Source organism: Lactuca sativa, chromosome 4 (assembly GCF_002870075.4).
Source record: "Lactuca sativa cultivar Salinas chromosome 4, Lsat_Salinas_v11, whole genome shotgun sequence".
NCBI classification, from domain to species: domain Eukaryota; kingdom Viridiplantae; phylum Streptophyta; class Magnoliopsida; order Asterales; family Asteraceae; genus Lactuca; species Lactuca sativa.
The window spans coordinates 397181982-397254070 of record NC_056626.2 but is presented as its reverse complement, the minus strand read 5'-3'; the positions used below and the strand labels follow the sequence as shown (position 1 = coordinate 397254070).

At 39.0% G+C, this 72089-nt stretch overlaps 3 protein-coding genes and 1 non-coding gene across 4 annotated transcripts; 3 read left to right on the top strand and 1 right to left on the bottom strand.

The window, feature by feature from the left end:
* Positions 1-1258: 1258 nt before the first annotated feature.
* On the bottom strand, positions 1259-1993 carry LOC111906786 (non-specific lipid-transfer protein 1). Its single transcript, XM_023902557.2, has 2 exons — positions 1605-1993; positions 1259-1478 (listed from the first exon to the last, which is right to left on the bottom strand). Exons 1-2 carry the CDS (start codon positions 1937-1939, stop codon positions 1451-1453), a joined length of 363 nt encoding a protein of 120 aa, XP_023758325.1. The 5' UTR covers positions 1940-1993; the 3' UTR covers positions 1259-1450.
* Positions 1994-6139: 4146 nt separating this feature from the next.
* LOC111906814 (protease Do-like 8, chloroplastic) lies at positions 6140-10554 on the top strand. The gene is made up of 13 exons (XM_023902597.3): positions 6140-6512; positions 6838-6959; positions 7049-7131; positions 7251-7349; positions 7572-7638; positions 7743-7818; positions 7930-7996; positions 9122-9339; positions 9454-9521; positions 9623-9702; positions 9815-9901; positions 9979-10086; positions 10345-10554. The coding sequence occupies exons 1-13, from the start codon at positions 6322-6324 to the stop codon at positions 10468-10470; spliced, it is 1392 nt and encodes a 463-aa protein (XP_023758365.1). The 5' UTR covers positions 6140-6321; the 3' UTR covers positions 10471-10554.
* A 28712-nt stretch (positions 10555-39266) lies between these two features.
* Positions 39267-39373, top strand: LOC111906822 (small nucleolar RNA R71). The gene has a single exon (XR_002855348.2). It is a non-coding gene; the product is annotated as a small nucleolar RNA R71 (small nucleolar RNA).
* A 3823-nt stretch (positions 39374-43196) lies between these two features.
* On the top strand, positions 43197-43676 carry LOC111906780 (uncharacterized mitochondrial protein AtMg00810-like). The gene has a single exon (XM_023902552.1). It carries the CDS (start codon positions 43197-43199, stop codon positions 43674-43676), a length of 480 nt encoding a protein of 159 aa, XP_023758320.1.
* The last annotated feature ends 28413 nt before the right edge of the window (positions 43677-72089 follow it).

Genomic DNA, 72089 nt, shown 5'->3' with positions numbered 1-72089 from the left:
GAATTAGGGTTTCTCAAACCGCAACCAACTTGTCGAGTTGGTCCCCTCCAACTCGTCGAGTTGATCTTCTAAAATGCGCGTGACTCATAATTCCTACACGTCGATTTTATGCCTTAAAATCGACGAGTTGACCTTTAAAAACGAGGTTTTATTTTCCATAATTAGCCTTCCAGATTCCGGGTGTTACAATGATGGATGAGTTTGATCGACAGGGATGTGAATTGATAATCATACTCATTTCCTTGGATATTTTAAATTCTTGAGTACAATTGATAGGTTGTACAAAGGGGAGGGGAAACGAGCCATTGATTATTTCTCTGGATAATTAATCGTTCTCCTAAATTATGTCATCGAGTGATATGTTTTGCTATATGATGTATTGAAACTATATGATAAAACTATTCGTTTTTTTAAGTGATAGACATGTATGTGCAACACGAACTCACTAGGCCCTATGCCAGTGGCGTAGCCAAGATTTTATTTTAGGGTAGGCCAAATAATATACAATATATGAACGAGTAGCAAAATTCTTCAAACGATAATAAAATGTAACTATATATGCATTCTTAACTAAGTTGTTTATTTTAAGTTGCACACGATGTTGTCTTACATCATTAAAATAATCTAAAAGGGAGTCTAATCGACATAAACGACAATGTATTCTCTTATACTAATTTCAAGTTTTGAATGAAATATGTCATATTAATTTTGCACACGATGTTGTCTTACATCATTAAAATAATCTAAAAGGGAGTCTAATCGACATAAACGACAATGTATTCTCTTATACTAATTTCAAGTTTTGAATGAAATATGTCATATTAATTTTGTGTGGGTGGGCTAATGCCCACTCTTGCTTTATATTGGCTATGCCCTTGCCATAGGCTTATCCATATAAAAACTTTGAATGTGTGCAATCCAGGAAACAATTTAGCTTAGTAGCAGTGGAAAAGACAAGGAATATGATTAATCAAGAAGATATCAAAGCAGTTCACAAAGACGTAACACACGAAGCTGTTTATTCAAAGACGTTATTTTATTTTTATTGCTTTCATTGTAGTTTAAGATAATAATTAAGTTTTAGAATTGATCTTGGATGTTTAGATAGTTATATTTTGATATTTATTAACTCATATTATACAATGATTATCGCTTACACATACCATTATGTTTTCTCAAAATATAATTATTATTTTTTGCTATTATTTAACACCGTTTAACTTTCCACGCGTTTGGAAAAGTTTAATTACACATAACATTCAATAATAATATTTTATCTTATAATTTATCACCCATCTCAAGTCCACACATATCGTGAACATGTCACAACCATAACACATACGTATACGATAATAGATCTTCTACAACATGCATAGTTTGTAGAAAATTAACAGTAACAACTAACAACCACGTCTTTATTCAAAAGGAGATCCAATATCTTCCACCGACTTCACTTGTAACTCTGATATAAAGAAACTCTGCGCCATAAAAGAAGAAATTTAGTAGAAGAAAATAACATACATCACATGATAATAAGTTAATAACACAAATCTTAGTTTAATTATTATTATTTACTTCATATCCAACTAAAGCTATGCACTCACGTGGAACAATCAACATTGGGATCTATGTGGATGCTAATTTTGACTCCACATATGTCAGGGAGTTCAGAAGCAGTATCCTCCCTTATCTGAAATGTTCTTGCAGCAAGTTTACAACAATTGCAAGCCGCTTGTCTATCAACCTGAGTAGTGACTGCAGCCTCAAGCCTCTCCAACCCTTTGCAGCAATCTTGAGGTGGTGTTCCACCAAACTTCAGGTAGTTTAGACATGGTCCAAGCAAAAGATCAACATTTGTACAAGAAAGAGCTTCACTTGGTTGCACCAAGAATTGAACCATGGCTAACATTGCCAACATGACTATCACAACTCCTTTCATTTCTGATCTTTAATACAACACTTGTATTGTATTGGTGTAGATAGTATATATTAGATCGAGTTAGCATGATATATTTATAGTCGGAGTGGGGAGGGTACATAGGGTATGCTGACAAAAACAATAATGGGTAGTTTGTAGCCGGAAGTGGGTAGTTTGTAGCCGAAAGTTGAAGCTTGAGCTAGAAGTTGAAAGTGTAACTTTTATTTGGAGTCGAAGTTGCGTTAAATTGTATAGTGTTTGATTAAAATAGTTGTAAGCTTATGAAAAGATATAAAATTAAATAACATTGGAATAAACTCTCAAAATCAAACAATATAATAATTTTGTTATAATAGACATGAATTTTTCTTTAAACACAACTTTGACTTTGGATTATGAGTTTTTTATTATTAAATAAAAGTTTAAGTTTATACTTTTAAACAAAGCTCGCCAAAAACACACATAGTAAGGCATTCGTGTCCCCACACGAGAACACCGTTTCGGGTGGCCCGGCCCCTCACAGGGCGATCCTGCTGTGAATCAAAACCCCATAACTCCCCCTTTATTTTATTTTATTTTATTGTGTTAAAAAATAAGTGAAGATGACGTGAAAGTGAATGTGAAGGATGCACGATGAAAAAATGCTCATAATACATAACATAAGAAGATAACGGTTCTATCGGTGGTGACATTGCTTTATGTCCTTTAGTATTGAAAACATGACAAGTGTTCATAGGTTTATTTTTGAACTCTTCTTTTTATCATTTGAAGTTGTACATCCCTTGAATGATTTGTGTATCTCGTCTATTTTAAGTTACATATCCAAAATTAGAAAATTTTGTGATTCTTTAAGATGTACTGGAACTCTTTTTCTGTTCGAGTTGTTTTTGTTGCATCATGGTTGCTACTTTTAGGTTCGTAAATTGAAATTACACGATGTGTATTATTATTGATTGTTATTATAAATATAGCATGTTATAATAATAGTGGTGAACAGGAAGCATGCTTTAAGTGAGAATGTCCTTTTTAAAAATAAATAAATAGCTATAGCAAGTTATTGGAAGTGGTTTTATATGTATTAATTTACCAAGCAACCGTTGTGGATACATGGATTTATTGCAACTTTGTGTAAGGTCGGACGGAGTGGATGCGAGAAAGGGGTGATGATCACTCTTGCACCCACTCCGTGGGTGAGGAAAAGGTGAGAGAAAACATGTGCGGGAAAGAGATGAGGGGAGGGGGTGCCGCACTCTCTCCCTTCATGCTATTGGTTAGTTTTTTTTTTTTTTTTTTTTTTTTTTTTTTTTTTTTTTTAAATTAAATATTTATAGAATTATATACCTACTAAAAAAAATATAAAAAATATATCAAAATTCATGGTTTTTAATTTCCTACAAAATGAGTATAATATATGTATGAAATATATTTAAAAAAAAAGTGAGGGAAGGGCTTTCCACCAATTCCTTGGCTTTTAAACGAGGGAAAGAAAAATGAAAGAAATAAGGGTATGACCCACAAAAAATGAGAGAAACTTCCTTCCCACACCCTCCGGTCTAAGGAAAATGAATTACAAAGTAAAAGCAGTGCAATTTTTATTTAGTTGGTGCCGGGAAAAAAATAGATAATTTATACAAGATGAAGAAATACCGAAATGGTAAAAGGTGTCGGTTACAAGGGGAAGTTGAGATAAAAATTGCACTACTTTTATTCTTTTGCTTTCAAGGTAACAAAATTCAAAAAGTATACAAAAAAATATTATTGAATTTTGTTTAGTAAAAGTACCTACAAATTATAACGTTTGTACATATTTAATCATCAAAATTATCATTTCAAAAAACACCCTTCTATCACCGTCTATAGTAGGTAGTGTTGTAAAACTCGCCGAGTTGGTCGATTACTTGGTCGAATACTCTTTACTCGATCTCTTACCGAGGCAAGTTACAGAATCCGAGTACTCCCCAATCGGGCTCTTACTGAAACGAGCAGTGTTGTAAAACTCAACTAACTCGATGATGAATATGTAGTGTATAATTACTTAATGATTTATTATTTAACACATACACATGTGATTATTACTATATATATATATATATATATATATATATATATATATATATATATATATATATATATATATATATATATATATATATATATATATATATATATATATATAACTCTTAAATTTTTAATAATTATGCATGAAGTGAGGTGTTTTTATGTATTTACATGTATCTAAATTTATTATATATTTCAATTAAGTTATGATTTTAACTATCAAAATATATTATTTCCTTAAAAATATTTTTATATAAATTACCGAATCTCAGTACTCTCGAGTACTTGTTACACGGCAGTCGGCCAAACAACTATCGAATAACGAGTTCTACAACCTTGATAGTAGCTTAATGGCTAAGTTGACAAATTGTTTGGAAAAAGATGACTTAGGAGGGTGACAAAGTTTCAAAATTATACACAAAAAAATACTAATGAACTTATAAAAAAAAACTATAACATTTGTACATAGACGCATCACTAAAATTGCCATTTTTTTCTAAAAATACCTATATATATCACCGACTATGGTAGGTTAGTAGCTGAGTTGACAAATTGTTGGCGTTAAAATGATTTAAAATGGCAATAAAGTTTCAAAATTGTACAAAAAAAAACTATTAATTTTGTTTAGTAAAAAATTCCAAACAAGCTATAACATGTGTGTATGACTATATATATATATATATATATATATATATATATATATATATATATATATATATATATATATATATATATATATATATATATATATATATATATCGTAATAAATAAGTAGAATAGCGCCACGTGTTAGTGTACTAGACCTCCAAAATAGAGTTTTACCGCTTCTTTTCTTTAGGTCGATTTAAGTAAATACCATTCACTTCAAATAGAGGCAATAAATCCGGAAAAAACTACACTAAAAAAATGCAATCAAAAATTTCAAATGAATAAAAGATTTGTAAACAGGGAAAATGACTTGATAGGGTAAGATATTTTTTTGAAATGTACACATTTAGTCCTTATTCTTTTTTTTTCTTGTAAAATAAACCCTTATACTTTATTAATATGTACACATTAGATCATTTTCACCGGATTCTACAGGTTTTGTTGATGTGGAAGGGTTTATTTTACAAAAAAAAAAAGAATAAGGACTAAATGTGTACATTTCAAAAAGTATCTTACCCTATCTAGTCATTTTCCTTTTCTTTTATTTTGTTGAAATGAAATACCCAGGTGGCATCCACATATCCACAACGAGATTTTTCCAACTTTTATTCATCATGAAAAAGAGGGAGAACCCCGATCTCCAGCGACTCCTTTGCGTGTTCCTACACATCACTGGTAGCAAGGAGGAATGATGGCAAAAACAACAAGGTCGAAGGGGGAGACAGGAGGAAGTAGAGATGGTAGTTGGCGGCGAGGAGCTGCTCTGGTAGCCCCCTCGTCGATTCTTTCTTCTTTTTCTGACAACATATCTCAAAGATGGAGGCAAAGAGAGACAGATCGGAGAAACATAACAGGTAAAAGGTGTTTAGCTGTTGTTGTTCGACCGGAAGGAAGAGAAACGAGAAAGAGAAGGGTCGCCGCCCTTTTCTTGTTGCTAGAGGATCACCCACCTTCGGTGACTAAGCTAATTAATTGCTATTTAGTGCCACTTGTGCTTCCACATCAGCAAAACCTGTAGAATCCGGTGAAAATGACCTAATGTGTATATATTAATAAAGTATAAGGGTTTATTTAAAAAAAAAAGAATAAGGATTAAATATATACATTTCAAAAAGTATCTTACCCTATCAAGTCATTTTCCCTAAAAGAAAATTCGTATATGACCGGGTATAAATGGTCACAAGAACTGCATTGTTATAAAAAATAAAATATAAGAGTTTATTTTACAAGAAAAAAAGAATAAGAACTAAATGTATATATTTCAAAAAATATCTTACCCTATCAGGTTGTTATCACTTGTAAATAATTTGAAAAAATTGGTTATTCAAATTTCAACTCGAAATACCCGATTTAATATGAAATTTTGCAAACACTTAAGATTACCATAAATTACAAAAAAGAACACAATCAAAATTTATTGGTAAGATAAGAAAATAATTTAATTTAACTATTTGTGAAGACCAGTAAATTGTAGAAGTTAAGATATTTTTGTTTTGTACTTGCAAAGTTGCAATTCGAACCCATTTGAAGATGTGAAGATATTTTTGAGCAATACGGAGGCGATAAGAAGTAACAAGCCTCGATGTCATAGCTGAAACCAGCAAAAAGAGGAACTTCGGCCAAATTTGCTGTATTCATTATCTTCCTTCTGTACTATAAGTGAAATTTTTTGAAATTTAGGGATTTTGTATGCGATAATGGGAGTGGTGATGGCTTGGAATGGTTACATGCTTCCTCCGCAAACGGAAAGTAAAGTTATGGCTCCTGTACGGCGCTTTGTTGGTCGCCGGAAACTCTGTTTCGATGGAATTTCATCTATGTGTTCTTCCTCAGACACGCATCATGACGACGATTCCGTTTCACCTCGTCATCGCATCTTCACCAAAACGTATTTTTTTCGATTTACCTACTCCTGAATTACTTACATTGCTATTTTGAAATTCGTATGCTACTGTACATTGATCGTTTGTTTTTCGGGATTGATATAAAATATGATTGTGTATTGACTAGTTTGGGCATTTGTTGTTGAGAATTAACCTAATGTAAGGGGAAATTGGGGTGGTAATGCCGTGTGAAACACTTTACTATTCTCAGCATTAAGCTCTTTATTACCTGATTAATTGAAAATTCGAAGATCTTATTTCTGATTTTTTTCAATTTGCGTTATCATTACTTCCATGCTTTTTGATGCAGCTTTTGTTTCGTATATGCAGAGTTGGCGAAAGAACACTTAATGATTTGGGAGAGGTTACAAAAGTTTTTTTTACAACACGAAGAATGCTGTTAACAAGTTTATTGATGCCGTTATACTATCCCCCTTCAAGGTACTCATCAGGTTCGAACAATCCATTTATCCATCCTGTTTCCTTTAAGCAATTCTTAGTTTTCTTTCTAAATTTTTTTATATGAACATTTGTTTATCAGCTAATGCTTTAGGAGACCCTTCTGTGACACTTGAACAAGTAACACCAGTTGTTATCCCTTCTGGGCCACTATTTCCTCCTGAGGTTTCTTCTTCATTATTTTTATCAATTCTATTCTTGAAACCAGTTCACTTGTATATTTTACCCCTTATAATGTATGTTCATGGCAGGTATATTGATATGTGTATGCTTGGCAATGGCAGGAAAGAATCGTGAAGCTATTTGAGAACAACACTTACTCTGTTGTCAATATATTTGATGTAACTCTACGCCCTCAGCTTAATGTTACAGGGGTAGTTGAGGTAATTTTGAACAAACTTATAAACCCCATTGTAGTGAGTTTGACATGTATTGGATTTGAGACTGATGTCAATGAGACAAAAAGGACTTGCTCTTGATCTCTTATCTCTGCAAAAAGACGTGAATGCCCTCCTCATCCTGTTTATAGAAAAAGAGCCCTAGAAAACTTATTGTTAATGATTGGACATAAGAGTCGTTTTATCTGATTTCTAGATTATTTGCAGATTCCTGAAGGAAATGGTTCGGGAGTTGTTTGGGATGAAGAAGGGCACATTGTCACGAATTACCATGGTAATAACATACAATGTTTTCCTTCCTCTAAAATTTCATAAATGATTAATATATTAAAATATGATTATAAAAATTATCATCAAATTACTCTTATGGTTGAGCAGTTATTGGCAATTCTTTATCAAGGAATCCAAAACCTGGACAAGTTGTTGCACGAGTTAATATTCTTGCCTCAGAAGGGTGAGACTAGTTTTTTTTTTTTTTTTTATTTTTTTTTATTTTTTTAATCTTATGATATATATATTTAATAATTTATATAAAATTTACCTCACCAATTTCTTATATTGAAAGGGTACAAAAGAATTTTGAAGCCAAGTTAATAGGTGCAGATAGATCCAAGGACCTTGCTGTCTTACAGGTAAATTTTTTTTTTTTTTTCAATCTCCCCTTTCATAATATTGGAAAATATTTTCGCCATTTTAATGGTTTACCCTTTAAAATAAACCATTATTATTTTTTAAGCATTAAAAAAACCATTTTCCTCGTTACCTGGTTTTTGTATTTTTTTGTCTTGATATCTGGAAAAATTACTTTTACTAAAAAACATTGAATAAAGTATATCGATTTATCCCCTGATGTATTAATTTTTTTTAGTGAATTCGAAGAAAAATAATAGTTGAGTGGTTAAATCAATAAATGGTGAAAGTGTGTTGTGCTTATCTTATCTTTTGTGTTTCACTATTTTGCCCCTGATATGTAATCAGTAAAAAAGGCTCCTTAAAATATGGTAAAAAAAATATTATTATATATACTATTAATTCTCATTGTGCTTATGAATAGTGATGTTTTTCACTTTTGGACTTTTGCCACAAAAGTTTTCTGTTTTGGCAGATTACCACCCTACAAACAAAGGTTTTACGTTTTGGCAGATTTAGTCCCTTCAACAAAGGTTTTATATTTTGGCAGATTTAGTCCCTGCAAAACCTTTTGGCTGATTTAGTCCCTGCAAAACCTTTTGGCTAATTTAGTCCCTGCAACAAAGGTTATACATTTTGACAGATTTAGTCCCTGCAACAAAGGTTTTATATTTTGGCAGATTTAGTCCCTGAAAAACCTTTTGACAGATTTAGTCCCTGCAACAAAGGTTTTATATTTTGGCAGATTTAGTCCCTGAAAAACCTTTTGACAGATTTAGTCCCTGCAAAACCTTTTGGTAGATTTAGTCCCTGCAACAAAGGCTTTACATTTTGACAAATTTAGTCCCTGCAATTGTTTAATTTATAGAAAAGGTCCCTGTAAAGTTTTTTTTTATCAAAAACAGTCCATATGTGTAAGATTTTTGTATTTTGGCATGTTTGACCCCTGTGTACAAAACTAATTACAAAAATTGTCCTCATTGTCTTTTACTAAACTGCTGATAATACATACCCCCCCCCCCCCCCCCCCCCCCCCCCACTTCGTAGCATGGGTTTTTTTTTTCTAGTTAAATTTAATTTATAATAATTTAGTGGCTAAAATGTAAAATGGTGAAATGAAATTACAGGTGGAAGCACCTAGAGATCTTTTAAGGCCAATGAAAATCGGTCAATCATCTTTCTTAAAAGTTGGTCAACAATGTTTAGCCATTGGGAACCCTTTTGGGTTTGACCACACACTCACTGTGGGTGTTATTAGTGGTCTTAACAGAGACATATTTAGTCAAACTGGAGTCACAATTGGTGGAGGAATTCAAACAGATGCTGCCATTAACCCTGGAAACAGGTCTTTAAAAAAAAAATAAAAAATAAAAAAAAAACCTAAATTCTCTTTTATCAATAATATCAACTTCTTACATTTAAATAATATATATGTATACATTATATAATGTCTTGACAGTGGAGGCCCGTTGTTAGATTCTAAAGGAAATTTAATCGGGATCAACACTGCGATATTTACACAAACAGGTGATTTTTTACTATTTTTTGTTTGTCTCATAATAAATAATAAATAATAAATAAATAATTCCAATTTAGAGATTAGTGATAACGTAGTTTTGACTTGACAGGGACTTCAGCGGGGGTGGGATTTGCTATCCCTTCCTCCACGGTAGTTAAGATAGTCCCTCAGTTGATTCAGTTTGGAAAAGTAAGTTATTTAAGTATTAATTTAAAAAAATAAAAATAAACACCCATATATATATAGTGGTGCAATTTACACTAACACCTAATAGTGTATATCTATAATCTATGTATGTTAGGTTGTTCGAGCTGGATTAAATATCGAAATTGCCCCTGATGTTGTTGCAAATCAACTTAATGTTCGAAATGGAGCTCTTGTTCTACTGGTAATAAATAAATAAATAATAATCATTTTGAAATTTCACTACATGTTTTTAATTTTCTTAATTTTGCGGTTTTTAAGGTTCCTACAAATAGTCCGGCAGCAAAAATTGGTCTTCTTCCCACCACAAGAGGATTTGCGGGTAATATTGTTCTCGGTGACATCATTGTATCAGTGGATAACAAACCCGTAAGCAGATAATTTCAAGCACTTTATATAAAATGAGTCTATTTGTGTTATATATTTTAGAGAAAATTATATTATATTTTACCACTTGTACTTTATTTTTTTTCCAATCAAAACAACTGTTTTTTTTTTTTTTGGGTAATTTGCCCTGTATTTTATAAATAGTGGATTGAACGGGTAAAATTTAAAAATTAATTAAATTGGTGAAACGATTTGTAAGTAACCTAAGATGATAAATTGTACTATTTTTGATGTATTCAGGTGAGGAATAAAGCAGAGTTTTTAAAAGCATTAGATGATTACGGTGTGGGAGATGAGGTTCTCTTAAAGATACAAAGGGGAAATGAGACCATTGAGATGGCTATTGCTTTAGAGGAGTCTTCATAAAACATATATATGGCCTTTTTATGCATTTGGTTTTGTATATTGGATTATTTATATTTATATATATAAGTATAAATTCTTATTATATATATATATATATATATATATATATATATATATATATATATATATATATATATATAGAGAGAGAGAGAGAGAGAGAGAGAGAGAGAGAGAGAGAGAGAGAGAGAGAGAGTTATGTTCTAATGAGAACATTTTTTAGCCTATGAGTTTAAAAAACACGCACAAACTTAGTGACACCATTCTTTGGTCCTGTCCTCTGCCTAACATCGACTCCTCCCGTTATGCCCCTCCGACACTGACCCCCGCCTCCTAGTGCTTTTCTTCTTCCCATGAACTTTCATCTATGCACGATAGTTGTTCCAAAAATTCATGCTCAAACTCAACAATCTGATCTCCCGAAGGTACTATAACTACTCTCTCTCTCTCTCTCTCTCTCACACACACACACACAAACACACATTAGCACATTTTAGTTTGATTTTACTCTGATCAGGAAAACAATGGATCTGATTGAATTATGAGTCAGATTCATGATATTGTGAAATCTGACATCGTTCCAGTTATAATCATGAATCGTTTCTTCTTTATGCTAATTGTTGGTGTCAATGATAAATAAAACTAGTAAGCTCTAGGGGCTGGATTGGAGTCTATTAGACAGTTGATGATCACTGTAGGATTTCATGCACACAAGGTGTTTGTCATATTGTCTGAAAGAACCAAATAAGTGTAAAAGTTGCATTTTATGTGAAAATTCTTAACTTTGAACCCTCATTAAGCCAAACATTAAGGTCCTTAGGTTAAATTTAATTTCACATCTCAATATCCTAATGAGTAACCAACAATCATGTTAAAAGCGATAAACTTAAGGCTTAACCATTAAGTACTTAATAGAACACCAACAGTGATTTAAAAGCTATTATGATCAATTTTCCCAAATCTGTCCTCCAACTTCTAAAATTCGTGCAAGTTAGTAGGAAAATCTAAAAATCATGAGACTTATTTTTATGGAAATATTATTGTGTCTAATTTCTTCAAACTTTGAATCACATTTCGAAATTCCAAATCCTTGAGGGGTAAAATTGGCGATTTTCTCAGTTTGGTCCATGCTCTCACATATTTCATGCATTGTCTTCAAAAAATCATAATAAATTCATCTGAACTCCAAATGCCAAAATTCCAAAGCCTATAGTTAGATATGGATGTATAGTATCCCACATATAAAGGGTCTGATGTAATTCTTAGTAGATTGGTACAATTTATTCTAATAGTGTTGAGTGGTCCAGAATGTGACAACTTAAAGTTACTAACTTGTAGATTTAATATAAAATCAACCAAAAATAATTAGAACGAGATCTTTTTATTTTTGAAAAGATAAAAGAGGGAAATTTACCAATATTATTTTATCGAAATTTAAGAATGGGTTGAAAGGTAAGAAAACAGATCCCAAAAGAGCACTACAATCAAAGATAAAATAAGAAAAAAATATACATATGTTTTATAAGAGTAATACAACAAAGCACAAGCTAAATAATGTTATAATTTTTGTGTAGGTTCTCGGAAAGGAAACGATCCATCTTGCTCATGCTAGCTGATTTTCAAGTTTACGGAGGCGAGTTACACTAACTCTCCTATTATGTGTACGTAATCACATATGATTACATGTATCCAATCACATATGATTTATATGGAACAAATTCATTTTCGCATTTTCAATTCAATAAAATTTTTCATGTATTTAATCACATGTATTATATGTATTTAATCCCATGTGATTTATATTGACAAGATTCATTTTCACGTTCTCAATTTAATAATTGTTCTTTTTCCACATTAATCATATGTGATTAAATACATATAATCATATGTGATTATATATATATATATATATATATATATATATATATATATATATATATATATATATATATATATATATATATATATATATATATGAGAATAATTGTTGAATCAAACACTTGAAAAGAAATCTTTTTCACACCCATCATATGTGATTAGATATATATAATCACATGTGATTAAATATAAGAGAACAACTAATGAATCGACAATGCGAAAATGCATTTTGTTTACATAAATCATATATGATTAAAACTTAGAATCACATGTGATTATATGTCTAATCACATGTGATTTATGTGGATAAAATACATTTTTGTTATTCTTGTGTATTTAATCATATATGATTATAGGTATCTAATCACGTATGATTTATTTAGACAAAAATCAATCTTATCCATATAAATCATATGTGATTAGATTCATATAATCACACGTGATTAGATATCTTTAATCACATATGATTAATTTGGATAAAGATTTGTTTTCGTGTTCTTGGTTCAATATTTGTTATCGTGTATATAATCACATATGATTTATGTATATAATCACATATGATTTTTATAGACAAGATTCGTTTTTCCAAATAAAATCATATGTGATTAGAAATATATAATCACATCCGATTAAATGTATTTAATCACACATGATTAAAGTGAAAAAAAAACAATTATTGAATCGAGAATGTGGAAATGAATCTTAGCCACACACATCATATGTGATTAGATATATATAATCACATGTGATTAAATATAAGAGAACAACTAATGAATCGACAATGTGAAAATGCATTTTGTTTACATAAATCATATATGATTTAAACATAAAATCACGTATGATTATATATGTCTAATCACATGTGATTTATGCGGATAAAATACATTTTTGTTATTCTTGTATATTTAATCATATATGATTATAGGTATCTAATCACATATGATTTATTTAGACAAAAATCAATGTTATCCATATAAATCATATGTATACATATAATCAGATGTGTTGGTGGTGGTGGTGTTGGACAAAGTTCACAAAAATAAATACTTTTTACATAAATCATATCTGATTAAATACATTAATTACATATGATTATATGTATCTAATTACATATATTTATATGGACAATATTCATTTTTGCGTTCTTGATTCAATAGTTGTTTTTAGTAACTCTAATCACATGTGATTAAATACACGAGAACAATTATTAAATCGAGAACACGAAAATGAATATTGTCCACATAAATTATATGCGATTAGATACATATAATAACATGTGATTATGTGTATCTAATCACATATGATTTATGTCCCTAAGATTCATTTCCACGTTCTCGATTCAATAATTGTTTTTTTTTCACTTTAATCATATGTGATTAAATACATTTAAACGGATGTGATTATATATTTCTAATCACATATTATTTTATTTGAAAAAACGAATCTTGTCTGTAAAAATTATATGTGATTATATACATGATAACAAATATTGAACCAAGAACACGAAAACAAATCTTTATCCAAATTAATCATATGTGATTAAATATATCTAATCACGTGTGATTATATGAATCTAATCACATATGATTTGTGTGGACACAATTCATTTTTGCTTTGTCGATTCAATAGTTGTTCTTATTTATTTTATCACATGTGATTATATGTATTATCGTATGTGATTAAGTACATGAGCATAACTATTGAATCGAGAAGGAAGAAAATAAATCTTGTCTACCTCAAATCATATGCGATTATATACATATAATCACTTGTGATTATATGTATCCAATCACATATGATTTATGTGGACAAGATTCGTTATCATGTTGTCGATTCAATGATTGTTTTTTCACAACTTTAATCATATGTGATTAAATATATCTAATCACATGTGATTATATGTATCTAATCACATATGATTTATATGGACAAAAAAGAATATTGTCTATATAAATCATATGTGATTAGATACATATAATCACATGTGATTTTATACATGAGAGCAAATATTGAATCATATGTGATTAAATACATATAATATGCTATAAAAGTTTGATAGTGTGATGAAATGTATTACACGATTTATAGTTAGTTAAGGTTGTATGAGTAGCATGCCATGCTAATGTATAATTTCTTTTCGGGGTATAATGGTGCTATAGGTAGAACCTTGCAAGTATAATCTTTTGAAAGAGCATAAGCCATATCGGTTGTGAGTTGCACAGTCTTTCTAGATGGTTGTGTGACTTGTGGGTCACATGCACCCATGGTGTACGAGAACTCGAGGGTTGTTGGCTTTATGTTTTGGTCGGATCAATCATCACATAGGAATCAAGAGATGTATTGGCATAATCGGCATCGTTTGTACCAATCCTATACGACACCGTGAAGTACTTGTACTTTGCAATGTTAGAGTTGAAAATTTGGTGTCCTGGGCTTGGTATTTCAGGTGGAAATCATCATTCGTTTACAGCATTCAACTGGTCGTGCATACAAATAGTGAACATGGTGTTTCCCTTTTGTTAGATAGCACTAAGGGACACTTTTCTATCATACGATTGGATAAATATGATAAAAGGTTTTATATATAACAAAATGTTGGTTATATAATAAAAGGTTATATATATATATATATATATATATATATATATATATATATATATATATATATATATATATATATATATATATATATAAAGGTTTTTTACATAATAAAAGGATGATATATTACAAAAGATTGGTTATTTAGTAAGAGGTTGGATAAATATTGAAAGTATTGAAAGGTTGGTTACATGAAATATGATTGTTTATATGATATGCGATGTTTATATGGAATAAGATTGATCATATATGCTATGTGGTAGAACTGTGGTTGAACATTTATGCATGCATGCATTTGAACATGCGATTGAAGGATTATGATATGCAAATGTTTGCTAAGTAATATTTCTTTCTAATTTTTACGTTTCATCGTAAAATGAATGTTTACCCACTTGAGGCTTCTATGTTTTATAAGGATTCGTCAGTCCCTAAAGTTTAGGTTTTGGGTCTAGTATGTCCCTAATATTTTGATATTGGTTTTAACTACAGTGAAAATCATCATTTTTACTGACTGGTCAGAAATTAGCTACATTGATATCCCATTTTGTAAAATACAAAGTAAATTTTAGAAAAATCATGTGGACTTGTACAAGTGGTCCCTAGAAAACTAAAAGACTAAAATATTGAAATATGGAAAAAAAGATTCAAATTGTTTCAGGCTTTGGTTATGTTAAAACGGCCTTGAAGAAGCGGCTGTTTCGGGTCAAAATCTGTAAAGTTAGTGTGGAAGTTTGTCTATATGTTTTGGGTATATAATAACCATTTGTATTCTTGATTACTATTATACGAGTGTTTCAAGGTGACTTGGTGTGATTCAGTTTCCACGCTATACTTGGAGGTTCACTCTTCTACTCGAGGTGAGCTGTAGTTCTACTCATTAAGGTGCATAATTGAAACATGCAATTCGTAAATGGTGATTTGATTCAAATTAGGATGCCCTCGTCATTACTATGCTTGATAATGATATGATATTTGTGATGCGACTGTATGCTTTGTGCTATTGCCATATTATGAGTTATTTTTGTGATGCTTTCATTGTGATGAATTTGATGCATATAACAAGCTAGATTTTATGATTGGGTTGATAATTTTCTCAACTTTAGTGCATAAATGAAAGCTACACCCTCTAAACGGATTATTTATCTAAATTAGGGTTATGCTAGAGTTGAGAGTGCTTGTGATAACTGTTTGATATATATGTTGTATGCTTCTTGTGTTTGGTTATGCCTTGGATTCGGTTGATTTGGTATTATACATGTTATGTGTTAATTTTAGTTACATGGTGTTATGATGTTTAAAGAATTGGTAGTGATATGTTATAAAAGGTTAACAGTATGATGAACGGTATCCCAGTTCAGGTGTTGTTTAATTCGGATGTTATCCGATCATTTGTTTCCCTTGCGCTTAGCAAAAGGTACCCTGAATCTTGGGGCATGTTAGATTTCCCCCTAGAGGTCGAGATTGTGCACGACCGATCAGTGTGAGAATTATAGGTTTTCACGGATTGTGTTTTGAGACTGTTCGAGGAGCAATACTTGGTCGGTGATCGACTGCGCAGTAATTGGTCCGGGTCAGGACCCCAAATGGGGGAGAGCTAGTGATTCACGGTGAGAGGCCACAAGGCGGGCCAGCTTTATGTTCAACAACGAGAGCTAGGCGCTACCTCCAACATGGGTATGCAGTCTATGTCACCTATGTCTTGGATACCCGGGAGACGGGTGAGGCGACGGTGAGTGACGTGCTGGTAGTACGAGAGTACGCGGATGTATTTACAGAGGAGCTGCCTTGGATACCTCTAGAGAGGCAGGTAGAGTTCAGGATCGACCTAGTCCCTGGTATGGCTCCGATAGCCATGGAACCGTATCAGCTGGCTCCTACTGAGATGCAGGTGTTGTCTACACAGCTGCAGGAGCTGTTAGACAAGGGATTCATCAGACCGAGCAGTTCACCCTAGGGAGCCCCGATTCTATTTGCGAAGAAGGACGGGTCACATCGGATGTGTATAGATTACGGGGAGCTGAATAAGGTAACGGTGAAGAACCGTTACCCACTCCCAAGGATTGATGATCTCTTTGACCAGCTTCAGGCAGCATCTTGGTTCTTCAAGGTTGATCTACGTCCTGGTTATCATCAGATGAGGGTCAGAGAGGAGGATTTGCAGAAGACTACTTTTCGGATGCGATATATTCATTATGAGTTCGTGGTGATGCCTTTCGGGATCACTAATGCTCCTGCCGCTTTCATGGATCTCATGAACTGTGTGTGCAGAACGATGTTGGATTGGTTTGTGATAGTTTTCATTGATGGACTCTTGGTTTATTCCAAGATGCAGGAGTAGCATGTGGACCACTTGCGAGAGGTGTTAGATGCTCTGAGGAGGGAGCGATTGTATGCCAAGTTCTCCAAGTACGATTTCTGGTTGTGCGAGGCGCAGTTTCTTGGGCACCTTGTCAACCAGAACGGGATTTCGGTCGACCCGACCAAAGTGGAGGCCGTGATGAGGTGGGAGGTTCCGAGGTCTCCATATGAGATTTGGAGCTTCCTAGGACTGGCAGGTTATTATTGAAGATTCATTCAGGACATCTCCAAGATAGTCGTTCCCTTGACCCGATATACAAGGAAAGTTGTGGTTTCTCACTGGGGGCCTGAGCAGTAGGCCGCATCTGAGATGCTGAGACAAAGATTGTTTGAGGCGCTAATCTTAGCCCTGCCGGAGGGTGTGGATGATTTTGTGGTGTATTGCGATGCGTGCATCTCGGGTTTGGGCGCGGTATTGATGCAGAAGGGGCATGTTATCGCCTACGCTTCGAGGCTGCTGAAGCCTCATGAGACGAACTATCCGACACATGACTTGGAGTTAGGGGCAGTTGTTTTCGTCCTCAAGATTTGGTGTCACTACCTCTATAGGTTCCGCTGTACTTAGGGTTGTCAAATCGGGCAGTCATGTCGTGTTTTTGTATGACACAACACGACACGACAATGTTTTGTATAACACGAACATGACACGACACGATGTCGTGTTTTTTTTCATTAACACGAAAACGAACAAATTAAAACATGACAACACGACATGACACGAAAAATATAATATTACATAACTATTAGTGTATTTCATTTATACTTAAAGATACATAACACGATAAAAACAACAAACACGAAAAACCCGACAACCACATGCTTAATCGTGTCAACTCCGTGTCGATTAATGAGCACGAACACGACACGACACGACATCGTGTTTTTTAATCTTGACACGAACACGACACGAACATGAATTTGATTTTTGATTTCGTCCTGATTTCGTTTCGTTTCATGTATTTTTGTCGTGTCATGTCATAAATTGACACCCCTATTTACACGGACCATAAGAGTTTGAGGTACCTCATGGATCAGCCAAATCTAAATATGAGACAACGGCAATGGCTAGATGTGGTGAAGGATTACGACTGTGAGATCCTCTACCACCCGGGGAAGGCCAATGTCGTGGCCGATGGGCTTAGCCGCAGGGCAGCGCCGATCAGAGATATATTCTTGAGAATGACTATGGTGACTCCGCTGTTGGAGCGGATCTGAGAGGCCCAACAGGAGGCTATGAATGAGGAACATCGTAAGAGTGAGCGTATTGTGGGTCAGGTTCCCTCCTTCGATTATGACAGCCGCGGTTTGTTGACACTACACCGTAGGGTGTAGGTCCCATATCATAGAGGTGTGCGCCAGGTACTGATGGAAGAGGCGCACAAATACAGGTTTTCCATCCATCTCGGGGAAACGAAGATGTATAGAGATCTTCTTCCTGATTATTGGTGGCTCTGCATGAAGCAGGATGCTGTTTGGTATGTTGAGAGATGCCTCACCTGCTGGAAGGTCAAGACCGAGCACCAGAGGCCTCATGAAAAGATTCAGCTGTTGAGTATCCTGAAGTGGATATGGGAAGATATCACAATGGATTTCATCACGAAGCTTCCCAGGACCGCATGGAGAGTGGATTCGATTTGGGTCATTGTGGATCAGCTGACCAAGAGCGTCCATTTCATTCCGATTTAGGAGAGCATTTCGTCCTAAAATCTGGCCGACATCTATATTCGGGAGGTAGTGACTCGGCATAGAGTGCCCGTTTCGGTGATTTCGGATAGAGATGTGCGGTTCACTTCCAGATTCTGGAAGAAGTTTCATGACGAGCTGGGTACTCGTCTGCACTTTTGCACCGCTATTCACCCGTGGACGGATGGTTAGAGTGAGCAAACCATCCAGAATTTAGAGGATATGCTGCCAGAATGCTTTTTAGACTTCGGAGGTAGTTACTTACCTTCCTTTGGCAGAGCTTTCCTACAACAACAGTTACCACGTGAGTATCGACTGTCCTCCCTTCGAAATGTTGTACGGGAGGAAGCTCAGGACCCCGATATGCTGGGGTGAGGTTGGACAGAGGGTCATAGGGAGTATCGAACTGGTACTCAAGACTACAGAGAGGATCCAACAGGTTCGGACCTAGAGTTCCATGTTGGAGATATGGTGCTCCTGAAGGGGTTTCCTTTTAAAGGCGTCATTCGGTTTAGGAAGCGGGGCAAGTTAAGCCCCAGGTACATTAGACCTTTTAGGTTCGTAGCCTGGGTGGGCAACGTGACGTATAGGATGGATCTACCAGCCGAACTCATTCTGATTCACAACACTTTTCACTTCTCTCAGTTGCGGAAGTGCCTGGTGGACAACTCGGCAGTGGTTCCTTTGGAGGATATTCAGGCGGATGATAGCCTGAACTATATCGAGCGGCCAGTGGCGATCCTCGACAGGAAGTCGAAGGATTTGAGGAACAAGAGGGTAGAGCTGGTGATGGTGCAATGGCAGCACAACAAGGGCTCGGAATGGACTTGGGAGTTGGGAGCCAGAGGATGAGATGAGGGAACACTACCGCAAGCTTTTTCCTAATTCAGCAGCAGACTTTGAGGACGAAGTCTAAAATAAGTGGGGGATATTTGTAATACTTGGTTCCTGGTACATATTTTAATTAAAGTAAACTCATGTTTTTCTCTGGGACTCGGCGAGTTGGAGGCCTAACTCGTCGAGTAGACTCGACTTTGGATTGGTGGCATAAGTGACCTACTCGACAAGTCGGGAGACCGAATCGACGAGTAAGACTGTCTGGATGAAACCCTAATATTTCGGGTTTGCACCCTATTTAAACAATTTATAATGCCCCAAACCAATCTCCATTGTTCCTCCCAACCCAGAGAAAGCCCTAACTTGAACCCTAAGCCTCTTTTAAGTGTTCTTGATCTTTTTGGTGACTTTTGTGTGCATTTGAAGTTGGAAGAAAGGAAGGAAGCTTGGGAGTTCAAGTGGAAGCTAGTAGATCCAGAGGTTTTGCTTCATTCTTAGTACATTCAAGGTAAAAAGCTTGAACCTTGACCATCTATCTCTTAGATCTTGTTTTGCGGCTATTTTCTACTCTTTTTCATGAGTTGGTGAAGTCATAATCAAATTTTGTGAGTGTGCTTGGAGCTACACTTCAGATATGGAACCATTGAGGGTTCCCATGGCATAGAGGTGCCAAATTTATGGTCATGGGAGACCCATGCTTCTAATATACCTCTTTTTATGGCTTTTTGAGCCAAAAACCCAATGCATGGACGTCAAGATTGAAACTTTATGTACAAAATGGCCCTTAGGGGGTCAGATCTATGGTTTTGATGCATTAAGACCCATTATAATCGACTGTATAGTTTGGGAAAAAGAGGGACTCGATGGGTCGTGCATGGGACTCGGCGAGTCGAGATGTATTTTCCATCAAATCCTTATGTTGATGAACCAGATGCTAAGACTAAAGGTCCCTCAGTTGTTTAGCCTCATTAGGGACCTAGAAATCATAGAACTCGGCGAGTTCAAGGAAATGTCCGAACCACATGAAGACGGACTCGACGAGTTCAGGGGGGAACTCGTCGAATCATAGAGTGAACTCATCCATGCGGATAAAGATGAACTTGACGAGTTCAAGGATGAACTCGGCGATTCGGTTGAAGAAGGTATGATGTGTTGTTGAAAGAGAACTCGTCGAGCTCTTGCTAGACTCGACGAGTAGGGACGGGGTTGTAGATTTTTTAGACATGGGGACTCGGCGAGTTGGCAAACCAACTCGGCGAGTCGAGTCAACCAGATGTTGACTTTGACCATGGTTTTGACCTTGACTTTGACTTAGAATTGAGTGACCCTTGTAAGGGTTATGAGTATGAAATAATAATGTAGAGAGAATGTTGTGTAGGGATTGAGGAGTCTATAAGAGTTGATTTCCTTACCAAGGAAAGTGCGGACGCTACACGACATCGAGGTGAGTTACCTTCCAGTAGAAATGGGTGTAAGGCGCCAAGGCCGGCCCATTAGCAGTAGTACATAGTAAAGATGATTCTCTTTGTGATAATCGTCTGGCGTGTTGAATCTGTTATTATGTGCTAGGATGCTATGGTATATGTGTAGTATTGATAGGGGTGGGATAGTCCCCGGTTACCGGTTGAAAGATACCGAAGGGGTAGATAGTACCCATGCATGCCTAGCTGTATTATCATGATACATTATTTGCATGTTCTATAAATGGTGATGATCCATGATCAAACCAAAGTCAAGAGCAAAGGCGAGCACATGTAAGCCTTATCTAACACCAAAAACCGATTTTTCAAAAGTTTACTCTCATGTAGCTTGGTTGCATGTAAGATCAAATGGTTAAAAATAAGTATTTCTATAGAATATCTTTAATATAGTGTTTTTCTATCTCAAACTAAGCAAAAGAAAAGGGTATCATTAGGTAAAATAGAAGTTTGAACTATGTTTTCATGAGTTTTACTCTTTAACATTCTCTTAGATTTGTTTACTCAACTTTAAAAGGTCATAACTCACTTATTTCTCAACCAAATCAAGATATTCATTTTCTGAGGACTAGTTTCGTGATTTAAATTTCGATTCCAGTTGGCCTTATTGTAAAACATTAAAAATGTGATTTTTGATGATTTTTAGAAAACAGTTGCGCAAACAACACTTCTTCTGTGATCACCAGTTTTGCATTACATAATCAAAGGCCTTAAACTACACATTAAATCTGGATAAAAATATTTAGAAACTTAACAAATCACTCACAGAAGACGTAAAATTTTATGAACTAAAATCTCATAGAAGTCCCGACACAAATTCTTAAACTTTCAGTTATGATTTGAAACTCATCCACTAGCTAATGCTACATTGCATAATTTTTTGGGATTGAATACCCTTGTTTAGCTTCGAAATAATTTTGAACCAATTTTTTTTTATGAAAGTTCATGTTTTCAAGGGATGATTTGTAAAACCCTAAGTGCTAGAACCAAACCCTTATTTTTCTACAAAAATGAGGATTTAATAGCCAAAAATTCAAATAAATATTTAAAGAAGAATTAAAAATCTAAAAACTTAAGGAACTCATTTACATACATAATAAGGATGCCCCCTGAACTTGCATGCAATTTGGGCATAGTTTGGCATTTTATTCAGAATTTTCATTTAATTAGAGCATGAATTTACAAAACGGGGTCATAGGACTCAAGAGCACCAACCAATATTTTTTTCAGGTTGCAGAACATTATAAGAACCTGTGCAAATTAAATTGGGAATTTTTGCAACTCTTTTATATTTATTTTGAATTTATCCTATTATTTAGATTTAAATTGCAAAAAAATAACAAATGGCCTTCAAAAATTCCTATGAAATTACAAGACACTCATAACCTCTCTTAGAGAATATAATTTTTTACAATTTTTGGAGTTCATTTTCATGCCTTTATGGATTTTTGAGCACAACGCACTGTGAATTCGATAATACCAATAATGAACCGAACAAACTTTGGGCACTTTGCGACACCACTAGTTGGATAGGTAGATCTTAGATAATGTTTTAGTGAATTTTATCTCACTAGAAACTATTTATTTTGTAGGGCATTAGTAGAAATCGATCTCTACAACACCGAACCGCGAAGCTCGAACCGCAAACTCTCCCTAGTGAGTATTCACAACCCCTTTTTACCGTTTTCATGTTTTGGGGTGGAAAGCATGCTATTATCTTATGAACTAATAGTAATGTTTTATGAACTTGATGAACTTTGTTTTATGGAGTTGTTGAGCCTTGCTTTATGAACTTATTGAACTTGGAACGATCTTGTTTATGAACTTACTGAACTTTGACCAATACTCTTTATGAACTTTGTGTTATGAACTTGTGCTATGAACTTTTGATATGAACTCTATGTTATGAAATTTGTATGTTATGTCCCAGAGAACTAAACTACAACCTATTAAATCGTATTCGAGCCGACGATCTTATGGATAGCGCTTTTTGGGGTAGACAACCCCCACTCGCCCATAACCATGAGTGCATATTTCCGCCAATTGACATCATGGGAACCATGGACATGATGGAATGGGGCAAGAACAGTCGTTAGGCTTGGTTGTGAACGGAGTGCTCTAGCATTCAACACTCATTTTGAGTTGGAAGTTTTGTTTAACAATTCTATATGTTCTTACTAAAATAATGTACCTTTATAAACCTGTGAACTCACCAACTATTTTATAGTAGACCCTCGTTTTTGCATGCTTTTTAGGGGACGATCAGTGATCTAAATTAGACGTCAACATTAATATGAAATTGAAGTTTCTTTTATTATATATTAGACTTTGTAGTATAGAACTAAAATATAATTTTGTTTCGAATATGATGTAAACTTAAAAGGCTCAATGATTATGGTTGGTATACCTATTTACCTTGTGTTATGAGACCTTAGCCTGTCACCCTTCGTGTTTTCGCTTTAACGGGGTGTGACAAAACCACTTACTCCTTCGTCTCCATAGAAGTGTCTTGGTTTACTGTCAATGAATTCCTTATAGAGTTTAGTTATCTAATCGACTTCATTATCACTCCCTGCTTCCTTAATTGCTATGAGGTTTCCTAACACATTAGTGACTTGATATTGAATCAGGGTTCGAATGGTGGTTGGATCTATTAATGCTAACATTGAAGGGTTGTCATCCTGAAATGACAAAAGGTAGGTTACTCGTTATTCCGAGATTTGATCAATGTTCACAACTCTAATCCTTATACATCTTAATCTAATGTTAATATACTATTTCCCTTAATATGGCATGTTACTGCTACTATCCTGGCAACCTGTCTTTTTATCAGTTTGTGGGTAGAATTTCCCATTATCTAATGAAGATTTTCTTTCCTTGTTTCTTGATTTCTAGCTAGGTCAAGTTTCTAAGGGATTAGAATAAAATAATCTAGGGGTAAGAAGTGTCATTGAAACATCCCAAAAATACGATCCAAAAATTTCGTTTTTAATTCATTAATAAAAGTACTAGAAATAAAATCATCAAATAAACATCATAAAACATGTGACTCAAAAACATTTCATCAACTGTCAAAATATCAAAATGTCATCTCAAATATCATAGTAAAATATCACTGTGTATGAAATTGTGGTGTGTGCCATACGATCACCCCGGGCCCTTGCCTTTGCTAGCAGAAGTACCTGAAACCAAAACTGAAAACTATAAGCACGAAGCTTAGTGAGCTCCCCCAAACTACCACATACCATAAACATAACAAATAACACAACTATGGGACTCTGCCCAGTTGCATCGGGACGAACCCGACATCGGACTCCTGCCCAGCATCGGGCTCATCCCAGCATCAGACCACGTCTGGCATCGGGCCTCGCCCGACATCAAGCTCACCTCGGCATACACACTGGATATCATATATCATAAAAACATGACATATACATATAACATACATCGGGCTTGCCCCCGGCATCGGACCAAAGCCCGGAAACATATAACACATAATATATAAACTAATAAACATCAGGATTTCCCGAGCATCGGAGCTAGACCCAGAACACATAACACATAACATATAAACTAACATACATCGGGCTTGCCTTGACATCAGACCTAGGCCCGGAACACATAACACATAATCTGCATCGGGCTACCCTCGACATCGGACCGAAGTCCGACATATGCTACCATACATAAACAGGCCGACATTGCTGCCTTCATCCCATTCCTACTGGAGGAAAACTCACCTCTTAAACTGAATGCTGATCTCGTGCGTGAGGAATCTCTGTTGGCTGCTCCTACGAATCCCCGACTAACTCTATACAATAATACTTAGTCAGAAAACTAAAAATCCTTCTAAGGGTAAAATGACCATTTTACCCCTGGTCAAAGTCAATGCTCTGGTCAAAGTCAACATTTTGGGTTTACCAACTCGCCAAGTTAACCTTTCAACTTGCCGAGTTCTATAACTCAAAAATCCTTGAATCACGACTCAACTTGCTGAGTCGTTCCTCCAACTCGTTGAGTCGTTCCTCCAACTCGTTGAGTCCTATCGAGCTGCTCATTGTCGTGACTTGGCGAATCAACTCGTCGAGTCCCTCTACAGACTCAGCTAGTTCTTCCATAATTAGAACGGAACAACATGACCCAAATCGTCGAGTTCCCTTATGGACTCAACGACTCCTTCTGTCTGAATTGGCCATCTTAACAGATTAGGCCCTTATTTTCTAAATCTAACACCCATACTTTGATTGCTTACTGGAAATGACCTTTCTAAGGGTAAAGTTTCCAACTTTACCCGTTTATAGCCCTTTTTAAAGGTTTAGATAAAAACACTAATTCCTTTAGGACATAGATCTTGTCCCAACAACCTTATAATCTTAAACCAAAGCATGCAAACCTAGATCTAGGGCTTAGATACCAGTTAAACATGAAAAGTCTCAAGCTTGCATCCATATAGGGCCTTTTTAAGCTTAAAAGGCCATCATAACGTCCTTAACACTTGCATGGGGACTCTAGGGGCATAAAGTTTGCACCTTTATATCCTCATAGCCCCTATAAACACTAGATTTAGAAGAATACCTACCAGGGTTGATCCTTTACCAAAAACTATCAATCTTGGACTAAAACCCACATAAAAATGGAAATGAGTAGATCTAAGAAAAGAATGGTAAAGTTGAAGCTTTATTACCAGAAATTTCAGGTAAAAGGGATGAAGCTGCTGTATCTACTCCTTCGCTCTTGAGTCCTTTACCTTCCTCTTCTTTCATGGGCTTCAAAAGGCACAAAGAACACTCAAAATGGCTCTGGTGCTCAAAGAACACTCTAGGGTTTCGTGGATGAGGGTTTGGGATAAGGAGGCTATAAATGAGGCCAACGGGTGGGGATTAGGATGCTTAAATAGAGTGAAAAACCCCGAAATTAGGGTTTCCCCTGGCCGGGTTACTTGCCGAGTCAGGGACTCGACTTTCCGATTCAATAACTTAAGTCTCGCGCATAGACTTCCCTCTACTGGATGAGTTAGGGCCACCAAATCGTCGAGTCCTTGTTTCAAAAATAAATAAATAATTAAATTAAAAGCATACCAAGGAACCAGACGTTACAATTCTCCCCCACTTATCTTACACTCTATCCTCGAAGTCTTCTGCATCTGGAAACAACTCCGGGTAGTGCTCCCTAATCTCCTCCTCGGGCTTCCATGTCCACTCTGAACCCTTACGGTGCTGCCACTGCACCTTCACTAGCTCAACCCTCTTGATCCTCAACTCCTTCGTCTTGCGATCCAGAATCGCCACTGGCCTCTCAATGTAATTCAATCTTTCATCAACATGAATATTCTCTAAGAGCAGAACTGCTGTGTCATCCACTAAGCACTTCCATAACTGGGAAACATGGAAAGTGTTGTGGAACTGGCTGAGCTCTGCGGGAAGATCTAACCAATACGCTACCTTGCCCACTCGGGAAATGACTCTAAAGGGGCCAATATACATGTGGCCCAGCTTACCTCGCTTCCGGAACCGGATAACACCCTTCCAAGGCGACACATTTAGGAGTACCATTTTGCTGACCTGAAACTCCAAGTCTGAACGCCGTTTGTTGGCGTAAATCTTCTGCTGACTCTGAGCAGTTTGGATCTTGCTTCGGACCTACTGGGTCTGCTCTGTGGTTTTGAGTACTACCTCCGTACTCCCCATGATCCTCTGACCGACCTCACCCCAACAGATTGGGTCCTACACTTCCTCCCGTAAAGTATCTCAAAGAGAGGCCGGTCTATACAAGCGTGGTTACTGTTGTTACGAACACTCCGCTAATAGAAGATATGTATCCCAACTGCCACCGAAATCCAAGACACATGCACGAAGCATGTCCTCAAGAGTCTGAATCATCCTCTCACTCTACCCATCTGTATGGGGGTGGAAAGAGGTGCTGAAGTGGAGACGAGTACCCATCTCATTGTGAAACTGCTTCCAAAATCTGGAAGTAAAACGGACATCTCAGTCTGACACCATCGAGACAGGCACTCCATGTTGCGCTACTACCTCTTTGATGTAAATCTTGACCACTTTCTCGGCCGATATGCTATCTTGCATCAGAATAAAGTGAGTGCTCTTGGTTAACCGATCCACGATGACCCATATTGAATCAACCCCACGTGCGGTCCTGGGAAGCTTAGTGGTAAAATCCATAGTAATGTCCTCCCATTTCCACACGGGGATTTCTAACAGCTGCATCTTGCCGTGAGGCCTCTGGTGCTCTGCCTTGACCTTCATGCAGGTCAGACATCTCTCTATGTACCAAGCTATATCCCACTTCATGTAGGGCCATCAATAATCGGGTCGAAGATTTATGTACATCTTCGTCACCCCGTGATGGATCCTAGACTTGTGGGCCTTATCCATCAATATCAGTCGTACTCCGCCCCAGTACGGTACCCAGGCCCTCTTATGCATGGTCAACAATCCACGACAGTCGTAATAAAAGGAGGCCACCTGGCCTATGATCCACTCGCATTTACTGTGCTCCTCCTCTAGGCCCTTACCCTATGCCTCTCGGATCTGCTCTAGTAATGGGGTGATCACTGTCATCCTCAGACAGATATCTCGAATCGGGGCCACTACCGCCTTATGGCTCAAGGCATCAGCCACAACATTGGCCATGCCAGGGTGGTAAAGGATCTCACAATCATAATCCTTCACCACATCTAACCACCGATGCTGCAGCATGTTCAGGTTTGGCTGATCCATGAGGTACCTCAAACTCTTATGGCCCGTGTAAATGGTACAATGGACCCCATAGAGGTAATGCCGCCAAATCTTGAGGGCAAACACCACAACCCCTAACTCTAAATCGTGCTTCAGATAGTTAGACTAGTGAGGCTTCAGTTGCCTCGCATCATAAGCTATCACACGACCCTGCTGCATCAACACTGCTCCCATGCCTGTGATCGAAGCATCACAGTAAACTACGAAATCATCTACACCCTCTGGCAGAGTGAGAATCGGTGCCTCGCATAACCGCCGCCTAAGCGTCTTGAAGGATGTCTATTGCTCAGGTCCCCAAAAAAACCACTGACTTCTTGGTCAGTCAGGTCAAAGGAACCGCAATCTTGGAGAAATTCTACATAAATCTCCGGTAATACCCTACCAGACCCAGGAAACTCCGAATCTCAATTGGAGCCTACATAATCCCCCACTGCATCATGGCCTCTATCTTGGCCGGATCGACCATAATACCCTTCTGGAATCTGCCTAAGGAACTGCACCTCGCGCAACCAGAACTCACACCTTTAGAACTTCGCAAAAAGCTTCTCCCTCCTCAGTGTCTCTAGCACCTCCCTCAGATTCTCTTCATGATACTCTTGAGACTTGGAGTAAACCAAGATGTCATCGATGAAGACTATTACATACCAATCCAACATCGATCTGCACACACGGTTCATAATGGTCCATGAACGCGGCTAGAGAATTGGTCAGCCAAAACGGCATCACCACAAACTCATAATGACCATAGCGAGTCCTTAAAGCTGTCTTCTACACATCATCGCCCCTGACTCGCAGCTGGTGATACACTGACCGTAGATTAATCTTGGAGAACCAAGATGCTCCCTGAAGCTGATCAAACAAATCATCTATCGTCAGAAGTGGGTAACGGTTCTTCACTGTTACCTTGTTCAACTCCCGATAGTCTATATACATGCGATGTGACCCCTCCTTATTCTTCACTAACAGGATCGGGGCTCCCCATGGTAAACTGCTAGGCCTACTAAAATGCTTGTCTAGCAGCTCTTGCAGCTGCGTAGACATCTCCTGTATCTCAGGAGGAGCCAACCGATATGGTGCCTTGGCTATTGAAGCTGCACCAGGGACTAGGTTAATCCTAAACTCAAACTATCTCTCTGGAAGTAACCCATGTAAATCCTCCAGGAATACGTCCGGGTACTCTCGCACTACCGGTACATCATCAGCTGTCTCCTTACCCTTATGCTGCATATCCATGACGTAGGCGGCGTATCCTGCACAACCCTGTTGAACCTCACTATTGCTACATGGCGACCAACGATCCACCAGGTCGAATCATCAGTCAGCAGGTAAAATCTATGATCTCTAGTAACAATTTTGATTTGTCTGTTTGTGAACCATATCTAACTTAGATCCAATCGAACATGAACATCATTTTCAAAGCCTATGAGTCAGCCATAGAAGCTAGTGAGAAGAAGGAAATCGATTTAAATCGTCTTAGGTTACGTTTCGAGGATAAAAGCTTGAAAATCGAGTCTTTAGAGCATGAACTTGTAATGTAAAACGATGAATGTATCATTTTGAAAGATAAAAGTGAAATCACCTATTCCGAACGAAATGTTTTGATCTCTGATACCAAACGTCTTAATGCTAAGATAGATGCATTACATAATTCCTTAGACATGCTTGAAGCATATATTCAGATGACTCATAGTTTTCGTCATCCATGGTCTAAAGTACCTGGTCTTGGAAGCGAGTTTCCAAAACCAATTGCTAGTCCCCTGAAGGAATTGAAAATTTTGATATTCATGGGAGAGGTTCCGAACATTAAACATTCGGACACCCATGTTTCTCCCTTGTCACCACTTCCGGAGACAATAGACCATTTTGAGTCCTTAATTCCTGAGTTCAAACCAATCATCGTCAAGTGTCCTGATTCCACGCCACTCCCGCCTCTGACAAACCTGGACCTGAATCAGACCACAGAATTTCATCACAGTCTTTCAAATTATGTAGATTATGTTCCAAGACATAATCCTCCTCATAACTGTATTATTGAGGAAATCATTCCGATGACAATAGAAACTGCTACCTCTAAGGTTGTATGGGCATCCTTAGATGATAAAATTGAAACTTTAGGTTGTGTCTCATCTGATTCGTGTGAATCAGAATCCTTAGTTTCTTCAAAAACAAAGTTGGTTCCTATTGATCCGAAGTTTAGTAATCTGTCTATAGGACAAACCTCAAAATCTGCATTTCAACCCAAGAAAAAAACAAATGCACAATAGGAAGGATATAGTAGATCCAAAAGTAGAAAATCAAAATGCTTACAAAACAGAGGTTATGTCTAGAAAAAATGTCAGCTTCCTTGATAACTCCAAAAGGAGAGAATCTTGGAATTCTTAATCCTCAGTCCGTAGTCAAAACTAATTCACTCCCACTAAGATCCTTAAGAGACCTTCCACTGGTCCTATAGAACCGAATGTTGTAGTTAATTCCATCATGTTAAAAAATTGTCTGGACACTACTTCGGTCCAAAAGGCCTCTCCTCAGACCATCTCATCTGTTTTCATTGCTAAATCTGATGGCACAATTTTTAAACCAAAGTCTTCACAAACCACTGTATCATCAAGAAATCAAAAAGATTTAAAGAAAACATGTTCTTCAAAATCCTCAATGAAAAATTTTGTGTGGAAGATTAAAAGTCATGTTAATAAACCTGTATCTCCAAAAGTGTCAATTGAAACATCCACTCCTGAAGTTCATGATCCGAAGCAAACCACCATTCTGAAAATCAGAGTTATTGAGTATGATTACTGGATAGATGAAAGAACTCTATCATTCTGTGTGTTTCCCAAGGAATCTCGGAATAAGACTTTAAAACCCTTAGTTGCTCATAAGTCATCTCACAAGCCCAAGACTTATGACCCTGTCCCTAAATCTATCTCGGAGCCTAAAAACTCCACTATTCACTAATTTTGCAGGCACTCTATGCTTCGGAGCAAGAGACAATATGATATATTGATAGTGCTTGCTCCATGCATATGACGGGGCAGAAGGACTTTCTGCGAGATCTAAAACTTGCACCAAATGATGGATATGTAACTTATAGCAACAATTCCAATTCACAAATCCGAGGTTATAGCATTCTTACAAATGGAAATTTCTCGATTTCAGACGTGGCATATTGTAGCTGAGCTGAAACATAAGTTGATAAGTGTTGCTCAACTCACTGATGAAAATCATCGAGTTAAATTTTGCAAAAAACATAGCTACATCATGACTGAAGATAGAAAAGAATGCTTGATCAAGTCCAACTGCAACAAAAACATGTACCCTCTTGACATCAACATGATTATTGGCAAACCGCAACTCTGCCTTCTCACCAAAGTTGTTCCTAACGTCAGTTGGTTATGGCACCGAAGGCTCGCTCATCTAAATTTTTGGTACATGAATGATCTTGTCTTTGGTGAAATGGTGAGAGGTTTACCTCTCCTCAAATTCGAAAATCATCATTTGTGAGCTGCCTGTGAGTGTGGTAAGCAATCAAAGAAGGGTCATCCTGTTATCATCGAAAAATCCATTTCGGAACCATTGGAGCTTCTACACATCGATCTTTGTGGACCATCCACGGTAGAAAGTCTTCATCATAAGAAATACATTCTTATGATTGTTGATGATTTTACACAGTTCACTTGGGTCTTCTTCCTAAGGATGAAATTCGAAACAGCCTCTGAACTCATCAATTTTATCAAACTAATAGAAGTTCTTATCAAACTCCCAGTTAGGTGAATCTGAAGTGATAATGGTTCGGAATTCACAAAATCCACCATTGAGAACTTTCTTACTGAGAAAGGAATTAACCACAATTTTACTGCTCCTTACACTCCTCAACATAATGGTGTAGTTGAACGGAGAAACAACACTTTACTTGAAGCTGCTCGATCAATGCTCAATTTTGAAAGTCTTCCACTTTATTTTTGGGCTGAAGTCGTTTCTACTACATGCTTTACTCAGAATAGGAGTATGATCAGTCGACGCCTCAACAAAACTCCGTACGAAGCCATGAATGGACGAAAGCCAACAATCTCATTGCTTCATGTGTTCGGATGCAGATGCTTCATCAAAACTGGTTGCGATCTGCTTACCAAGAGATGTGCACAAAAGTACTCACTAATTTTAATATTTATAACCTAACAAACTTAACTAATTATCCACTTATAGGCAGTGTACCTAGTTAGATTACAGTATAGCTTGGGTAAGTCGGGTGTCGATCACAGGGAACGGTGTTCTAATTAATTTACTTACTATTAAATTAACCTAATTTATTAAGAAGTTTAAAAGGGGTTTTATCTGGTTTTACAAGATCAGATGAACTTAAATCAAATTCAATAAATAAAAACACACTCTTGTTTAGTTTGAATCCACTTCTCCCTAATGGCTAGCTAATGATTACGGATTATTAAGTTGGTTTTTAGTTGTATTAGTAATTTAGTTCTATATTACCAATAAATAACTAATTCATGTCAAACCATGTATGTTCACACATAATTAAACACATAACTAATTATGAATGTAAATATGCTATGTAAGATTTGTTGTATAAACGCAATTATGATCACAATACACGTTCTCTAGCATAACTAAGCTTTATTTATTCTAATTACTAACTAAAATTGGTCAATCCTAGCTCTAACAATTCAATGTTCACTAAATTATTAGGTAAACAGGTTCATGTAGTTTAATGTTCACTAAGCTACAGAGAACATGCAATCAAGCAATTAGAAAAACAAATAATAGCATGCTAGGTTATACAAATCAAACACAAGCAATTTTTTTACCAACTAAACTTAATCCATAAGCATATAACTATTCATAAGTTTAAAGCTTCATCTAGCTAAACAAGAGTAGCTAGATTCAGCTGCTCATCATAGCAACTAGACCAACACAGCTAAAAATAATGAAAGACATGTTCTTATTTAACTAAAATATAAACCTTTACTCCTTTTGGTGTTGAAAACCCTCTTCCAGAACCTTTCTTTCGCTCTGAATCGTCTCCTGTAACTCTTTTCTTCTGCCAAAAGCTTCTTTCTTTCGTAATAATCAGGAGCACTTATATAATCTTCAAAAACCCGCGCCACGTCGTGGCCAGATGTGCCACGTCGTGGGCTTCACGTAATCCGTATCCTTCAAGGAAATCCTCCGCGTTGCGATGTCTATCTTCTGGAACACCCGTGCCACGTCGTGAATTGAATGTTTATCGTGAATTTATTATTTTCTTGTCTTTCAAGCCTCCCATGTTCCACATTTTGGCACTTTTGGTCCCTCTCTTCGAAAATCCTTTATATTGACTGAAAAGAACAATTTAAAGTCATAAGTATCATTATTCTAAACATATTATCAATTTATTAATAAAAATGTACTTAAATATTGCCTAAAAATAAGTATAAATATGACAATATCAAAATACCCCACACTTAGGCTTTGCTTGCCCCCAAGCAAATTTAAACTTAATTCTTAATTACTAACACCACACAGAACAATCCGACTCTAGTTCAGCCATTATGCCAAGACCTCAACGCATGCTTTTGTGTCTAAAATATTCCTAAAGTACCCCCATACTTTAAATACTCACAATCTTCATAAACACTCGCCCACTTTTTCTGAACAATGCTCATTTTATGCAACCCTTCGAATCCATCCTCAAAAAGCCTCCTAACCTCAAGGTATTTTTAGTTGAGCAACCTAAGCATACATAATCTAGAATTACAATCATTGATACCACCTTATTTGACGTTTGATCTTTGATTTCTTTTAATTCACCACCTTATTTGATTTGATTTCTGGTATCTTCAACTTTTGAATTTTTTGGAATTTTGATCTTTTGATCTTCACTTTATTTGCTCCAAAATTCTTCACACTTTTCTCGTAATTCTCTTTCTCTCTCTCTCTCTCTCTCTCTCTCTCTCTCTCTCTTTTTTTTACATGTACCTCTCTTTTTTTTCACTCAAAACCTACATGCTTAAGCAGAGGCGCTCAACCTCAACCTTTATCGGTTAATGATAATAATTTTCCTGGATACATTTCAGGTTTAGGCTGCTAAACATATTACATCCTTCAAACTAAGCGAGGTCGTGTTTTTGTTCCATGATTTCACTAAAATAAGGGAGGCCACAAATGCACTATAACGTATATTGGCTCAACTAAACATTTGAACTTCCATCGGATCATCCCACATAATACTAGCAATTACAGCTCAAATTATTATTACTAGATTCAATTATTAAAAATTCAAAATTTTCAAAATTTTCAATTTTTACTATCAAATTCTATGATTATTTAGCATATTACTTTTTCTACCCCTACCCCACACTTATTTCATACAATGCCCTCATTGTATTCATAAAAATAATTCAAAATTAAAGAAAAGGGAGAAAAAGGAACAGACTCCCCTGGGATAGTGGCGTGAGCATCTCCAAAAGTGTGGAAAACGTGCAATTGGATTTCCAAAAATAGAAACTCGGTGTAGAACTGGTTGAATACGTAAATAAACCACGAACATGACTCGAAACTTCAATTCTTCAAAGTGGGTGTTTGTAAGGAAAAATGTGGGCAATGATAAACTGGGACACGTCGTGGCAGGTAATTGGCCACGTCGTGATATGGGATGAAAGCGCGAACACCAAAATGCTGAATTTCTTCAAACTGCAAGAACGCCACGACGTGGTGTAAGGATTCCACGTCGTGGAAACTGGGCATCAACAGAAAATGGTTTATTTGTTTTATTTACTCTAACAACTTTGACTAATGGCTAACTGGTTTCAGACGCTTCTATGCAAATATAATTCCCAACTGTAACCTCTCTCCTACTAATATACCCCACACTTATCTTGAATTGTGGGTTCCAACTCACGACTCTAAGCTTCCTTGACTAGACAAGCACGACTCGAAAGTTAACCTTTTATGCTCCTTAGAATTCCAATGCTAATCTGAAGAATGGACAAACCAAAAGAAATAAAAAGTAACATCATAGTTTAAGAATGTTTTACATTACACACCAAATTCAAACACAAAACAAAAAAAAACTACTCAAAAACAAAACAAAAGAAAAAGAAATAAATTCAATCAACATCTTGATCTTGTGCTCCACTTGGCCCTGCCCCGTCATTCTGCGGACGCCATAGCTCCTCCCATGTCGGAAAATAGGGATACTATGGTGGCATAGAAGGCGGTCGGATCACACCCAAATGCGAATAAATACCCTCAGTAAGCTGGGTATGGTAAATGGCATGCCCTCGTAGATTATCCAAATACGTTCCCACCCGACTCTGAAAAGGGTCGGTGGGCACTCCCTGCAAATACTGCAAAGCAACACGTTCTCTCTCGACTTCACCTCTAGCCCGCACATTCCGACGCCGCGGTCTGGCTGGTGGTTGCTGTCCTGGCTGCACCTCCTCTTGCTCGTCATCTATCGGCGGTATAACAAAACGACCCCCGATATTCACCACCGCCCTCATTACACCCAAGACTTGAATGGTCAAGTCTGTGTCTGGGAATCGAGTAAGATTCCTCAGAAAGTCATGGGTCAAAATATGATATGACCTAGCCAGGCGAGTAACCAAATGCCCCCCAGTAATCGGGCTCCCGGGCCTAGAGTTGGCCACTTTCTTCCCCATGAACCTCGCCAACATATAAGGTAAATCACAACAAACTCCCGGGGTAATAAGAGTCCATAAATAAAACAGATTCTGAATGGGGACTTTATCACCATGATGCTTGTGATTTATTGAAAAAGTGATAAGGCGGTGCAAAAATCAGAAAACAAGATTCCGAATTTGTGACTCACTCGAGTCACGAGTGTTGTACTCATGGTTAGAAATACCCCGCCAGAACTGCACATCCATAGTATAGGGAGCAAAATCTCGAACACATCCAAGCAAGAACGGAATGAAAAACGGAGATTGCGTCTCCACTTCTGTATAGAGCCCCATACGCCAAGCAAATTTCCGAAGACTACACTCTCTATAAACACCACCCAAACGAAACACAAGTTCCCGGTTGTAGGTGAAATCAAGGGTGCGATCCTCGAAGCATACGGTAGAGAAAAACTCTACCGATAATTCCCGGTACACGGGTTCTTGAATGGCAAATAAATTCCTCCACCCGTGACAAGTGAAAGAAAACCGATCTCCAACATAAGTCTTCGACCAATAACGTTCCAACTCAGCTACCATTCCCACTCCACCAAGCCATCCCCAATCGATAATTGGGGCTATTGCAAACTCCCTATTATACAGCCATCCAAGCCGATTCTCGTAAGTAGTTAACAACGGTCGGGGAATGTTTTGAGGAAACTGGTATAAGGGATGTATGCTTGCTACATCTACCGGGTTTTCCTCCTGTGGAACAGCTCGTCGTGGTCCCATTTCTGCATACAAAAGCAAACCAAAGCAGCAAACAACCAACACATTAAAACAATTCAAACCTGTTTCACAGAAGTCACGACGTGGCCAGGCTACGCCACGTCGTGGGCCGCGATCGGTCATAGTTTTTAGATCGGTCCATGTGCATGCCGTATCTACCAAAATTAGTGCTTGGGGTTTGTTCCTATGGACATTTAAAGGATATTCAATCTAAAATCAACCACTAGATTCAACCAATTTCGTGAACCATACAATCCCTAACCATGAAAACTTGAAATTGGAAGAACTAACTACAAAATAATGAGTAAAACACATACCAAGTAGATTAAATTGGCAAGATCTTGCAAGGATATTGGAAGTAGATTAAGAAATTTGCTGTGGGGTTATGTTGTTCCCGTTCATGCGGCAGTCTTTAAGTATGATTGGGGCTTATTGGTCAAAGGGTTTTAAGGAAATGGTCCCCCTGATTTTTAAAGGCCACGACGTGGCTGGCTATGCCCACGTCGTGGACCTTAAATCTGCTTTATAGTCCCGTGTTTTCATTTCGACCCACGATGTGGCTGGCTATGCCGACGTCGTGGAAACTGCCAAATTGCACAATTCTTTAAAAGCATACATTTTAACTAACTACTTTGCATATCATTATTAATTAAAGTTCCCCACAGCTAATTCTTTACCAATTATCAGTTTTTAGATGATGAATTGATGTCTTTCCTAATTAAAAGCTAAAGAATTTAAAAAGAAAAGAGAATGCAAACCAAGCTCGGGTTGCCTCCCGAGAAGCGCTTCTTTTTCTTGGAGTCTTGAGCTGGACTCCGTGCCTTCTACGTTGAATCTTCGGAAGAGTCCACCATTAAGATCTTTTGTTCCTTGAACCGCCACTTGTAAGCTTGAACTCGTCTTTTATATGCCTTCTTTGAATTCTCCTTTTTCTCCTTGCCCTCTTCTTCAAGCTTGCGTTTTGTGCCCTTCGTTTGTTCCTTGCACTCCATATCATTCTCCTCCTCTTTCACCACCGGCCTTGTTACTCTTGAAGTGACCTCCTCTTCATCACTTGTCATTTCCTCATCGTCTTCGCTCACCCAAGAAGGAAGACTCTTGTAAGCTATGACTTTAATCAAATACGGAACATATGCCCTCGGTTTTGTCCTTTTGACTTGATGAACTGCCTTTATCTCTTCTTCCACAAGCTTTTCCAATTCTTCTAGTTCATTCTCTTCATTAATTGTGAACACCTCTTCTTTATCTTCTTGAAAGTCATCTTTTATCCCAAAGACTTCTTGTTCATCTCCAACCTTCAAAGTGAGCTTAGACTCGCGGATATCAACAAGGGCTCTAGCAGTGTTTAGCAATGGCCGACCAAGGATTATTGGAACATCCGGATCTTCTTTCATCTCTAATACTAAAAAGTATATTGGAAATTTTTTTTTCCAATTTTCACCAAAATATCCTCCACGATGCCACGGGGTTGTGTCACTGAACGATTCGCCATGTGAATCTTCATTTTTGTAGCCTTCATCTTCTGAATCTCTAATTTTTGATAAAATGAAAAAGGCACCAGATTAATGCTAGCCCCAGAATCGGCTAAAGCATTAACCTTCATTTTATTCCGAAACTCACATGGAAGAGTGAGGTGTCCAGGATCCCCCATCTTTTCTGGTGTTTCTCCCAACACAGCTTTTGAAGTTTGTTCACTTAGAATCACTGTAGACTGCTTCTTTAATTGCCTTCAAGTGTCTATCAAGTCTTGCAGTAATTTCTGGTTCTCGGGAGCTTTGGATAAGGACTCGACAAAGGGGGTATTAATTGGGATCCCCTTCACATGCTTTACAAACTCTAAATGCTTGTTCTCCAGTTGACTGAGTGTAGCTCGGGTGGGAAATGGCAAAGGTGGATGATAAGCTGGAACGGGCTCAAAGTATTTTTGATCAGACATGTGCCACATCGTGGCAATAGGAGTGCCACGTCGTGGCGAGCCTGGTTCAGCAATTTTTCCACTTTCGATCCTTGATTTCTTGGGCTGTTGCGGTTCTTCTTCCAATGCCTCCAGGAACTCAGATATTGCATCTTCTTCAGTATCGATGGCCATTACGTGAGATTGGGTCTTTACTTCGGGATTCTTCGGGGACAATTTTTCATGAACTAGAGTGGCTAGTTGACCAAATTGTACTTCAAGGTTATGGATGGAGGCTTGTTGGTTCTTTATCAAAGTTTGTTGTTCCAAAATGGCGGAATCAGTGGCATCGTGTCTCTTTTACGAAGCCTCCATAAACTTTATCAAAATGGTCTCTAGGTCGGGTTTCTTCTCGGCCGGTGGCTGCTCCTTTTGATAAAGGCCTCGACCTGTCTGCCTATATTTCTCTTCTTTTTGCTTCTTATACTCTTCATATGGCAGCTACTCGTTCTTCGGTTTCCTCCAGTCCTCATCAAACTTATCCCCACTAGAGTAGCACACTTGAGCTTTTCTGTTCCCAAACTCATCTACATTGCAGTCCTTGGTCAAGTGTGGACCACTGCATCTCTCGCACCCCACTCTTATGGCATGTATCGACTGGTCCATTTGTGTTATCCTGCGATCCATGTTATTCAGCATGGCCATGACAGCTGCAATTTCTTCAGTTTGGGCCCCTCCACCGCCTTTGATTCCATCTTGCCTTGGGTTGTGGTATTCGCGAGAGTGTTTTGCGAATTCTTTAATTAGCTCCTCGACCTCCCTTGGATTTTTCTTTGTCAACGGTCCTTGAGAATCAAGGAGTTGTCTTGTCATCACATTGACCCCATCATAAAAGATTGACATCTCTTGCTGCACATTTAGGTCATGTTGAGGGCAATTTCTGAGCAAGCCTTTGTACCGCTCCCATGATTCGTATAGTGACTCCCCCGGCTGTTGCTCAAAATTGGCTATTGCCTTCTTGAGTTTGGCTATCTTGGATGGCGGGCAAAACTGGTCCAGGAATTGCTCACGCATTTGAGCCCAAGTGGTGATTGTACCCGGTGGGAGTGCTTTCAACCACTCCTTAGCAGCTCCTTTGAAAGTGATGGGAAGCATCCTAAGCAAGACTGTGTTTTTGTTGACATTTGGGACATTGAAGTAATCCTCAATTTCATTGACTTCATCTATATGCTTAAAAGCATCCTCATGATCTTTCCCGAAAAATGGGATGTCCTTCAGTGAGGTCAATATGTGTCCCTTCAGCTCGAATGTGGTAGTGGCCGGTATTGCAGGTTGGACTAAACCGGGACCCACATCTTCTCGGATCCGCTTCTTGTAAGCTCCCATGGACATTTCTTCAATCACTGCCATCTCGTTCCTTGGCTCGTTCTCGGGTTCGCTCGTGTGTTCTTCAAATTCTGGCTCGGTATCGCTTTCGGACTCGGTTTGGACGGGTGTATGATCCAAATGCTCAAGATTGCTCTTGTGCCTCGCTGATGAACTTGACTCTCCTGTCTTCTTTCCCGACTTCCTATAAAAAGCTGACTTCAATTCTTGCAAGGGCGTCTTTTTCTTGTGAAGTGCAGACTCGGGGTCTTCAAGTGGTGGCACCAAGTGTGTGTTTGAGCTTCTGGTCATGAACTCCTGCAACTTGCTAAACTAAAAACGTAAAACTGAACTAAAATAAGAAAAACTAACTAAAAACTAAAAATTTAGTTTTCTATCTGTCCACGTCGTGGCAGGTATTACGCCATGTCGTGGACTCTGTGTCTGACAGAAAAAATTTTATTTTGCTGAAAAATTAACTTTTTGTGGTTTTTATTCCACAAAAAGGATCGATCAATTTAATGCAAATAAATAAGCTAAAAACTAATCCGTTCCCCGGCAACGGTGCCAAAAACTTGATGTGCACAAAAGTACTCACTAATTTTAATATTTATAACCTAACAAACTTAACTAACTATGCACTTATAGGCAGTGTACCTAGTCAAATTACATTATAGCTTGGGTAAGTCGGGTGTCGATCACAGGGAACGGTGTTCTAATTATTTTACTTACTATTAAATTAACCTAATTTATTAACAAGTTTAAAAGGGGTTTTATCTGGTTTTACAAGATCAGATGAACTTAAATCAAATTCAATAAATAAAAACACACTCTTGTTTAGTTTGAATCCACTTCTCCCTAATGGCTAGCTAATGATTACGGATTATTAAGTTGGTTTTTAGTTGTATTAGTAATTTAGTTCTATCTTACCAATAAATAACTAATTCATGTCAAACCATGTATGTTCACACATAATTAAACACATAACTAATTATGAATGTAAATATGCTATGTAAGATTTGTTGTATAAACGCAATTATGATCACAATACACGTTCTCTAGCATAACTAAGCTTTATTTATTCTAATTACTAACTAAAATTGGTCAATCCTAGCTCTAACAATTCAATGTTCACTAAATTATTAGGTAAACAGGTTCATGCAGTTTAATGTTCACTAAGCTACAGAGAACATGCAATCAAGCAATTAGAAAAACAAATAATAGCATGCTAGGTTATACAAATCAAACACAAGCAATTTTTTTACCAACTAAACTTAATCCATAAGCTTATAACTATTCATAAGTTTAAAGCTTCATCTAGCTAAACAAGAGTAGCTAGATTCAGCTGCTCATCATAGCAACTAGACCAACACAGCTAAAAATAATGAAAGACATGTTCTTATTTAACTAAAATATAAACCTTTACTCCTTTTGGTGTTGAAAACCCTCTTCCAGAACCTTTCTTTCGCTCTGAATCGTCTCCTGTAACTCTTTTCTTCTACCAAAAGCTTCTTTCTTTCGTAATAATCAGGAGCACTTATATAATCTTCAAAAACCCGCGCCACGTCGTGGCCAGATGTGCCACGTCGTGGGCTTCACGTAATCCGTATCCTTCAAGGAAATCCTCCGCGTCGCGATGTCTATCTTCAGGAACACCCGTGCCACGTCGTGGGCTTCATCGCCACGTCGTGAATTGAATGTTTATCGTGAATTTATTATTTTCTTGTCTTTCAAGCCTCCCATGTTCCACATTTTGGCACTTTTGGTCCCTCTCTTCGAAAATCCTTTATATTGACTGAAAAGAACAATTTAAAGTCATAAGTATCATTATTCTAAACATATTATCAATTTATTAATAAAAATGTACTTAAATATTGCCTAAAAATAAGTATAAATATGGCAATATCACCAAGTTCCAACCCAAGGCCGACGAAGCTATTTTCCTTGGTTATTCCTCAAAATCAAAGGCTTATCAAGTCCTTAATCGACCTACTCGAGTTATTGAAGAAAGTTATGATGTTATCTTTGATGACAACCTTGTTCAGAGTTCCAGTCCCATTCACATCACCACTCACATCATGGAATCTGTTGCTCCTCCTCCGGAATGTCCAAACGTTAAAGTAATTCATGAAGTAGACTTTGAAACTCTCTTTGGTCCTTCTGAAACTGCCCTTGATTCGGAATCTCGAACGAGGCCTACTCCAAATACAAATTCTCCTTCGGAAGCTCCTGTATCGCACAACATCTCCGTTCTGATTCCGAGTCTCCCTCCATTTGATTCCGAACCATTTCAACCTTCTCATGTTGAGGAGGAGAATCATCCCTCTATTGAATCAAATGTTGACAGCTTCCAAGATGCAGTTTTTGATTTTGATGACTCAAATCCGATTAAAATCGATGACAATGAAAATTTCTTTGAGTTCCCTTTAGATGATGATGTTAACCTCTATGGTTCAGAAGTTCAGGGGGAGCATCATCCTCAAATGCAGACCATTCAGGGGGAGCAACTTAATCCTATTGTTGATATCAGATCGTCTGCTGCTCAAAAACTTCCAAGATTGCATTTCTGGACCAAAGATCATCCTCCGAACTAAGTGACTAGAAACCTCAATGCCGGTGTACAGACTCGTGCTGCTACAAGTGTCCAAAATGAATGTCATTTCTCAGCATTCGTATCCATGTTTGAACCCAAATCCATCAAGGAAGAATTAGAGCATGCTGATTGGATTACAGCCATGCAAGAAGAACTGGCAGAATTTGATAGAAATGAAGTATGTACTCTCGTACCTCCTCCTCCAAACCATCCCATCAAGATGGGTGTTTCGCAACAAGATAGATGATGTAGGAGTCATTATCCGAAATAAAGCAATACTGGTGGCCAAAGGCTTTACTCGGATTGAAGGGCTCGACTACGATGAGACCTTTGCTCCTGTTCCAAGACTAGAAACTATCAGAATCTTTCTTGCTTATGCTGCTCATAAACGCTTCAAAGTTTACCAAATGGATGTCAAAAGTGCTTTCCTAAATGGTGAACTCAACACTGGAGTATACCTTTAACAACCCCCCCGGTTTTGTGAATCTCTCATTTCCCAATTACTGTTACAAACTTTGGAAGGCTGTCTAAAGACTCAAACAGGCTCCTTGCACATGGTACGAGACCCTCACAGATTTTCTCAAGCGCTCCGGTTTCCAAAGAGGAATTCTGGATTTTACTCTGTTTCAAAGATCAAATGGAAAACATGTCATGCTGGTATAAGTTTATGTGGACGACATCATTTTTGGATCTACGGATTCATCTATGGTTGCTGACTTCGCTAAAATGATGATCAATCGATTCCAAATGAGCATGAATCAGAAGTTAAGCTTCTTTCTTGGCCTTCAAGTCAAACAGACTAATAGAGGAATCTTCATTCACCAAGAGAAGTACATTTCAGAACTCCTCAATAAATATTCAATGGACACATGTGCCTTAGCCAAGGTACCAATGGGCTTCGGACACAAGATCTTTGTCGACCCTTCCGGTGTTTCAGTTGACGAAAAGAAATATCGTGGAATGATTGGATCCCTACTCTATCTCACAGCAAGTCATCCGGATATCATGTTCTTAACATGTTTATGTGCCAGATTTCCAGTCAATCCAAAAATGTCTCATCTCTTGGCTGTAAAACAAATCTTCCGATATCTTAAAGGAACAAAGAGTCTCGGAATCTATTATCCAACAAATGAAAGCTTCCTTCTTCAAGCATATTTAGATTCGAACTACGGTGGTCTTCAACTTGATAGAAAAAAAACTTCATGTGGCTGTCAATTCTTAGGTGGTCGTTTGGTCAGTTGGTCATCCAAGGAACAGAACTGCATTGCACTCTTTACAGCCGAAGCCGAATACATTGCTGCTGCTAGCTGTACATCTCAGGTTCTGTGGATGAAATCTAAACTCTTGGATTATGGTTACCGCTTTCAATAGATTCGTATATATTGTGATTCTCAAAGTGCGATTGCGATTTCCCACAATCCAATTCAGCACTCAATGACTTAGCACATTGATATAAGGTACCATTTCATAAAAGATCATGTACTTAATGGCAACATTAAACTCATTTTTGTTCCATATGATGATGAGATTGTTGATGTTTTTACCAAGGCATCAGACGAAACCAAATTTAATGGTTTTCTGAACAAGATGGGTATGATGATACCAGATCCTCAGTTCTTTTAAGAGACTTGTTCTCTTTGATAGACGTATTTGAAAGAAACCTAGTTCTGATCTCAAAATCTTTTCATCTTGGAACTACTTTCTCTCAGAATACATAGGATCATTTTACTTGTCTTTATTTCTGACCATCACTTGAGTTTTAAGCTGTACAATTCATCCTGATTGTTATTCTAAGACCGCATTGTCATTATATTTGATTTTCATCTCGGAATATACTTCATAATGGCATCTTGGAATTCCATTCCGGAAAGGTATTACATTCTGCACTTCGGAATTTCAAAATCGACTGCGGAATTTCAAAATCTACTCCGGAAGCTTTCCTAAAATCTCACTCCGGAATGTTTTCTTAACCATGTTTCGGAAACTTTCTCAAAATCACTATTCTGGAATTTCTTCACCGGAGTCACCAACCATTTTTAATCAAACTGAACTTTTGTTCTGGAATCACAAACTTTTTCAGCACACTAAATTTTTGACTCCGGAATTGAAACTCTCTTCGGATTATTACTCACTCCGGACCTTTTATCAAAACAACTATGTTCCGGATTACAACTCTTTACCCTCCGGATCACACTCTGTCCGGAACAATTCATCCGGAATCCCAAAGGATAATAAGGTGAAACGTTTTTCTCTCAACGGTTACCTTTGAAGAAGATCCTTATCCTATCTTCCTTGATTTTCGTGTACATGTTTGCACGCCTCCAAAAAGGAACCATCGAATCACCATTTAAGGATTACTATTTTGAACTACATTCACCCTAACCTTTCGCCTCCCAGGTCAACTCATCCCTTAAAAAGCGCCATTCATCAAATGCAACCCGTTTCACATTCGGATCCTCATCATTACTTTGACTAACCCGGCCCATTTCACTTACCTATAAATACCCAATAACATCCCCTTTTTCCCTTTACGCGCTCAAACCCTCTAAACCTTTAAATCTTTCTGTGTTCATCGTGTTCTTCAAGCTTTCACTACCTGCAACAATGGCGTCTCTAAAAAAACCCACTCAAACTGCATCAACACCGAAGAAATCCATCGCACACAAGAAAACTGCCAAAGGCTCCAAAGGTTTATCATCATCTGCCACTAGAGAACCTTTTCTAAGAGACACCAGTCAAATTTTCTCCCTGAATCCCATGGATTACGATGAATCTATCAGGGTTATGATTGATTTTATCGTAAATCACCGCATCTCCATTCCTATCACAAAAACCTCTAAACCTCCACTAACACTTCATCATCTTCATCATGCATTCACCAGTATCAGATTCAAAGACAACGTACTTGAAACAACAATCATCGGCGACAGAACAATTCCAATCTACAAATCGACCTTCCTTAAGGTGATTGGTGTGAAATCAAACCCATGAGGATTCAATTCCAAGAACCAAAAACTGAAGAATTTCAGACGTTCTTAACCTACATTGGTTACAATCAAGATTACAAGTCTAAAGATTTCAAGAAATCTGCCGTCTCAGGGCTCTAGACCGTATTGATGCATCTTATAATCAGAGGGCTCTCCAGAAAGCATCGAGGAACCGACACACTTAGCAAAGACTGGCTCAATGTCGTCTACAACATCTACTCCGGACGTGACAACGCTGTGGATCTTCCAGAGGTCCTGTGGCAAGATTTCTGCAAATTTGCCATCGAAAGAAAGGAGAACGATATCTCAAGCCCTAGGTTTTGGGCACTGACACTCTAACAAATCTTCAATGAACTTATGAACCACTTTCGGTCAACACCATTCCTACGGAGGTATGTGTCACTTTCAAAGCTGTTAAATCTTATCATATTCCAGACCAATCTGCTTTCAGTCTGGTCAGACGTCTTCCGGTCCACATGTTGGCCCTTATTCCTTCCGATTCCACTCACTTGAAATTTGACATGGAGACTTTGGTTGTGTTTGACCCGACACAACCTGTCCCAGTCCCTATTGAACCCATACCGGAAGAGGCCAATACATCTAAGTCCGAAGCAAAAATGAAAATGTCTGCCAAACGAAAGACTTCTCCCACAAAACCAAAGCCTATAAAGAAAGCCAAAGTCAGTTCCTCTTCTCAACAGGAAGGAACCCATGGCATTCCGATTGATTCTGGTCGTTCGCATACCCCACCTGCCCACTCATTCGAGGTACCGCTCGATGTTTCAAAATCACATGCACACTATCACGGGGAGTCTGCTCATAATCCACCATGTCCTTCCCAAAAAGGAGATGCTGGTGTTGAAAAAAAGTTCCTTGCCCCTGGAACAAACTCACGAGTCTTATTTGTTAATCCCATTATTTCTTCTTCACGCACACACTCTGGAACCCCTGTTCCGGACCCCAAGCGTTCCAATGTTGGAGATGTCCCTCTGACTTCTGACGCCTCAACTGGTCTGATACCCAGCAGGTCTACAGGACGACCAGGTACTAATGATCCCATATGGGAATATTTTGTTAACAGGTCTGCATCCAGGCATCCGGATCTTACCAGAGCTCAAGTGGAGTCAACACTTATCTCCATGAGCAACCGAGCCATCCAAAGCAACATACCTTCCGTTCCTCCCACAGATGTCGATACCGATAATGAACTTGCTTTAGAACTGCCGCCTGTTACTACTCATCAGAATGTCTTCCAAACCAATCCGGATGAAGAGTTTTCCGAAGAAGTCATGTTGGATGATGAAGCCAAAACTGTTCCCCATAAAAATCTCAGGCCTTCAGTCCGGTTTCAATCAAACGCATCTGTATCCAAGTCTGCATATGACTTCGGATCCTCCTCCTCCTCTATTCCGGTTGGCGGATCAAACTCCAACATTCAAGCTCATGAAGATGATGCGGAAACAAATCCTGGTCCATCCAATAATCCCTCTCCTCATCAAGAAAAATCTCCTCACTCTAATTCGGACACGGGATCTTCCGCTGGCAACTAAATTAATCCCTTTGTTCTCCTTGAGATGCAAACTAATGTGTCGGATACCATGAAGAAGGTTTCCTCAATTGAAACCTCTACAACCGATCTCGAAAATCAAGTGAGTCAAAAGCTTTTCGGACTTGATTCCAAGCTGGATACCATTCTTCAATCTATATCTCAGCATTCCAGACCATTTGTTATGGAAAGAGAAGCTCAACTGGACCAGTTAATTTCTCTACGGCTCAAGCACTCCGTGGAAGAAGTTGAAGCTAAATACGATGGCTCCGTTGAACATTACCTGGATACAATCACCACCATGCTCAAAGTTCATGATGACTTGGTGTCTACTACAAACAAAGTCATCAAGCAGACACATGTTCGTCACGAAAAGCAAATTTAGAGGCTTGAGAGAGAAATCAAGAAGAAGGATGAAATGCATCTAATCATTCAACAAGTCCTCATCAAACTCCTTCGATCCACATGGAACATTGTTGATGTTCCGAAATGAAAGTTTGATGAGATGTTTGCCGCTCCAGGGCATCTGTTTGATCATCTTTCTGTTCAAGCCCCCACTGCAGAAGCCTATGATAACCTCACAAAGCAGCTAAACACCGGACTTCAAAAGGTGTTCGAAAAATTTGAAGGCCTGCGTGAATCCTTAACGCTTGCACCGGTCTGGAGGATAACCGATGCAAGAGGGGGAGAAGGTGCCAGCCATTCTTGCAAGCCTGCCTCAGAGTTTACACTCTGATATGAAATCGATTCTGATGAAGAAAACCTCTCCTAACCCTCCAAACACATTGAGTGAGAAACTGAAGAACAATTTGTTATAGAGGCTGTCCTTGGTCTCGAGGCTCCGAATAAGATGTTCTCTAAAGTCATGACTGAGGAAAAAAAACGAATTTGGTCCGCTGCTTCATGGCCATCTTCTTTTCCTGACGCTCTTCGGATGGGCATTCAAATGGATAAAGAAAAATCACTACTCATTGCCCAAGCCTTCCAAGACACGCCTTCAATTGTGACAACCCTATATTTTTCCAAAAGCAATGTAACACTCAAAAGTCAAATACAACGAAAACTATTTGGAATCAACAAAATTAGCCTAAAAAATAAAGTATTCAAATATCTAAATTGGGATGCATCAAATGTTAGATACCGTGCCAAGGTTTCCAAAAAACATAAAGAACATTCGAAACCGGGTTATATTGAAGAAACTATGACCACTCAAATATTCACGACACACCCGGTAAAACATTATTTAATGTAAAAAGTGAAATTCCAATAAAATGCATTTTAGCCTTAAGTATCTAAACAAAAGTTGTAGAGTTCGTTAAACTATAAACGTACATAAAAAGATCGCCCAAATTGGACCTCATATGAAGAAGTTACGAATTTTCTAAGTTTCGTAACAACGGTAGAGAGCTAAAAACTCGAATTAAAGATGAGACGATATTTAGCTAACACAACCTAAACGAGAGTTGAAGGTCTCCACAATAGGATTAAGTTTATAAAAAGACAAACGAAAATAGACGTCAGATAAGGAAGTTATGAATTTTTAACGAACTTTAGCAGTCCCGGCCTATTAAAAACATAGCATTAAAAAATAAAGTCAACACTAGCCGACGGAGTCTAAATGAAAGTTGTAGAGGATAATCTCACCTACGCGTGGATATAAAGAACGCAAAAAACGGAGCCCGTACGTGAAAGTTACGGAATTTAGAAGATGGAAGCCAGAATTACGCCCAACATAATTCAAGAGTACACCCAGCGTACTCAGGTGTAGGGTCGAGTCCCATCGGCTGCAAGCTCTACGCCTAGCTAGACCTGAGTCGTAAGCCATGACGCAAAGTTAAGCCCAACGTAACCGAAGTACGTCCAGCGTAACGCGTACGCCCATCGTACTCTGGTGGTACGCTCAACGTACTCGCGCCTTCATCCCTATAAATAGAAGGCATAAACTTCGGATTTTGGCACACCTCTCTTAAACTTTCACTCTCTCTCACACACTCTTGCATACCAGAGACCATCCCGACACCCTCAGTTCCACACTCGAGCCCCCGACGAAGGTTCTACACTACCGAGATCCCCGAGAAGCTCGAAGACGCAACTTTACGTAGTTGAAGTTCTACCCGACTCTAGCCTCACTCTCTTCAAACCGAACAAGTGAGTTCATGCCCCTACTTTTCAAGTCTTTTCATGTTTTAGGGGGGGAATACAAGTACAATACAAGAAAACATATCACTTTATAAATGCAACATCTATTTTATTGTTATTTCCATACCAACATCTTACTTCATAAAGTTTAGTATTTCACCAAGTTATATTCACCAAATGGAACACACTTTTAGAAAAACTATAATGGGTATAGTTTGCGAACTATTCATCTATTCATACGTATACATCTTGAAAAAGGAATTACTTTCATCTAAAGTGAAATAGAGTCTTTCTTATCGTAAATCTATTTATACTAAGTGATGTGAGATATTCAACTTCAACGTACTTTTAAGTATGCATTTCAAGTCCTGTATTATAAGCCATAATCTCTTGGAAGGAGAACGTGATACTTGTGTATAGATCTATACGAGATTGACAACCCTGCACCTAAACTGTTAGCTACAATTAGACCGGTAGGTCTGGGGTGACAAATGTCATAACACTACAACACCTAAAGAATGTTGTTACAGGCAGTTTGTGTCAATAGTATGGTTATAAGATTCACACGAAAGTATAAAAACAAGCTTGATTTACTTGATTCATACATGCATTCAGTATTTACATTATTTTGAGTACAAAACTTATCTTTATCATTTAAGTATGAAAGATACTAACGCCCTCCAACCTTGGGAACTTTTCAAACTATATGTCGCAAATATTGGATTTTATGAAAACCACGTTCATCTATTTTCTTCCAAAAAGACATACTTTTCAGTACAAAACACTTATGAACTCACCAACTTTATTGTTGACACTTTTTCGAAACCACTTGTATTTCTCAGGGAATCAGTGATACATGTAACTACCAGCTTTTGAAGAAGGAACGCTAAAGGCGTTTATTATCAAACATTTTAAATCATCATATTGTAATATTCTTTTGGAAACATGTATAACGCAACAATGTACGTTTTTATTATATATATGATGGTTGTGTTACTTTCCTTACGATATTCAATTGTTATGGTACTACGTGAAGTCACCCACCCCCGAATGTTTCCGCCATTCTGGTTTGGGGGTGTAACATCAATGCTTCCACCAATTCCAGCTCCCAAAATTCCTCCAGTTGACCAAGGCTCTCCTCTCCAGATCCCTGATGAAATTCCGAAAGAACCTCTTCCAAATCCTACTCCGACATTTATCATTGATGAAAACATGAAGCTGATAATCGATACATTGAGGAAAGACAATAAAAGGCAAAGGGCCTCTATCAGACATACAAGATGCTTACTCCGGACCTCCTCCAAAGCAGAAATATGGATTGTCTCAGGAGGAAATCAACAGAGCACTAGAGGACAACATCAGGATCCAAGCTCTAAAGGACAACCCTGATCCAATGCATGATATTTCACCTCTTTGTCGTGAAGGCATTCTACGTAATCATGACATTATCCCACTCATGTATTACGATATCCCCACAAATGATTCTGAACAGCTGGATCTTCCTCTCTCGCTCTCTCTCTCTCTCTCTCTCTCTCTCTCTCTCTTCCTATAGCAAATTCTACACCAAGTTTGCCCCTCTTCACCCATCAGATGATCTGGAGGTGGTCCTCCGGACTGAGCGAGAGAGACTTACAACATTCTACTCTAAGAATGCACAGCCTCTCAAGGAAGTGTGGATGAGGAAGAGAATTACTAAAGTTTATGGGTCCGGGAGAAAATTTTTGGTTAAATTCGATCTGAGCTGCCCACTGTTAAAATTCCATGTCCTCCGGAACAAGCCTACTCCCCGGACCATTTCTGATGCGAATCTCCCTTCAATGAATCTGAATGATATTCTCACTCTGCCTGCCTACTTCAAAGTAAATCAAAAAGATGACATCAGTACGGGAGCGTATCACACAGCTATGAACTTTCTCAAAGATTATGTCGCGGAATTCTGCCGACATGACTATGAGCTTGAGCACCTATACATAACTGATAACTTTATGGCAATAATCAGCTATGTTCTTCCGGAAGTTGAACTTCTTGCAAATGGCCCAACTGAAGAATCAGTTTTAGGGTTTGTCTACACTACCAGGAGAACAAACAAGATGGACTGTTTCTGAGTCCTTGAAAAACACCTGGTTCACACCAAAGCCCTGAGGAAGTTCATTTCACATGCATCGAAATCAGAAGCTCCGGAACAAATCAAAGCCAATTTTCAGTCATCTATCTTGGTATATTGAAGTTAGAGAATGGTTATTTAGAGCCCACACTTTCATCAAGGAAGAAGTTGCTTAAACTGCACGGATTGCTGAGTACACTTAAGGGGAGATTGTTGGAACCTAAAAGTGAAGCTTAGCAATCCTAAGATCAAAATTCCGAAGTGGATATCTTTCAAAACTAATGATGGTTCGGAGGAAGATATGACGAGTGGTCCGGAATCTGTCTGGACCATAAGAGGAGAAGACCGGAATGACTCTCATGTCCGAAATGGGTGCTGATCCAGAATTAACCTACTTTTGTCTTTATGTATTTATGAACTTTGTCTTTGTATTGATGTAACGTTTCATAGGACCTAGCTTTTTTGTAATATTAGACAATCAGAATGTTAGAAACATTTCTATAGTCCAGGCCTGTGTAAGTACCTTGGTTAATTTGTTGTAACATTCACTCTTATTTAAAGGAGCATTCAATACAAGTCAAAACGGACCATTCACTCTACTTTTGGCCTTTAATAAGTTGTTTTAAAAACTTCTCTCAAACATTCTTATTGTTCTTCATTTATTAGCTTTACTTTGATCATTTATTCTAATTCTTCATTTAATGACTTGATCATTTGTTGAACACATTATCTAAGACTTGACTGGTCTTTCCAGACTTGACTTGAACATTTATTAGTAAGCAGACATTGATCTTAAGCATTCACTCAAGGTTTGAATTATCAAACCTTGTCCCTGCGCATTAGAGCGTTCTTCTACTCTCAAGTACTCCTAAAAGCACAAAGTAAACAACATTTGAGCATTGAGTACACATAATCAAACATATTCTAATCAGACCATCATACTGACTAATCTGTACTAGCATGCAATTCATAAAGTTGATACACATATAACATGCATATAAGGCATCCTCCCTAGATCCTTAGTCCTAGTTTAGCATCCAGTTCTTATAAAACTGATAACATATCATAACATAAACTTGTATGGGTAATTTGGGAATACTTACTTGAGCTCGGCTTATTCCATGCACCACACCCTTTTCTCTTTTTCAAAATCCTTTTTTGCTTTTCCTAAAATTCTTTTCTTTTCTCAAAATCTTTTGATAAAAATGATTTTATTTTTGAAATTTTCAATACCATTTCCTTAGTTTGAGTTCGGACACACCCGAAAGTATGCCTAAATCCCTCAAACCAAGGAACTGATACCAACTAGAAAATCCCAAAAATACACTCCAAAAATTTTGTTTTTAATTGATTAATAAAACTATAAATAACACCATCTAATAAATATCATAAAACATGTCTCAAAAATATCTCATCAACTTTCAAAATATCAAAATGTCATCTCAAATATCAGAGTAAAATATCCCAGGCTATGAAACTGTGGTGTGTGCCATGCGATCACCCCGAGCCCTTCCCTTTGCTAGCAGAAGTAGTTGAAACCAAAACTGAAAAACTGTAAGCACGAAGCTTAGTGAGCTCCCCTAAACTACCACATACCATACGTATAACATATAACACAACTATACGACTCCGCCCAGCTACATCGGGACGAACTTCGCATCTGCTTACCCGACATCGGATTCTTGCCTGACATCAGGCTAACCTCGGCATCAGACCACGTTTGGCATCGGGCCTTGCCTGGCATCGGGCTTGCCCCAGCATTGGGCTCACCTTGGCATAGACACTACAGATGATATATCATAAACATATAACATAAACATATAACATACATCAGTCTTTCCCCGACATCGGACCAAAGTACAGAAACATATAACACATAACATATAAACTAACATACATCGGGCTTACCCCGGCATCAGACCTAGGCCCGGAGCACATAACACATAACATATAAACTAGCATACATCAGGCTTGCCCCAGCATCGACCCTAGGCCCAGAACACATAACACATACCATGCATGAATCACAAAGACATCAAGCATACATAACTACTTCTCGGGACCGCCCCGGCATCAGACCGAAGTCAGGAACACATAATCTGCATCGGGCTACCCCCGACATCGGACTAAATTCTGGCATACGCTAATATACATAAATGGGCCGGCATTGGTGCCTTCGACCTGTTCCTACTGGAGGAAAACACACCTCTCAAACTGAATGCTGATCTCGTACGTGAGGAATCTTTACTTGCTGCTCCCATGACTCCCCGACTAACTCTATACAATAATACTTAGTCCGAAAACTAAAAATCCTTCTAAGGGTAAAATGACCATTTTACCCCTGGTCAAAGTCAATGCTATGGTCAAAGTCAACATTCTGCGTTTACTAACTCGCCGAGTCAACCTTTCAACCCGCTGAGTTCTATAACTCAGAAATCCTTGAATCACGACTCAACTTGCCGAGTCGTTCCTCCGACTCGTTGAGTCCTATCGAGCTGCTCATAGTTGCGACTTGGAGAATCAACTTATAGAGTCCCTCTACAGACTCGTCTAGTTCTAACATAACTGGAATGGGACAACACAACCTGACTCGTCGAGTTCCCTTATGGAGTCCTTCTATCTGAATTGGCCATTTTAATAGATTAGGCCCTTATTTTCTAGATCTAAAGCCCATACTTTGATTGCTCACTTGAAATGACCTTTCTAAGGGTAAAGTTTCCAACTTTACACGTTTATAGCCCTTTTGAAGGTTTAGCTAAAAAACCTAATTCCTTTAAGACATAGATCTTGTCCCAACAACCTTTAAATTTTAAACCAAAGCATGAAAACCTAGATCTAGGGATTAGAAACCAGTTAAACACGAAAAGTCTGAAGCTTGCATCCATGCATGGCCTTTTTAAGCTTAAAAGGCCATCATAACATCCTTAACACTTGCATGGGGACTCTAGGGGCATAAAGTGTGCACCTTTATGTCCTCATAGCCCCTCTAGACACTAGATCTGGAAGAATACCTACTAGGGTCAATCCTTTCCCAAAAACTATCAATCTTGGACTAAAACCCACATAAAATTTGAAATGAATAGATTTAAGAAAAGAATGGTCAAGTTGAAGATTTATTACCAGAAACTGCAGCTAAAAGCAATGAAGCTTCTGGATCTACCCATTTTTTCTTGAGTCCTCTACCTTCCTCTTCTTTCACAAGCTTTAAAAGGCACAAAGAACACTCAAAATGGCTCTCAAACTCAAAGAACACTCTAGGGTTTTGTAGATGAGGGTTTGGGACATGGAGGCTGTAAATGAGGCCAAGGGGTGTGGATTAGGATGCTTAAATAGGGTGTAAAACCCCGAAATTAGGTTTACACCCTGGCCGGGCTAGTCTCCGAGTCGATAACATAAGTCTCGCGCATAGACTATCCTCTACTCGAGTCCTTCTTTCAAAAATAAATAAATAATTAAATTAAAAGCGTACCAGGGAACCAGGCGTTAGAGTCATTTTCAAAAATTTGAGTAGTGCACGCCGTACATATGTTGTACACATCGCACACCATCATCAAATCAATATTTAATGTCGAATTTCAGCTTTATTCAACATTTCCTCCCAAAAAGATTGGTTGGTCCCGCTGTATTGATATATCCCCTCCAACACGCGATGTACATGTCATGCGATCGATCTCGGGCTTTGACTTTTTTTATTCTTCTACTTCCATGATTTTTCCTAATTAATGGATTTTACTTGATGTTGTTGTAATGGATTGCTAAATTAGCTAGTATAAATTCTAATTTTATTACCCCAATACTCAATATCAAGCTTAATCCATGAATCATCCCCTAATTTGAGTTATTAGGTTTATGGAAAATTACTAGGTTTTTGACTAGTTATCCCGATTAATGATATTTTAGCCAAAATAGGTTTCTCATTTTCCTTTATAAGCTTTGCTTGTGGCACCTAGTTCCTGGTACATACTCCTTGTGATTAATATTTTAATTTTATGCATTTTTGCCTTGGACTCGGCGAGTTAAAGGACCAACTCGCCGAGTAGGAGCGAGATAAGGCGCGGGGTTTGAACTTTGTACTCGGCGAGTCGGTCCCCGGACTCGGCGAGTAGACCCTGTTTGGACAAAAACCCTAATCCAGGCGTTTGCACCCTATTTAAACGCTCTAACTTGGCCTCTTTAGTCCCTAACACTTCCAGAGAACTGTAGAAAGAAACCCTAGCCCCCATATTGTTCTTGAGAGTGATTTTGGCTTTGTGGAGAAGGTTTGGAGCTTAGAGGAAGGAAGAGGAGGTTGAAGTGTGCAAGGAGGGGAGGTAGATCCGGAATCTACACTGTGAGAAGCTTCCATTCAGGTAGAAAAGTTCTTACCTTGATCATTATTTCATTAGATCCCCTTTTTGTCCCAAATTGGTGGTTTCAAGCCATAAAACCTCAAATTCCATGTATTTATGCTTTAAGTTCTAAAAGGACTTCAGATTGGGATCTTATGGACATCCTAGAAGTATAAAGTCTCTGTGGTTGGGGTTATTGAGGTCCCTATTGAGTGTCTGACTCCTTAAAGAGCTTGGATTTGCCTTCTTGAGCTCATAGGGTCATGCATGCACTTAAAGTTTGCAACTTTACGTGATAAGCATGCCCTAGGAGCATAGATCTATGGGTTAGAAGCGTTGCATGTCTCAGTTTTGGTCTGTATGGGAAGTGGGTCGAAGGGACTCGGCGAGTCCCAAAGTGGAACTCAACAAGTTCTATGAAGATGGTCTTAGACTCGGCGAGTTGGATGAACAACTCGGCGAGTCCTATGAAGATTGCCTGGAGCTCGCCGAGTTGTTCTTAAAACTCGGCGAGTCATATGAACTTTCACTGAGTAAGAGGGGTTTAAGTGTTGAAGGTCCAACCCTTCGTATCTGCACGCGGAATTAGCAGTGTAACGTAGTCCCAAAACCCCAAATCCTCTTACGGGATGTTCTGGTGAGGATTGGAAGCGAGTATGAGATCTGCTCGTGGAACTCGGCGAGTTGCTCTCGGACTCGGTGAGTCGGATCACGAGTCGGTTCCATAGTCCCGAGTAGTGAGTCAAGGGTGACTCAGTGAGTGGAAAGAGAGACTTGGCGAGTAGTACCGGGTTAGTAGGAGAAGGACTCGGCGAGTCCAGTCAACTGGGAGTTGACCTTGACCAAGGAGTTGACCTTGGACCAGGGATGGGCCAGTCAATTGACCTAAGGATATTTATGAGTGGCTAATCTATGTTTATGGGTTTGTTGCCGGAGGATTACCGGTGCAGCAACTAGACGTCTAGTAGTCGGACTTTCGGTAGCTACTATTTGAGGTGAGTTTCCTTCGAGTAGTAATGGGTCTAAGGCACCAAGGCCGGCCCGATTAGGTGATATGCTAGTGTCCGAGTATGGGCAGAGCCCATATCTCATGGTCGAGTTTGATTATGATATATGCCAGTATGACAGATTTTTCTAAACTCGTTGTCTGTGTGATACTTGTATGTTATGGATTAGCAGCTGAGTGTGGGCGAGGCCCGTATCTCTCAGATAGCGGAGTGTGGGCGAGGCCCGTATCTCCCAGATAGCGGAGTGTGGGCGAGGCCCGTATCTCCCAGCTAGCGGAGTGTGGGCGAGGCCCGTATCTCCTAGCTGTTCATTGTATGTTTGTATGGTATGAGGTATTATGGGGGAACTCACTAAGTTTCGTGTTTACAGTTTTCAGTTTTGGTTTCAGGTACCTCTTCTTCGAAGGGGAAGGAGCTGGCGTGGTAGCGGCCCATCACACACATGCCTCGTATTCCGCACTATGAGATTTTCCTGGGAATTTGTACTATGACATTATTATGTTTATGAAAATGTTTTCCAGACATGTGATATCTTTTATGAAATGTTATGATCGGTGAACACTTTTATTTCTAAATGCTTTACTAAGTATATGTTTTTAAAATGAAATTTTTGGCTCGTATTTTGGGACGTTACAAGTTGGTATCAGAGCCCTGGTTTGAGGGATTCGGACACACCTTCGGGGGTGTCTGAACTCAAATCGAGGGATTAAAAGATTTTAAAGCAGAAAATATTTTCTAAAAAGCTAAGTAAAGAGTTTTAAGAAGGAACGAAGTGTGTGATGTGCGCGACCGGCCGAGCTCAAGTAAGTATTCCCTAAAGTACCCATACCAGCTTATGTTATGTTTATCAGTTTCAGTAGAACAACATGCTAGAATAGGACTAAGGATCTAGGAGTGATGCCTTATGTGCCTGCTTTATGTGTTTCAGTGTATGAAAATTGCATGCTAGAATTGAGTAGACAGTAGTAGGATAGCCTATTGGGGTTATGCCTGATAATATGAGTTTAGCATGGTATGCTAGTTCAGCTTTTCTCTATGAGGACAGATTTGCTTGAGATTGTTCCCTTTTTGTCTGAATGCTGCTTGCTTTGTGCTTCGTGGGACTCTGAGTGATGGGAGTTAGACATTAGGTGAATACGTCACGTCACATGTGATCAGGGTTGAATAATCTTAGAGTGTTGGATTTGGCCCTATTGCGCAACTCTTGTCTGAGTCTAACCGTTGAAGGTCGGGTCTGTTACTCGAAGGATTATTTGAGCCTCACCACATGTGATGGTATTCAGGTAATGACTAATTGACATTACACGGAGGCCTTCAGTAGCTGAGGACCGGGTAGGGTGGAGTTAGAGATTTTCCTGGGGCAAGCCTAGGATGAGTATAGCAGTGATTAGTAGTAGCGAAAGGGACCTGGTGGAGTCAAGGTAGTCCTTAGAGAAGGTACGGATAGATGTGGAAGGTAGTATGGGCCCTTACTACTGAAAGCAGAGGATCCGTACCCGAATTAAGGAAGGCTGAGACAAGACCAGGGAACTTGAAATAAATGGTGGTACTACGCCAGAGGCCAGCTGGTGGCAGTTCTGGAGAGGGATCGGGTTCGGGATCAGGTTCCGAGCCAGTAGATGAGAGGCTACGCGATTTCATCACGTCAGAGATCACCAGAGGCATCCTTGAGTCGACCCCCATCATTTTCAGGTCAATCAAGGAAGGGATAGTTGAGCTGATGGAGGACCGCCTCAGGGCGTTCAGGAGTGACATGGCATCTGGCCAGTCAGAATCTCGCACACTGTCCTTTAAGGACTTCAGGGGCAGTGTTGCGCCGGATTTCCATGGGGCGAAGGACCTCATTGCTGCCAGATGATGGATTGCGGACATTGAGTCCGTACAGCTGACCAGCTTCTGCCCCGAGGGGTCGAAGGTGAGATATGCAGCAGGATGTTTACGAGACCGAGTTAGAGATCGGTGGGAGTCCGTCGGTGACTCATTGGGAGCCTCGGCTGTTGAGGCTATGACCTGGTCGAACTTTGTGACCAGGTTCATGGCAGAGTTTGCGCCGACTGTCGAGCTTCAATAGCTGGCCAGAGAGTTTTCAGACATTAGGCAGACTATGGAGATTGTGGCGGAGATCACCGCCAAGTTCCGGGAGAGAGCATTACTGGTGCCCCAGTATGCGGGAGATGAGGATATGAGGAGCACTCGCTATCATGACATGCTACGGGCCGACATCCGGGAGCATGTTAGCTTTTCAGCTTGCCCTACCCTGGAGTACATGATTGCCAGGGCGAGGGAAAGGGAGATTGATTTGGAGCACATTCGAAAGAGAAAGGCGGAGACGGTGCAGGTGGTTGGGGCTTCGGGGAAGAACCCCAAGGGATCAGATGCTAGGCCGAAAGGCCAAGAGGGGCTGGGCCGCTGCAGAAAATGCGGCAGGTCGCATGAGGGAGCATGTAGGTTGGGATCATCAGGCTGCTACAAGTGCGGCAAGGCGGGGCACTTTAATAGGGATTGTACTGCCCCTGTCTCGGTTGTTCAGACATCTAAGTTGTTGTGTTTCCACTGCAACTAGAGGGGCCACAAGAGGGCCAATTGCCCCCAGTTGACGGCAGCATCAGCGCTAGTGAAGGCGCCAGCTCCAGCGACTCTGAGGATCACAGATGGCCGGCAGGGCAAGGCAGAGGCTCCAGTGGTGAGGAGTCGGGCGTTTCAGTTGGCGACAGAGGAGGCACGCGCCGCACCCGATGTGGTGACGGGTATGATTCTTTCCCTCTATCTTATTTTTATGGTGTTATGATATTGATATGTGCTCTGTTTAGGATCGTTCCATGTGAACGATATTCCAGTTCAGGTGTTGTTTGATTCGAGGGCTATCCGATCATTTGTTTCTCTTGCGCTTAGCAAGAAGTTTCCTGAGTCTTCGGGCACGTTGGATTGCCCTTTAGAGGTGGAGATTGCCGATGATCGATCAGTGCGAGCATCAGCAGTGTTCAGGGATTGTGTTCTAAGGTTGTTTGAGGAGCGCTACTTGGTGGATTTGGTTCCCATTCCATTGCGTGGGAACAAGGTGATTATAGGCATGGATTGGTTGAGCCCTAATGGGGTGGTGATAGATTGCGCACAACAGCTGGTGCGGATCAGGACCCCGAGTGGGGGAGAGTTGGTGATCTACGACGAGAGGCCGCAGCGTAGACCCACAGTATGTTCAGTAGCAATGGCTAGGCGCTACCTTTAGCAGGGTTGCATGAGATATGTCGCGTACGTTATGGATACCCGGGAGGCGGGTAAGGTGACGGTGAGCAAGGGTCCAGTGGTGCGAGACTATGCTGATGTGTTCCCGGAGGAACTTCCTGGAATACCTCAGGAGCGTCAGGTAGAGTTCAGGATCGACCTTGTTCCTGGTGCGGCTCCGATAGCCAAGGCACCCTATCGGTTGGCTCCTCCCGAGATGCAGGAGTTGTCTACGCAGCTGCAGGAGTTGCTAGACAAAGGATTTATTCGACCGAGCAGTTCACCCTGGGGAGCCCCGATCCTGTTTGTGAAGAAGAAGGATGGGTAGCATCGGATGTGTATTGCTTACCGGGAGCTAAATAAGGTAACAGTGAAGAACCGTTACCCACTCCCGAGGATTGATGACCTCTTTGATCAGTTGCAGGGAGCATCTTGGTTCTCCAAGATCGATTTGCGTTCAGGGTATCATCAGATGAGGGTCCGAGAGGAGGATGTACAGAAGACTGCGTTTCAGACGCTTTACGGCCATTATGAGTTCGTGGTGATGCCGTTTGGGCTCACCAATGCTCCTGCCGCATTCATGGACCTCACGAACCGCGTATGTAGACCGATGCTGGATCCGTTTGTGATAGTTTTCATTAATGACATCTTGGTTTATTCCAAGACACAGGGGGAGCACGAGGAGCATTTGAGAGAGGTTTTGGAGACCTTGAGGAGGGAGAGCTTGTACGCCAAGTTCTCCAAATGTGAGTTTTGGTTGCGCGAGGTGCAGTTTCTTGGGCACCTCGTCAACCAGAACGGGATTTCAGTAGACTCGGCCAAGGTGGAGGCCGTGATGAGATGGGAGGTTCCGAAGTCTCCATCCGAGATTCGGAGTTTCCTGGGATTAGCGGGCTACTATCGGAGATTCATTCAGGACTTCTCCAAGATAGCCGTACCCCTGACGCGGCTGACTAAGAAATCTGTGGTCTTTCGATGGGGCCCTGAACAACAGGCAGCATTCGAGGTTCTGAGACAGAGATTGTGTGAGGCGCCAATCTTAGCCCTGCCAGAGGGCGTAGAGGATTTCGTTGTATATTGTGACGCGTCCATTTCGGGGTTGAGCGCGGTACTGATGCAGAGAGGTCATGTCATTGCCTACGCTTCGAGGCAGCTGAAGCCTCACGAGGCGAACTACCCGGCGCACGATTTAGAGTTGGGGGCGGTGGTCTTCGCCCTCAAGATGTGGCGACATTACCTCTATGGGGTTCGATGTACCATTTACACGGACCACAAGAGTTTGAGGTACCTCATGGATCAGCCAAATCTGAACATGAGGCAGCGTTGGTGGCTCGATGTGGTGAAGGATTATGACTGTGAGATCCTTTACCACCCGGGGAAGGCCAATGTGGTGGCCGATGTGCTTAGCCGCAAGGTGGCGCCGATCAGGGATATTTGCATGAGGATGACATTGGTGACTCCGCTTTTGGAGCAGATTCGGGAGGCACAGCAGGAGGCCATGAAGGAGGAACATCGGAAGAGTGAGCGCATATTGGGTCAGGTTTCCTCCTTCGAATATGATAGCTGGGGATTATTGTCATTATTACACTGCAGGGTGTGGGTTCCATACCTCGGAGGCGTACGCCAGGTCTTGATGAAGGAGGCGCACAAATCTCGATTCTCCATTCATCCCGGGGCGACGAAGATGTATAGGGATCTTCTTCTGGACTATTGGTGGCCCTGCATGAAGCGGGATGTGGCTTGGTACGTCGAGCGGTGCTTAACCTGCAGGAAGGTCAAGGCCGAGCATCAGAGACCGCACGACAAGATGCAGCCATTGGATATCCCGTTGTGGAAATGGGAAGATATTACGATGGAATTTATCACGAAGCTACCCAGGACCGCGCGGGGAGTGGATTCTATATGGGTCATCGTGGACCGGTTGACCAAGAGCGCCCATTTTATCCCAATTTAGGAGAGCATCTCGGCCGAGAAGTTGGCCGACATCTATATCAAGGAGGTAGTGGCGCGGCACGGGGTGCCCGTATCAGTGATTTCAGACAGAGATGTGCGATTTACTTCCAGATTTTGGAAGAAGTTCCATGACGAGTTGGGTACTCGTCTGCATTTCAGCACCGCTTTTCACCCGCAGACGGATGGTCAGAGCGAGCGGACCATCCAAACATTAGAGGATATGTTGCGGGCATGTGTTCTGGATTTCGGAGGTAGTTGGGATACCTACCTCCCGTTGGCGGAGTTCTCATATAATAATAGCTATCATGCAAGCATCGACCGCCCTCCCTTCAAGATGTTGTATGGAAAGAGGTGCAGGACCCCGATATGTTGGGGAGAGGTTGGCCAGAGGGTCATGGGAAGCACCGAAGTGGTGCTCCAGACGACAGAGAAGATCCAACAGGTCTGGAGTAGGCTCCAGACTGCCTAGAGTCGGCAGCAAAAGTTATGTCGACAAGCGTAGTTCAGACTTCGAATTCCAAGTCGGGGATATGGTTCTCCTGAAGGTGTCGCCGTGGAAAGGCGTCACCCGATTTAGGAAGCGAGGCAAGTTGGGCCCAAGGTTCATCGGGCCATTCAGGATTGTAGCCCGGGTGGGCAAGGTGGCGTATAGGTTGGATCTGCCAGCCGAACTCAATCAGATCCACAACACTTTCCATGTCTCTCAATTGCGGAAGTGTTTGGTAGACGACTCGACAGTGGTGTCTTTGGAGGAGATTAAGGTCGATGGCAACCTGAATTACAACAAGCGACCTATGGAGATCCTCGACAGGAAGTCAAAGGATCTAAGGAACAAGAGGGTGGAACTCGTGAAGGTGCAATGGCAGCACCGAAAGGGATCAGCGTGGACTTGGGAGCCGGTGGAAGAGATGATGGAGCATTACCCCGATCTGTTTCAGGATCGAGTAGTAGACTTCGAGGACGAAGTCTAAAATAAGTGGGGGAGATTTGTAGCACCTGGTTCCTAGTACGTACTCCTTGTGATTAATATTTTAATTTTATGCATTTTTGCCGTGGACTCGGCGAGTTGAAGGACCAACTCGCCGAGTAGGAGCGAGATAAGGCGTGGGGTTTGAACTTTGTACTCGGCGAGTCGGTCCCCGGACTCGGCGAGTAGACCCTATTTGGACAAAAACCCTAATCCAGGCGTTTGCACCCTATTTAAACGCTCTAACTTGGCCTCCTTAGTCCCTAATACTTCCAGAGAACTGTAGAAAGAAACCCTAGCCCCCATATTGTTCTTGAGAGTGATTTTGGCTTTATGGAGAAGTTTCCATTCAGGTAGAAAAGTTCTTACCTTGATCATTAGTTCTTTAGATCCCCTTTTTGTCCCAAATTGGTGGTTTCAAGCCCTAAAACCTCAAATTCCATGTATTTATGCTTTAAGTTCTGAAAGGACTTCAGATTGGGATCTTATGGACATCCTAGAAGTATAAAGTCTCTGTGGTTGGGGTTATTGAGGTCCCTATTGAGTGTATGACCCTTAAAGAGCTTGGATTTGCCTTCTTGAGCTCATAGGGCCATGCATGCATGTAAAGTTTGCAACTTTACGTGATAAGCATGCCCTAGGAGCATAGATCTATGGGTTAGAAGCGTTGCATGTCTCAGTTTTGGTCTGTATGGGAAGTGGGTCGAAGGGACTCGGCGAGTCCCAAAGTGGAACTCGGCGAGTTCTATGAAGATGGTCTTAGACTCGGCGAGTTGGATGAACAACTCGGCGAGTCCTATGAAGATTGCCTGGAGCTCGCCGAGTTGTTCTTAAAACTCGGTGAGTCATATGAACTTTCACTGAGTAAGAGGGGTTTAAGTGTTGAAGGTCCAACCCTTCGTATCTGCACGCGGAATTAGCAGTGTAACGTAGTCCCAAAACCCCAAATCCTCTTACGGGATGTTCTGGTGAGGATTGGAAGCGAGTAGGAGATCTGCTCGTGGAACTCGGCGAGTTGCTCTCGGACTCGGCGAGTCGGATCACGAGTCGGTTCCATAGTCCCGAGTAGTGAGTCAAGGGTGACTCAGTGAGTGGAAAGAGAGACTTGGCGAGTAGGACCAGGTTAGTAGGAGAAGGACTCGGCGAGTCTATGCCACGACTCGGCGAGTCTAGTCAACTGGGAGTTGACCTTGACCAAGGAGTTGACCTTGGACCAGGGATGGGCCAGTCAATTGACCTAAGGATATTTATGAGTGGCTAATCTATGTTTATGGGTTTGTAGCCGGAGGATTACCGGTGCAGCAGCCAGACGTCTAGTAGTCAGACTTTCGGTAGCTACTCTTCGAGGTAAGTTTCCTTCCAGTTGTAATGGGTCTAAGGCACCAAGGCTGGCCCGATTAGAAGATATGCTAGTGTCGGAGGGTGGGCAGAGCCCGTATCTCATGGTCGAGTGTTATTATGATATATGGCAGTATGATAGATTTGTCTATACTCGTTGTCTGTGTGATACTTTTATGTTATGGATTAGCAGCTGAGTGTGGGCGAGGCCTGTATCTCTCTGATAGTGGAGTGTGGGCGAGGCCCGTATCTCTCAGATAGCGGAGTGTGGGCGAGGCGCGTATCTTCATGAGTGTGGGCGAGGCCCGTATCTCCTAGCTGTTCATTGTATGTTTGTATTGTATGTGGTATTATGGGGGAACTTACTAAGCTTCGTGCTTACAGTTTTCAGTTTTGGTTTCAGGTACCTCTTCTTCGAAGGGGAAGGAGCTGGCGCGGTAGCGGCCCATCACACACATGCCTCGTATTCCGCACTATGAGATCTTCTAGAGGATTTGTACTCTGACATTATTATGTTTATGAAAATGTTTTCCAGACATGTGATATCTTTTATGAAATGTTATGATCGGTGAACGCTTTTATTTCTAAATTCTTTACTAAGTATATGTTTTAAAAATGAAATTTTTGGCTCGTATTTTGGGACGTTACATTGTTGCACATCCTATATGTTTATCATGTTGATTTTTTGGAAAAAAAAAACCGATTTTTGGATCTGCTATTTGTCGTGTTCTTGGAGCACATCGTGCAGAAGCAAGTGTGCCGCGTGCACTCTCATGTTGAACACATTTTGCGTGCACGATCCATTTCAACTCTTTATGTAATATTTTATCTAATCTAATTTCTAATTGCTTTTATCCTTCTTTTTCTACAGGTTATGTCTCGAACGGGTTGTCAATGGGCGGGTCAGTTACCATCGAACTGGCCATCACACCCCTTTCTGCAGATTGCAACTGGTATGTCTACCAAGGACCAGAGATCATTCGTTTATCGGTTAACTACACTGCTGTCTAGGCAGTTCAACATTCCATAGGCTCTAGTGTGGTAGGTTTCTAATTATCCTACGTTGTCCACGCATCTAGAGCCGTATCTCATGCGATTCCTTCGTGATGAGAATGGTCTTGGGATTTTTTCTTGTGGGGGATGGCATCAGATCTTCATTCTTCAGGAGGTTATTTAACATGAGCTTATCTGGGAGTTCTTTTCCACTATGCGTTTTAACATGCGATCAACAAATTAGACATATCGATTTGTCTTATATTTCTTCCTGAGAAAGGTATCTCGCTCCTATAATATTGCAGTGTTGGGATGGCAAGCAAGGATCTATATCGAGGAGGAGGTTTCTAGTCCTCACTTATATTCTTATCTAGCCAGCTGCATTACTTCTCCACCTTAGGAGTAGGACTATATGTAGCTATGGGCTCATGCTAAGGGCATCTATTTCTCTAAGATGACCAATGAGGCTCTTTTAGATCTCCTATCTTCATGGTACTCCATCTCCTGATGTCTTCCACCATTTTTCATTGTTATTAGTGTGACAAGGTTCCTTCGGGTGACCTCTTCCTGACATGGTGTTGGATCCGTATTGAGGTTTGTGTCACACCCCCGAACCAGACGGCAGAAACGTCTGAGGGCTCGTGTGACTTAAATTGAATATGATCACAATGAATATACATGAATCATAACATAAACATCACCATGCATCAATATATTACAACCGACATTGTTCACATCAAGTACATTGTTTTAACATTACAAATCCATACATAAATTGTTTGATAGTTTTCAAAAGCAAAACACACTAACATACTTGGTACTTATTCCTCAGCTTACCTGTTACCTGAGAATACAAGTTATTTTGAAAATGGTGAACATATGGAATGTTGGTGAGTTCATAAGCATGTTTGATATGAAAATGTTTTGTGTAGTTTGAACTAGAACAACCCAGGAAATCCGATATTTTCTGAAAAGACCATTTTTAGTAAAAAGGTGTGACGATTCGTCAATATATGCATGATGATTTCAAAACATATATAATTGAAGAACTTAGTATTAAACGTACAAGTGAAAATGTTGAACTTCCCTAGAAAACCCGATTTTTCCAAATACATAAAATACAGTTATTTCTCAAATTGTTATACCACCACAATGAATGATTTTGATTACTCTTCATTGATTACTCGGATGGTTTTGGATTAATTAATGGTTGTGAGTCGTTATAACCATGCATGATAATGACTAGTTATAACTACAGAATATGAACGATCCTTAGAGGTGTCACCCGTTATTACTCACTTAAATCCAAACAACCTTGATTACTTTTGATTAACAACCTGAATATGTTTACTTTGATTACTCATAAGCCTAGCAAACGAGGAGGAGAGGATTACAAAGTCCTGCTGCTTCCGTGAGTTTATTTTAGGTTGTTGGGTGTGCGAAGGACACGTTGGCCCATTTCACATTTGATTACTTTGACCCTATTAGCAATGATAATGAGCCACTAAGGCCCAATAGCACTCAAAAGCCTTTGAGGGTCCTTTCAATATGAAATTAGGTCATAAAAGGCCCAATAACATATATTATCGTTATCCCTTGGGCCCAAAGATCATGTTAATGGATTTCAAAGGTCCAACAAGCATGATTGAAGCCTTTAAGCCTAAGGTTTTGGAATGTTTACTTGCCTTAGGTATTGTATGATTGTTGGTGGGTTTGATTGAACGATTGATATTTTTGTATCGACTCGAGACTGATCGATTTATTTATAACGATATTAGGAGTTATACGTGTATTCGTATTTCAATTTTTGTAAGTCGTAGATTAGTATTTTTGGCTCAATATTCTATAAGTAAAATAATTGGTTTAAAAATAGTGGTTTAACCTTTTCAGCCCCTTTCTTTTTATAAAAATAACAATTTTAGTCCTTTATATGAAAGAAAAGACATATTAAACCCTTAAGACATTTTCTTGACACTTTTGCATCATAAACTTGTTCAAATGATGTTTATAGCTCAAAGTTTATTCTTTGGCAGTTTCACTCCTTCCAGAAAAGTGTTTTTCGGTCTAAACCCCAAACTTTTGCAACTTTTACAACTTTGGCTCAAAATCCAAAAACTTAATATTTTTGATCCTTTTTGGAAAAGAAAGACATTTTTAACCCTTGAAATAGTTTTGTTTAACTTTTTATCCTCTGTTTTGAATAAATTACCATTTCAGCCCTTTTAATTTCATGATTTTCGCAACTTTGGGCTTGTTGGGCCGAAAAGCCCAAAAATTAGCCCATTAAGCTAATATTTACATTTTAAGTCCTTTGAAGTGCATAATATTCATAAAAACATTTTTTATAACTGTTTTGACTCCTTTGACCCTTAAGAAAACTGTAAGTGGCAATTTTTTACCCAACTTTTGTTTATTTGACAATTTAAGCCCAAAAATGGGTTTTATGTTGAAATATGTTTATCACAATCTTATGAGTTAATATTCTTGACTTGTTTAGTATAATATAACTTGGATCATGGTTTTTTTCCTTCTTATGGCATAGATCTCTAGATTTCTTCCCTTTTGGTTACATATTCATCACCAAAAACACATAAAATCACACATACATGCACAAAATCATACATAGCATACACATACACATAGATCTACACATTTTCTTGTATTCTCCCCCATAAAACACATAAAAACCGAAAAAGAGAGGGGTATGAACTCACCTTTGCTTGCTGTTTTTGATTTAGAAGGAAGAAATGAAGAAAACTTGATCCTAGCAAGCCTTCTTGGAAGATCTCAAACTTAAGGAGTTTTCAAGGAGTATGATCACCAAAAACCTGTTTAGAATGTGTGATCTTACATGAGAGAGGAGTTTTTATAACTTAGACATGTGAAAACTTACCAAAGGATGATGAGTATCTTGTGAAATCCTCTTGAAACACAAGCAAAATTTTGAGATTTTTGGATGTAGAAGAATGGATGAGTCTTGAGTGATTTAGAGAGAGTTTTGTTGTGATCTGTGTGTGTTTGAGAGGCTCTCAGCCGAGTAGAAGAAAGAGAGAAGAAGAGAGATGAGGTTGCATGGAAATATGAGAGAGATCTTTGATGTTTGAATTGTAATGCCTAGTTATCCACAAAATAAAAATGAGGTGGCAAGCAAAAGTCAACTCATCCTTCCTATGCTTTGTAGTTGGGCCGTGAATGGGCTTATTGAAAGGAGTTATGTAATAATTTGAGCCCATTCTTGCATTGTTTGAAAACATGTAACTCATAAGGAAAAAATTTCAGCTCATTGGGCTCCCATGAGGGTTTACGGCCCAAAATAAATCTAGAATGAGTTTTATGGTCCATTAGGGCTAATTAGATTTGTTGTGGTCCAATAAGGCCCATTAAAGATAACCTAGTTCATTTTAGGCTTATAAGGCCCAAAATATTAAGTTTCATGTATATGGGTCCAATTAGGGCCCATTTGAGAGTTCTGTGTTTTAAGATAGTTAAATTAGAAGCTTATTGGTCCATTAGGCCCAATAAGGAAATCCTAGTCCAAAATGGACTTAAACAGGGATTTCTAGGGTTTCCAATTCTTTGTTGACTATTTGCAGTGCTTGTATAAAGTGTTTGATGGAAGATTCATTGTTAATGAATAAGCATCATACATGCTTTCACATTTTTGGTTCACATTTGTTATCATTGTTGTTGTTACAAGGCATCAAAATTCCTAGTTGTGATAGTTTGCCTCAGCCTCCCTTATACTTTAGCTTTATACTTATCTACCTTGGTTTTAGGCCCTTTGACGAAGAGTCGGATCTATAGAGTCCATAGGGTTACTCACTTGGCTCTTTCCTATGGGGTTGATACTAGTAGGATGGTTTAGTGTCCTACCAAGGAATTAGGTATGAATGCTCTGGGGAAGTTATGGGTAGTAGTATGAATAGTTAATTAGAAGTGGGGGATTCCTAATGATGACATCGTGGAGCCGATTAGACGGGTAGAGCCAAATCTTGTCCCTGATCCTGTCTTTGTGAGGCGACAGAGACCTAGGCGTGCACCCGAGGCTACTCGTAAGGAGCCTATACCCGAGGCTGACTTCCACTACTTTTCTCGTGTCATGGACGTTCTTCAGCAGGATCATGAGTCCATCATACTAGCTCAATAGTGGACCATGGAATCTTTTACCAGTATCAATGGGTTTCATGGGATAGATTTTCCCCCCTTTACATGAACAGATCCTGGTGCAGGTCCTTCAGGCACACAATCGGGTGATATAGGTGTTAATGACAGTGACGAGGAGTACGAGAGTAGTGATGAGTGATGATTTGTTTGTATTTTGATACTTTTTTATGGGTTTTACATGATATTTTTTATTACACTTATGTATGCTTAAACTCTTTTATTTTGATTTATATATGTGTGTGGTTTCTATTTTATAAATTACCGAGTCTATATTCAGATGGTTCTTCGGTTCAGCCAAGACTAAACATAGGTGATCAGGCTACGTTTAGTTGTGACCCAACCTTTACACACTAAATTAGCCTAGATAATTAACTTTCATAGTTTGCGTTCTTGATTTGTATACTTACTTGTTGTGGATTGGAGATTATTATTGTTTTGTACTTCTAGGATATCAAATAAGGATCAACCAGAAGAGAAGTGTCGGAGGGCAGTACCATTTTAGCATATAGTCGTTTTGGAATCCAGCAACCCAAGCGACAGTTCAAACTAGTCACCTCTCATGTAAGTAGTCTATCAGCAATGTAATTTATAATACTACTTTATAGGTTTGAGGATAAACCTTACGGAGTATATTTCCTAGGCTATAGTAGTAATTTCCAAAAGAAGTACTAATTCGCTATAAGCTTCGGCTCTAATATCAATCTCTAAAACCCCAGCCAATGACAGAAACACTGAGCGTTGACCTGCAACACAATCTTAGAACATTAATTTATTTTTCATTGATAATATCAATTACATTGACTAAAACCTATCTATCTTCATGTATCTTTCTTTTCCTTGCGCCGAACTTCTCTTCATCCTAGGAACACATGCGATATTTGAAAACGTCAACTTGATGTTGGTGAGTTCACAGGTTTTATATACATCGATAAAATACTTTGAAAACTTTTAGTATCTTTGTTTATGAATAAGTTCCTTAATTCCTAGGATTTCCAGATCTAATAATCGTTTCTTATCCTTAAGAAGTGTTATCTATCCTAATTTATAAACTTTAATTTCTTTAAAGATCTTTCTTTCTTTTAGGATATAATACCTATCCTAAAATTTTTTAATTGTTTATTGAATTTTTTTAATCGAATTAAACAACTACTAAAAAGCATCCCTCTAGGCAATTTTAAATTGAGATTTTCCGAAACAACATTACCATGAGCCCCTATAATCAACGTAGTGGATTGATAAATACCCTACACGACGCTTCTTCGGACGTGAAATAATCACTTTTATACTTAAGAAAGTTTTCTTGTCGGGATTGTAACTAGCAATCGCACGTGGGGGTGTCAGTCACATATAGATCTATACATATCATTATGGCTCTAACAAGATTAACGATTATAGGTTCAGGTTTAGCCGAATTTAATCAGGCTATATGATAATACTAATAATAGCTCACAAACGTGTGTTTACTTAATCGTAAGTATGATTATCGTGTTATCTTTTCCTTACTTAGACTTTCTTTGACACCATTTTCTTTTGATAATTATATATATATTTAACCCTATATATAATAATTATATTTCATAGATATTCTTTGATAGGTTAAGATATAGTTAAGTACATTATCTATGATTACGTTTTCTTCCATAATTATCACTTTATATATATATATATATATATATATATATATATATATATATATAAAAGATAATTATAATGAGTGAATATTCCATATCTTATCTTGTATATATTTTCTTTTATTGTATTATCTGGATAACATGATAGTAGAGCATAGTAATGACTATGTATAATGTCTATCCTAAGATTTGGTCAACATTACTTCTAGGTACTAAGTTATCCTTGGAAATCGGGCGGTATAACGATTAGGCATAATATCATTGCTTAAGACTAGGCAGAGCTTCTACCATCATATTATCCTATCGTTTCATGTTACATATATAAACTACAAATATATTTTGATAAAGCAGTTTGATAAGCATATATTCCCCTCCCCCGCCACCCCCCCCCCCCCCCCCCCCCCCCCCCCGCGCCCCCCAAAAAAAAATTCTTTTAAAACCATAAAAGTGGGGTCATAAAACTCACCCTAGTAACGTGATCGTAAAGACTCTGGCTACCACATCCGAAGCTTTGCACTATCAGAAGGGTGATAGAATGTCAAAACTAACTTTTAAGAGAAAAAGAGAATAAATTTTTGAGGTGTGGAATTTGGGAAGTTAAAGCCTCTATTTATAAAGTTTATGCATGCGGCGAACCGTGTGCGCTTCATGTACACGATTCGTGGTTCCAACCGAAACATGCCATGTTTCATACTTCTGGTGGTCCGCATCTCTCAAATCTTCACGAATCGTGGTGTTAGATATGTGTGTCGTGCATGGCGTGGACTTCGCACGCCTCTTTCAATTTTCTATAAAAATTCATATATTCCTTATATTAACCTTGTTTCTTACCCTCTTTATATATTTGTGTAGCTATCCTTCAGTACCATAACTTTCCTTAAGGTTTCGTTGTCAAATTTCAACTTAAATTTTTAACCTGTATTTTATGTTTATCCAAAAATCGTATCTTCTTTATACAGACTCCGCTTTTGATATTTTTCATCTTAATGTTCTTATCTCTCGGAGTAATATGATTTTGCTTTTAACAACTTTAGTCAAAACTTAACCAATTTATTTACACCATTTTAACGTTAGTTGGTTATACAATTGATTTTTAGTTTTCATAAAATCATAACACCTCCAATCGGAGTCGGTTTCTTACAAATTTTTTAACCTTGGGATCACATTACTGTGTATTTTCCAAATACACTAACCATTATTAATTGCGGTATGACTTTTTGATTACTTATTTTTGACCATATTAACATTTTTCTTCTTATAAAAAACATATCTGATCGTACTTTCCGTAATATAAAATACTCTATTGCTTCCATTTGTCTATGGTAAACTCTATCGACGATTGTTTGACAGGAAATCTCTCAGTTGTGACAATTAGGAATGAGATCTTTCAGTTTATATAATTTCT

Excerpts from the sequence above, each read along its gene's own strand:
- LOC111906780 (XM_023902552.1), top strand. The coding sequence starts at position 43,197 with ATGGGCTTCGGACACAAGATCTTTGTCGACCCTTCCGGTGTTTCAGTT.
- LOC111906786 (XM_023902557.2), bottom strand. The coding sequence starts at position 1,939 with ATGAAAGGAGTTGTGATAGTCATGTTGGCAATGTTAGCCATGGTTCAA. Across the intron at positions 1,479-1,604 it reads CCCAATGTTGATTGTTCCAC|AGTTTCTTTATATCAGAGTT; the intron begins GTGAGTGCATAG and ends TTTATGGCGCAG.
- LOC111906814 (XM_023902597.3), top strand. The coding sequence starts at position 6,322 with ATGGGAGTGGTGATGGCTTGGAATGGTTACATGCTTCCTCCGCAAACG. Across the intron at positions 6,960-7,048 it reads CCCTTCAAGGTACTCATCAG|CTAATGCTTTAGGAGACCCT; the intron begins GTTCGAACAATC and ends TTTGTTTATCAG. Across the intron at positions 7,132-7,250 it reads GGCCACTATTTCCTCCTGAG|GAAAGAATCGTGAAGCTATT; the intron begins GTTTCTTCTTCA and ends TGGCAATGGCAG.